This window comes from Cololabis saira, chromosome 3, assembly GCF_033807715.1.
Source record: "Cololabis saira isolate AMF1-May2022 chromosome 3, fColSai1.1, whole genome shotgun sequence".
Taxonomy (NCBI): domain Eukaryota; kingdom Metazoa; phylum Chordata; class Actinopteri; order Beloniformes; family Belonidae; genus Cololabis; species Cololabis saira.
This window is the reverse complement of record NC_084589.1, coordinates 55636014-55689907: the sequence shown is the minus strand read 5'-3', so window position 1 is coordinate 55689907 and position 53894 is coordinate 55636014. Positions and strand designations below refer to the sequence as shown.

Below are 53894 nucleotides of genomic sequence, written 5' to 3'. Positions count from 1 at the left end.
TGTGCGTGTGTGCGTGTGTGCGTGTGTGTGTGTGTGTGTGTGTGTGTGTGTGTGTGTGTGTGTGTGTGTGTGTGTGTGTGTGTGTGTGTGATGGTGAGGCAGAGCATGTGAGTGAAGAAGAGGCACAGTCTGTACAGCATGCATCAGATGACAGCAGTCCTGACGCTTTCATACTCTAATACATACACTAAAAACAATGCAGTGTATTGCTTTTGCTGTAAGCTCTTTTCTACAAAGACTACAACATAATAAATCGGGGTGTGAATGACTGGTCAAACATAAATTCTGTTCTACAAAGCCATGGGGGAAGTTCTGAGCACACAAATAACATGATCAAGTGGAGAGAACTTGATATACCATTGCAATACCATTCTCTGCAACCTGCATAAATAACATCTGTAAATATCCATCTGTTTTTCTTTTTGTATACTAGTATTTTTTTATTTATTACTATTTTTATTCTCCTTCTTCTTCTTATTATTATTATTGTATATACTGTTTATAGTGTTTTCTATTATTATTATTATTGTGTGATATTGATGCCTCTTGTGTTTTGCACTATCCCCTTTGCTGCTGTAATCTGGAAATTTCCCCTCTGGGGGACTATTAAAGGATTTCATATCTTATATACGCTTACGTCAGGGAAAGACACTTGACCATATTCAAATAACACTTCTGGAGGCTGAAAGAAAGAGATGGCGAGATGTCCTTAAAAGGTTACTACTTATCACCCAGTCTCTGGCCCAAAGAAACATTGATTTGATTTGATTTGATTTATTTGCACAACATAAAAACGGTACAAAAGTTGAAATGAACATAAAAGCATGAAAATATGTGCAGGTGAGAAAGGAAGCCCTAAATGGGCTTATTCAAAGTTCTCACCAAGAAAATACATTGTATTGAAATAATAGCAAGAACAAAAAAACAAAAAAACAGCGTTCCAAAAAAGATGGATATTTACAAACAGACAATTTCTCAGTTGAATGAGTGCGTGTGCTTGCATGTGAGCATGCACATGTGTGTTTGTGTGTGTGTGTGTGTGTGCGTGTGAATGTGCACGTGCCGAAGTGAGTCCACATTAAGTGGAATCACTTCTAGACGCTTGATCAATAAGGCTGGTCTTCAATCTCTGTTTATAACTACTAATAGACAGTGTTTGCATTCAGGGGTTCATCACAACAATTATACCAGCCACATAATGGAAACTTTTTGAAAGAGGTTGAGTTAATGGCAGCAGTTGTCCCTGTTCTACAAACCCATCTGGGCAAAATTAAAGATGAAAGACGCACAATCATTACCTTGGGTGCAGAATACAAAATGAGCTCATCCAGATTGTGAGTGGGAAAATACTGGAGACAATTGTGGCTCAAATAAGACAATCAAAATACTTCTCCATTATCTTGGACTGTACACCAGACATTAGCCACCAGGAGCAGATGTCTATTATTCTGAGAATTGTCAGCATTCCTGGAAAAAAAGGAAAAAGAGGAAAAGACAGACATGAAGCCACAGATCAAGGAGCACTTCCTCGGCTTTGTGAATGTAGTGGAAACCACAGGCTTGAATCTCTCTAATGTCATCCTAAACAGACTGGAGGAGCTGAAGATTCCTTTTGCAGATTGCAGAGGCCAGTCCTGTGACAATGGAGCTAACATGAAGGGCAGGCACCAAGGAGTACAAGCCAGACTGCTCCCAATCAACCCCACAGCTGTATTTGTGCCTTGTGGAGCACAGGGGCGAAAATCCCGTTTCATAGTTGTTTGGGACAATAAACAGTAAAGTTTTAGAGAATAAATCCAGGGGGGGACAAGGAATAAAAGTTTTAGCCTTCCTTTAATACAGCATTTTGACATTTCCATCTCTATCTCAAACAGGCAGAAGAGCTTTCTTAGAGCAACAAAACAATGGTATTAGGTGGAAGGTGCAATAATACAATAATAATAATAATAATAATACACACATCTGACATTATACACTGATACAAAAACCCACAATCTGTACAAGAATATCTGTCTTATTTCTAGTTCAAATGTCTCATTTTTAGTTAAAAAAAATCTCATTCCACTTAAAACAAGACTCATCACTGGAAAAAACAACAATTTTCACCTGTTTCAAGTAGATTTTCACTTAAAATAAGTAGAAAAATCTGCCAGTGGAACAAGATTTTTTTGCTTGTAATGAGAAGATAAATCTTGTTCCACTGGCAGATTTTTCTACTTATTTCAAGTGAAAATTTACTTGAAACAGGTGAAAATTGTCAAATAACAACTTATTTTTCCAGTGATGAGTCTTGTTTTAAGTGTAATGAGATTTTACTGTTTATTATTATTTTCGGTTTGGGCCACAAATGTTCATTTTGGTGCATCACTACTAAATACTACTGCATTGTTCCAAAATTATTAATTCTGTCTCAAATGATTCTAGGGGGGGACAGCTTTACTAATGGGGGGGACTTGTCCCCCCTGTCCCCCCCGGGATTTTCGCCCCTGGTGGAGCACATACACTAAACCTTGTAATTCCAGATCCTGCCACATCTTCAGAAGATGCAAATGGTTTCTTTGGGTACCTGCAAAAGATCTTCACCTTCTTTGCAGCTGGCACACAAAGATGGAGTGTTTTGAAGAAACATGTGAAGATAACTGTGAAGTCTTGTAGTGACTCCAGGTGGGAGAGTAGGATCAAAAGTGTGGAGGCCGTCAGGTATCAGGCTTCTGAGGTCCGGGAGGCCTTACTGGAAGCCAGAGAGACCACCAGTGATTCTGCAGCCAAGATCGAGGCACAAGCCCTTGCAGATTGATTGATTGATGGAATTTATTTATTTAAAACAGGGATAATGCACAAAAAAAAAAGACATTAATCTTGTAAAACAAGAAGAGATGCTTTGAGCCAGGTTATAGCAACAATTGCTAATTTCCGCCTGTAGTCCCTGGGCAGGTAAAGTGCTAAGCAGATACAATATTAAGATTAATTGAAATAAGACATAATAACCATAATATTTAAAAATTTGACAGAATGCACTAATAAATAAAAGCACGGAAACAAGAGCGCCAGATCATAAAGTGCACAATAGAGACCAACAGCACATACACTCTCTCTCACTCTCATCACACATTCAAACACATACACATACAATACACAGATAACAATCATCCTCAACCTCAACCACTCTCATAACCAGACACATACACACACTCACATAATACTCAACAATGTGTGCAAACTTGCTTACTTAGTAACCAGCGCTTTGACAAGCATGAGAATGTGTGAGGATTTGTACATAGAATAAGTTCTGTGGGAAGGACATTCCACTGCCCCATGGCCACACAGGAAAAAGAAGAGCTGCCAAACTGAGTTCTACGCTGAGGAATACTACACTCACCCCTCGTAACAGATCTAGTTAGACGTACTGTGTTTTCAGAGCAGAGTGTCACAAACTTTTTCAGAGGGGGGGCATAAGCATTATGAATAATTTTGTGAAGTAGACAAACATTTGAGTGTATAATCAAGTTTTCAAAGCTCAAAATATCATATTTGGCAAGTACATGGCAATGATGGTAATGTCGTGGTTTTTTGGCATGGATCTTAAGACTACTTTTGTACAATAACTCTAGTGGGTCCTCTCAGAGGAAGTTGGGTCCTACCGTTTCTTGATTTGCTGTGTCGTATGGTATGACATACTGTTCATGACACACACTGTGAACAAGCATCTCCAGAAAGCCTCGATGCAGCTCGATGTGGCAATGAGTTCAACTTCAAAAGCAAAGGCTTCCCTCTCTGCATACCGGCAAAACGGACTCACTGGTGCCCAGACGACAGCCAAAGATCTTTGTGAAGAAATGAATGTCGCCGCTGTGCTGAAAGCGAAGCGACTAAAAAGCACCGAGAGGCATTTCAGCTATGAGGCTCCTGATGAACCATTCACTGATGCACTGAAGAAACTGGAAGTCAACTTCTTCAACAAGGTGGTCGACTCTGCTGTGACATCCATGGGTGAGAGGTTTGAAACACTCAACCAGGTGAGAGACAGATACGGGGTGTTGCTGAACTTCACAGCTGCCTCTGAGATGTCCAGTGAATCTTTAAAGGCCCACTGCATGGAACTTGAAAAGTCCCTAAGCTTTCAAGATGACTGTGACATCAGTGGACGGGACCTCGCACAAGAGATTCAGGATCTACCAGATCTGCCATCAAAAGACATGTCAATGTCAATGTCAATTTTATTTATAAAGCACATTTAAAAACGGCAGAGGTCGACCAAAGTGCTGTACAGCATACAAGAAAATAAAACAATACCAAAAGAAAAACACAGTGCACAGTGTAGAAACAATAAAATCACTAACATACTAAAATGATCAATAAAATAGTAATAAAAAATAGATAATAGAAAATAGACGACAAAGAACAGACACATAAAGTGCACAATCACTTCTCACAGATGTAGGGAACTAATTTGTCACACACTAAAAGCCATAGAAAATAAATACGTTTTCAAAGAAGACTTAAAAACCTCTCGGGTCTGGGCAGATCTAATATTCAGCTGCAAACTATTCCACAGCTTAGATTAGCTACCGCAAAAGCTCGGTCACCTCTAGTTTTGAGCCTGGATTTTGGGACGTCTAAAAGCAACTGATTTGACGACCTCAGAGCTCTGGCTGGTGTGTGAGAGTAGAGAAGTTCATTAAGGTATTGGGGAGCCAAGCCATTCAGTGATTTAAAAACAAGCAGCAGAATCTTAAAATCAATCCTGTAGTGAACAGGAAGCCGGTGCAGGGAGGCCAGAACCAGTAATGTGGTCACGCTTTCTAGTTCCAGTCAACAGTCGTGCAGCAGCATTCTGCACCAGCTGCAGGCGTCGCACAGAACACTGGTCTAAGCCCACGTACAAGGAGTTGCAGTAATCTAGCCGTGACGTAATAAAGGCGTGAATGACCCTCTCATGACTCATGCCTGCCTTTCAGCTACTTTCATTTCTCAGTGAGAAAAACCTGGGTGATATTTATCCTAACCTTTGGATAGCCCTAAGGATTGCAGTCACCCTACCAGTAACCGTAGCATCAGCAGAGACGAGCTTCTCAAGATTAAAGCTAATCAAAACCTACCTGAGATCCACCATGTCACAGGAACGTTGGAGTGGTCTGGCCATCATGAGCATCAATCAGGAAGGGGGAAACGGTCTGTCCTATGATGATACATTGATGATTTTGCCTCCAGAAAGTGCAGAAGAGCAACATTTTGAGGTGGGTTTTTGACTCAAACATCCAAATGTTTTTCACACTTTAATTAATAACAGATTAAGACAATTAGGATTGTATATATAAATGTGTGTGCATTTGCTTAACTGTGACATTTTTCACAATTTATTCCAGGCATTCCAGATAGACTGGTGTCCGAACTATCCACACTGAAGAGAAGTCTTTCCACTGGGAGACACACAGATTGAACAGGTCGTGTCATACAAATATCTAGGAGTCCAGGTGGACAATCAGCTCAAATGGAATGTCCACGTGGATTACCTGTGTGCAAAGTTGGCACAGCGCTTACACTTTCTTCGTAGGCTCAGGCTATTCGGTGTAAGCAAAGGAGTCATGTCCACATTCTATGATGCTGTCCTTGGCAGCATCCTTAGATACGGCATGGCAGCCTGGTATGGGACGTTGTCAGTCCAGCTCAAATCTAGAATAGCTAAAATGCAAAAAACAGCCATGAAGGTAATCGGTAGGAAAGACTCTCCGTCACTACAGGCAACTTTCGAGAAAACGGTTGTCAGCCTGGCAAATAGAATACTGTCCGACCCTTCACATATTTTATATCCCGAGTATGAGCTGCTACCCTCGGCTAGGCGCTACAGAGCGAGCCGCTGCAGGTATCATCGTTATAAAATGTCCTTCCTACCTACTTCAATTGCCCTTTTGAACAAAAAATAGGGCCTTTTGTATGCTGTGTTGGGGGTTGTGCCTGTGTTCCCTCAGCTCCATGTTCCCCCACTGCCCAACACCTACCTAATCCCCCTCCCTCCTCACTCTTACCCCCTCCCAACCCCTCACCCTTCCTACCGAGTGGGGGGGCATGGAAACTACGAATACTACAAAAACTACGAATACTACAAAAACTACGAATACTACAAATACTACAAATACTACAAAAACTACGAATACTACAAAAACTACGAATACTACAAATACTACAAATACTACAAAAACTACGAATACTACAAATACTACAAATACTACAAATACTACAAATACTACAAAAACTACAAAAACTACAAATACTACAAAAACTACGAATACTACAAAAACTACAAATACTACAAAAACTACGAATACTACAAAAACTACGAATACTACAAATACTACAAATACTACAAATACTACAAAAACTACAAAAACTACAAATACTACAAAAACAGCACAAATCATGTACAGTATTTTTGCAGACGCTAGTGGTTGGTAGAGGAACCAAAGGTCTGGATCCATGACCCGGGCTCTGAACTGGGTTCTGAACCAGCAACCCTTTTGTATGCTGTGTTGGGGGTTGTGCCTGTGTTCCCTCAGCTCCATGTTCCCCCACTGCCCAACCCCTACCTAATCCCCCTCCCCCTCACTCTTACCCCCTCCCAACCCCTCACCCTTCCTACCGAGTGGGGGGGCATGGAGCGGGGGGTGCACAGCCCCTAGTACTGTACTTTTTGTATCTGTGTGTTTTGCACTACTGTACTGTTGTACGATGATTTACTACTTGGATTTTGATTGTTGATCTTTTGATAGTACTCTTGTATGATGATTTATAACTGGGGTTTTTATTGTTGATCTTTTGATAGTACTTGAATTTTTACAATGATGAACTGTGAACTGCCGAAATGCTGTTGTTGATTGTTTGTCTCATGTTTTAAAAAGACGCTGTATGCACTTTGGCACCTTTGCCCAAAACAAATTTCCCCTCGGGGACAATAAAGTATATCTCATATCTCATCTCATCTCACTGTACACATTGTGACTAGAGTTTAATGCAGTCACGAGTCATCTGACCTGAAAAAGAAAAACCTTTCCACTGTAAACCTTTTCATTCATTCAGTCATCTGACCTAAAGAGGCAAAAACATACCCACACTGAGGAAAAAACATTTCCAGTGTAAACATTTATTTTCTACACATGAATCGTGTGGACCTGATGCAGAAAAGTCCATGCATGCTATAGATTCAATTCAATTCAATTTTATTTATATAGCGTCTAATACAACAGAGTTGTCTCTAGACGCTTTACAGAGACCCATACCCAGAACATGACCCCCGAGCAGTTATTACATAAACAATGGCAGGTAAAAACTCCCCTAGTGGGAGAAAAACCTTAAGCCAAACAGAGAACCAAAGTTTAGCTATTCACACAGCTGTGAGGTTTATATATATATATATATAGAGAGATAGATAGATAGATATACTCTACTGTCCTGAGACATTCATAGCCTTTAGGCTTGTGTTTACAATTTTTGTAGCTGAAAAAGCAAATTTCTGGCGCCCTCCGTTGTCGGGCCTGCGCGGGTGTCGCCTTGTTGGGGGGTTCCCTCTCTCCGGGCCCGTCTCCGGTCCCCCCCCGCTGCCTCTACGGCGGGGCGCCCCTCTGGTCTTGGAGGGCCACTTTCGTGGGGGACGGGTGCGCCTGCCCGCGTCGGCGGCCGGGGCGGCTCTGTCTCTCCGGGCAGGCTGGCCCCCTGCCGGGTGGGGGTCGTTGGCCTGAAGGGTGAGGGCCTCCTGGCCGCGTGTCCGGCCCGGATCGGGTGGCCGGGGATTGCCTGGGTCGCGGTCCGCCGCAGCGGGGTCCCTGGCTGCTTCTTTCCGCGCCGTGGGGGCCCCGCCCGCGGGCCCCCTCGGCCGCCGCCGGGTGGGGGGGGGGGGCCCTCGCAGGCGGTGGGTTGCCTCCCTCCTACTTCTCCCCTCTGTGGGGTTGCCGGTGGCCTGGGTTCCGGGCTCTTCCTTGTCGGCCTCTGGTCTCACGGGTGGCGGGGTTGCTCCCCCCCCTCCCCCACTATAGATACACTTCAGGTGGAGCTTTGTTTGGTTTATTACACACACACACACACACGCACACACACACACACACACACACACACACACACACACACACACACACACACACACACACACACACACACACACACATATAGTCATTTAGTCACATGCATACACACACACACACACACACACACACACACACACACACACACACACACACACACACACATGCATGATCATATACATACACACACACACACATAGACATACACACTGGCTTGTTCACCTGCATGCTGGCTCTCTAGTTTTTGGGTTTAGGTAGCGGTAGCGATAGCTTAGCTCAGACTGCGATCAGATCTCAAGATTTAGGTCGATTGCTGTTCGTGTTTTGGATGGCTCCGTGCCGGTTTCGTGCTTTGTTTGTGGTTTTTTTTGTTGCAGATTTCCAGTGCTTGACGTGTGTCTCCGTGTGTTCCTGCTTCCTGGATTGGCAGTGGATGTCGTGGAGAGTCTGGATGAATCCGTGTATCATTCGTTCTTTCCATTTTCAATTGCCAATCAAAAACCAACATGAAAAAGTGACTGGTTATGTTGTTATTAGTTTTTTATTATAACACAAAAAACGGAAAAACGTCTGGTTTTTCATATTTCAATTTTAGGCACAGATCAAAAATACGAAATAGAAAAACGGGCCACAGGACTGAATTTGATTTTAATATTGAATTGGTCGGGTTTGCGTGACCCGGCGGTGCTCGGCATGATCTGAGGAGAAAAAGACAATCAGACACAGAGCTGGAGAGCGCTTTGATTCATCTATTTATGAGTTAAGTTTTTATTCAGATGTCCACAGTATATTGCAAATATTATATATTATATAGCAAACACTGACAGTAAATGTGTGACAGACGGGACCATCATATGGCCGACAGAAGAGAAGTGTTCAGAACAGCGCACAGAGCGCACACTAAAGGCTGATTTATGGTTCTGCGTTACACTAACGCAGAACCGACGGCGTAGGCTACGCGGCGACGCACACCACACCGCGACCATATACGCCGTCGGCTACGCCGTCGATTTAACGCAGAACCATAATTCAGGCGAAGCTGCAGTCTCTGCGCTGATCCTGACACAGCGGGTCGGAGCGGATTTGGTCATGATGTTTAACCTGTGTTTTGTGATTAATAAGCATGGGTTTTAATTAAATGTAATTTACGAAAGATGATTTCACGTTCAATAAGATAAATAATCAATAAAATACAAAGTTTTGGCACAAAGGCTTGGCCTGCTTGTGGGCGAGTGGAGGGGGGCACATTAAGAGAAGGTGGCAAGATATAAGGCGAAGAACTAAAGAAAAAGTGGCCTTTAATAAAACTTGTGCAACCAATTTTAAAATAGCATGCAGCAGAATAAAGACTCTCTTTCTGCGTATTCTTTGATTTTGGATGTCGCCTCCTTGCCACAATAACAGCAGCAGCAGATTAGCACCTTCCTTTCGAACGTATTAAATACAGACGCAATCACAATACGCGCAATTACTTTCAGGCTTGGTAAATCTCATTGCGTGTGGTAAATTACCCTATTTGCATTTTCTCCTCCCAGTATTTAGCGCTCTCTGGCGGTTACACCCCATATTGATTATTCATCAGGGCAAAAGTACTAAATGAATAGCGTGCGCTATTCTGCGGATTTCAGAGACGCAGTCGTCTTTGCACGCCGTTAGTAGATCAGCTGGCACTCAGGTTTGCGGGTGCTGCCAAGTTTGCACACGTTTTTACACACGCAAACCTTTAGTAAATCAGGCCCTATGTGTAGTTCTGTGGTTATTGTTTGCCCATTGTTTTTATCTTCATGGGTTTTCTTTTTTTTACTATTTATGCTTTTTATTGTCACTGCAAGGTTTACATTAAAGCTCTTTTCTTTTCTATTCTAAGGCCCCGTTTACACGGAGCAAAAACGGAGGCATTTTCATGCGTTTTGGCCGTTCGTTTACACGAAAACGGAGGTCAAAGCCCCAAAAAAACGATCATTTCTGAAAACGCCGGCCAAAGTGGAGATTTTCAAAAACTCCGTTTTCACGTTTGCGTCTGAACAGAGGAAAACGGAGGAAAACGGAGGAAAAGGGAGATTTACGTCACATTATGCGACAGAAACGTCACCAGCAGCGTCATGAGTGCGACCTGTGTTTACAATTTGTTTGGCCACCGCGACGATGGAAGCTGTTAAAGAAGTGCTGGTTTTTACGCTTTTGCACTTTTTGCCTGTTTGCATTTGCATTCACAACTGCTGTATGATGTCAACGAGCAGAGGAGAAGGACTGCTCGGAGGTCTGCAACTATTTCAACGATATTACATCAACTTCATCTCCAACCAAGGCAAAGGGTTGCCTGCCGACGGCGTCGGCGTCGTTTGTGGATCCGACCAGGGCGAACCGCTCGCTGGTGGGAAAACTCTGAAAACAAAGTTGTTGTCCCGGAGGAATGGCGTGAGAACTTCAGGATGTCACGGTCATCGCTACTGTCCCTGTCGGAGTTACTGCGCCCCCACATAGAAGGGCAGACAACTGTCATGCAGCGCCCGGTCAGGGTAATGAAAAAAGTATCTGCACCCTCTACTATTTAGCTGACGAGGGGAGACAAGCAAGACGGCAAACGCATTTGGTCTATCTAGATCTGTCGTTTCAATAATTGTCAGACAGGTGTGTAAAACTGTGCACTTGGGTCCTAAATACATGAAACTGCCCACAACAGAATCTGCTGTCCAGCAGCTTGTGCAGGATTTGAACACGGTCTCCCTCAGTGCCAGGGTGCTGTGGATGGGACTCATGTGGAGATCAAGCAACCATCAGATAATTCCACTGACTACCTGAACAGAAAAGGGAGGTTTACTTTGAATATCCAAGCCACCTCGGATTACAAATATTCTTTTATGGACGTGGTAGTGAAATGGCCAGGGAATGTGCACGACGCCCGTGTTTTTGCCAACTCCTCACTCAACACCTGCCTGAAAAATGGAGAAATCCCCCCCTGTCCAAGAGACCTTGTTGATGACGAAGAGGCCATACCAGTTTATCTACCCGGCGATCCTGCATACCCACTGCTCCCATATCTCATGAAAGAATATGCAAATGGGGGACACACTGCCCAGGAACAGTACTTTGGACTACATTTGTGCCGAGCACGAATGGTGACTGAGTGTGCATTTGGGAGACTAAAAGCTTTGGAGTCCTGAGAAGGGCGATGGACATTAATCTGAATGACCTTCAGTGGCGTCAATTCAGTCTTACTAAGGTACGGCAAGGTTACGAGTCACAGAACTGAACTAGAGTATCAATCAACACGTCCAGCAGAAGTCTGCTATGTAGCTGATCTGTGTGGTCAAGAAAACTGGAACTTTTTCAAATGCAGTTTCGCTCACTGCAAAAACTCAAAATCTTACCAGGAATATTTGTCTTATTTCTAGTTAAAATGTCTCATTTTTAGTCATTTTTAGTCTCATTACACTTAAAACAAGAATCATCGCCAGAAAAATAACTTATTTGACCATTTTCACCTGTTTCAAGTAAATTTTCACTTGAAATAAGTAGAAAAATCTGCCAGTGGAACAAGATTTATCTTCTCATTACAAGCAAAAACAAAGTTCTACTTATTTTAAGTGAAAACCTACTTGAAACATGTGAAGCTTGTTTTTTAAGTTTTTGAGTCTCTTCTTAAATGTAATGAGATTTTTTTGACCAAAAAAGTAGACATTTTAACTAGAAATAAGACAAATATTCTTGTTAAGATTTTGAGTTTTTGCAGTGTAAAATAACTAGTGAAATCGATCCTATTGTTCTGATTTGCATTTGTAGTTATTTTATATGTATTAAATAATAGAATAATCAATACAAATAGACAGAATAACTCCATAAATGTATTTAAAAAACAAACATTTACATTTAACCCTTGAAGCCGAGGTGTGGCGCCGTACCTTCATACCCAATTGACGCCCCTGATGACCTTCCCTTTGTTATTTATGCTTGCTTCGTGCTGCATAATTATTGTGAAGCTTCAGAGGACAGGATAGACGACAACAGTGTTACTGTTAATTCAGTACGACAGGGACAACCAACCGGATTCAGAAGTCGCTGTCAGAGACAGCTGGACAGCAGAAGGGAAGAGGCTCAGGAGAATCCTCACAATTCCTGGATCCATAAAAGACACTTTTCTCCACTGTGTTTGAGAGAGAGAGCCAGTGTTGTTGCTTAAAGCTATTTCTAATAAAACATTAATGTTAGTGCAATTGTGTTAACAAAAATGTTCAAATGTCTGTGTGCACCACCAGCAATGAAAGCATTTTAAGTTTACATTTTTTGGCTTTTTTTTTACATTTAAAGTTGTTTACAATAAGTCACTTGAATAGAGACAGCCAAGTCTAAATGTTTGGTTTGGTTTAGTTCAGGGGTCGTCAACCCGCTGGAGCCGCATGCGTCTCTTTAACGCCGTCCTAGTGGCTCCTGGAGCTTTTTCAAAAATGTTTGAAAATGGAAATCGATGGGGTAGGGAAATATATTTTTGGTTTTAACATGGTTTCTGTAGGACAAACATGACACAAAACATTCTGAATGTTTTCCAATGCTGTAAAAATGTGTCAAATAAATATTAGATTTCAACATTTCTGTTAACGAAGATTTGTACGGAAGAGTATTAGGGCCATGCAGGAGAAAAAATATTTCAGAGGGGAAGAGAAAAAAGTCAAAATGTCGAGATTAATGTTGAAATACAATTTCAAGAATAAAGTCGAAACTTTGCCTTTTTCCTCAACATTTTGACTTTTTTCACGACATTTTGTTTTTTTTCTCGAAGTGAATAATTAAAAAAAAATCTTCCTCCGCTAAAATATTATTTTTATTTTTCTCCTGTCTGGCCCTGACACTCTTCCATAGATTTGCGTAACAAAAAGAGTCATGTGGAAAGACATTAACATGCTACATTTGCAGCTACATTAGCAGCTACATTAACAGCTACATTTGCAGCCGAGCACCCAGTTCTAACTAATATAGAAACATGCAGCATGTGTTCCTTCATTCTAAGATGATACAAGACTTTTCATTTTTTGTGGCTCCAGACATATTTGTTTTTGTGTTTTTGGTCCATTAAGGCTCTTTCAACATTTTGGGTTGCCGACCCCTGGTTTAGTTGAATGCCATTGTTCATTGTTGTACTCTTATGTCGATTAATCACACAGACACACACCTGAATTAGTTTTCAGACTTTTTATTTCTGAACAGATCTGACACTGTAAAGAGTCACAAAAACAATTGTCAGACAAACATAGTGCAAATAAGCTGCCTCTATAATACCCATTTTGATGATTAAATATAAGCATCATCCATTTAAACTTTTCAAGAGGCTTCAAGAATAACGCAGTTGTGCAGCTGTTCAACAAAAATGCTGCAAAAATACTGTTCAAGTAAACAAAGACTTCGAGAGGCTTGAACTGACCTCAGTGTTACAAACTCTTGGAGCTGCCAAAGTAAACATTTCACACATAAAACCCCGAATACTAGTGCACCCATTTCTACTGTCAACATTTGAAGTATTGCAGCTTGCCATTTCACATCTCAAATGAACAGTGCAGGAACGGCCATGACTCCCAAACGGAGGTCATCATTGGGTGAGGTAAGATTCACTAATCTCCCTCAAGAAGAGACCGGGTATATGAAAACTGCTGCATTCCTTCACCAGGTGTGTTAAATCTGTTGGGTTGATGGTGCTAAGTGGTACAGCATTCCGTGTTCTATTGTCGGCCGATGAGTCGGTGGGAATGTGTGAAGTGCTAAATTTGAATTTGGGGGGTATGAGCGTAGTGTTGTGTGTGCATACATCTGTCCATAAGCTAGACCCTCCAGAAAAACGGGCTAAAATCATTGATTATGCGATTAAATGTGCAGGTTTTTTATGTGCTTTTATGCGGTGAAATTGCGGAATATGCGGGAAGTCGTGGAATATGCGGAAAGTTGCGATATATGCGAAATATGCAGGAAGTTGCGGATTCGGCGCTGAGCTCTTCCCTCTTCGCTCGCCGCTACTGAGGGAATCCTTTTTAGTTTCTTTTCCTCCGCTCAGTAATATGCTTAAATTCAGCGGGCTGTCTCGTCTGATCTGAGGTCGTAGACGGACAAAAAAAAGGAGAGCGCGGGTGGAGAGGAGAGGGGCGGTGGCCGCCTCTCTCCCTCCAGCCCGCGGCTCAGTGCTCGGTGATTGCCGGGCGCGCCGGCGCAGCGAGAGGACGAGCCGGAGCTCCGTCACCCCACACGTCCGCCGTGGATGGGAGCGTGGATGTGTGGGGTGGATGGGAGCGTGGATGTGTGGGGTGGATGGGAGCGTGGATGTGTGGGGTGGATGGGAGCGTGGATGTGTGGGGTGGATGGGAGCGTGCGTCCGCCTCCGCCGGCAGCCGCGCCCACCGCGCAAGTGGGGGGCTCGGCGGAGACGGCACTCCTTTTTCCTCTCACCCCCGCGGGTGAGAGCTGCTGTTTGGGGGGTGGCGGTTTCTGCGAGGGGTGCGGAGGTCCCGGGCGGGTCCCGCACGTCGCGACCGGGCGTCCCGACATGTCACTCACAACACTTCCCCCTTTTTCCAAACTTTATGCGAAAATGTTCGGCTTGTGAAATCAAGCGAGCCCCGCATTATTTGCATATTCAGCGCGGACATATGCGATTATCGCGGGAAATATGCGCCCTTTTAGGAATAAATGTATCCCCGCGTAATCTGCGCCATTTGGTCCTCTTCAACAGCATTCTGCGACTGGACCTCAGCTGGCAGTCTTCTCTTCAGCCGTTCATGTCGGTGTCCCTTCAGTTTTGCCTTTACAAAGTAGACCAAAAACAAAATATATTAAAACATGCTAATTTGCAGAAGTAAACCCATCCTATACAATCTAATTTGATAACCTAATACAATAATTGATGGTCTACATTTCCCTCAGCATAATCAAACTATGAACAAGTCCTTAAGACTAAACATCTCAACAAATTATTGGAATATACAGGACTGTCTCAGAAAATTAAAATATTGTGATGTTCTGTAATGCAATTACAAAAACAAAAATGTCATCCATTCTGGATTCATTACAAATCAACTGAAATATTACAAGCCTTTTATTATTTTAATATTGCTGATCATGGCTTACAGTTTAAGAAAACTCAAATATCCTATCTCAAAAAATTTGAATAATCTGGGAATCTTAATCTTGAACTGCACTCGACTACATCAACTCTTCATGCTCTTTACTCTGTTGTGCAATGGCCTCTGGCTTGAATATCTTATATCATTTTGTAATTCCTGCCCACTCGACTCCACCCCTGTGAAAATAAAAGCCCCTCTGCGAGCAGCACGCCAGCCAGACTGGAGCTCCGCTGCACACCCAACCAGGACCCACGGCTGAAAGAAATACTGTGAGTATACCTTAGAATATTACAAGCTGTGTATTTTAATTGTTAATTTATCTCAAATGGTATATTAGCCGTCTAGACCTTCGTAAAGAAATTATTCTCTTTTGAATCCACATTTATCAAAGATCCGCAGTGTCTCTATAATCAGGTGCAGCGTATGTATGAGTTTTGTGGTGCTTACTGAAAACATGTTTTTACAAACTGACAGTAAAAAACAGTACCTTGCGCGACAAAAACGCATAATTTAGCCTCTATAACAAAGAATGATATATAAATAATAATAATGTCATAATCCGTGTATATATCACGACCACGGATCCCATTGACTTTGCATGGTAGAATATCCGTGGTGGTCACACGTAATTATACCACTTTCCGTGTTGGTACCACGGAAAATAGTGGTGAGACGTCGTGGGCATTTCACGGATTTTTCTGAGATCAGGTTGGAAAAATATTCTATCAATATTTATTTGTGTATCAATATTTAGCGTGTTTGTGGCTGAATGATGGAAAATAATCTAATTACGTTTTTTTTCCCAATATTGCGATTTAATATGCAAATATTTTTCCTTCAATAAAATTTAATGGATGATTTTATTACTCAAACAATATTATATACATTTAGTGTAAAATGTTCTTACAAAGACCAGGCATCTTTGTTTTAAGTCTTGCATATTGTAATTTATCCAGTAAATACAATATACAGAGTAATGATAACAATAGAACTAATGCTTTGTTTTTTTAGAAAGTTTTAACCAGATTACTTCAACACCACTAACCAACATTTCTACTACCTCAGACATACAGTTTAAACTGACAAAACAACAAAAACATGTTTTCCTTAAACCAGTTTTATGTGAGACACTGCACTCTAAAATCTGTCAAAATATGATGTGTGACTTTGGTAAGTGTAACCCAGGTACCATGTAGCTATGTAAAGTTTATCTTGAGTGTGTGCAGTACGATGGGACGGGTTTGTTGTTGAACTGTGACATGTAATATTACCCTTTCATTTAACTCTAACATTTAACTAGTTTTACCACAATTTTGACTTCCAACCTTCCTTAATACACTTAATAAGGACACCACACAACTGTACTTTAAATGTAATAATCCTTTTACAGGTATTTATTTTTAAAATTAGGAAATAAAATTAAGTAATTCTTTCTTTGTGAAATCAAATATAAACAAGACTCAAAATGGTATTAATAAAATTGTACAAATGGAAAATGAGATTTATTTTCCTTTTTCTTTCAAAATATTCTTCTATACCTTTATATTCAGTAAACAAAACCTTATTTTGTTCAAGACAAATACCTTTTTATTCTTTTAAGTTAAACCCAAAATACCTCTTAACTTTCTTTTAAGCAGAATAAGTACCCCTTTAAATAGCTTTTATACAAAATGAGTACCCTTTAATTACGGTCGTCCCGATCAGGATTTTTTAGCTCCCGATCCGATCACTTGAGTTTGAGTTTCTGCTGATCCCGATTTTGGGAGTGTGAATATTGCTGACTTATGGAAGAAACATTACACTGACCTATTTAATTGTGTTAAAAGTGATGATTTTAATCTGGGTGCTGTTTCTAATGCTAGTGTGGTTATTAGACCTGAAGAGATCAGAAAAGCTATTGAGAGACTAGCTCTAAATAAGTCCTGTGGACCTGATCAAATAACTGCCGAACACTTAAAATATTCCAGCCACAGAGCTTCTGTACGACTGGCTATGTGTTTTACTGGAATGCTGATGCATGGAATACTTCCTGACCACATGCTGTCAGTTCTATTGGTCCCTGTAGTCAAGGAGAAAACAGGGAAGATCTCCAGTATCGATAACTATAGGCCAATAGCCTTGGCTAGTGTGCTGTCAAAGGTTTTAGAGAGAGTCCTCCTTGAGAGGATGCAAGAGTATATTGTCTCCACTGATGAGCAATTTGGTTTTAAAAGTAAACACAGCACTGACATGTGTGTATATGCTCTAAAAGAAGCTGTCAGCAAGTACAGTAAACATAATTCCACCATGTTCACATGCTTCCTGGATGCTAGTCGGGCCTTTGACAGAATTAACCATGGAAAACTATTTACTAAGTTAAAAGAGAGAGGTGTACCCTCTTATCTAATACGTATATTACATTTCTGGTACTCCCATCAAACTATGCAAGTTAGATGGGGCGATACTCTATCTGGGCCCTTTTTGGTGACTAATGGGGTCAAACAGGGGGGGATTTTCACCCGTGCTTTTCAATGTATATATGGACCAGCTCTCTACTAACCTTAGCAAGTGTAAGACTGGCTGTATGGTGGGGGAGAGACTCGTAAATCACTTAATGTATGCGGATGATTTGGTGATCATGTCTCCCTGCTCTGCTGGCCTACAGCAGCTGCTGAATGTGTGCTCTGAATATGGTCTGCAGTATGATATTATGTTTCATCCAAAAAAGAGTGTAGTCATGATCATGAAAACCAAGGATGACCGGAAGGCAACATTCCCTTCATTTCATCTGGCCAACAAGGTGCTCAGTGTCGTTGACAGGGTCAGATATCTGGGTCATATCATCAGGGAGGACCTCAGGGATGACGACGATATACAGAGACAATACTGTAAACTGTATGCACAGGCAAACATGTTATCCCCAAAGTTTTACATGTGTACTGATGATGTAAAAATAGCTCTCTTTAAGGCATACTGTTCACCACTGTATACTGCCCACGTGTGGTGCAGCTACAGTGCTGGTAAATATAGAAAGCTGAGAGTGGCCTATAATGATGCCCTCAGAATCCTGTTGAGGCTCCCGAGGTGGACTAGTGCTAGCCACCTGTTTGTTACCAGTGGAGTTCCAACCCTGGGTGCTGTTCTCAGGAACTTAATGTACAGTTTTATGGCGAGAGTGAACAAGTCCAATAATGAAATTAAAGCTGCAAGCAGCGATGAACGGGCCCTCGCACTCACGGCCACCGCCCCCCATAAGCATATCAGAAAAGACACCACCCACGACTTCCTATGTCAAACCATTCAAACGTTATAGCAGAAAAAAGGGACAACCAATCAGAAGAAGGGGCGGGGCTAATTCAGGCCAATGAAGGTCAAGGACTCCATACAGAATCTGATGACACCACCCACGACTCTATATGTCAAACCATTCCAAAGTTATAGCAGAAAATCGGGACAACCAATCAGAAGAAGGGGCGGGGCTAATTAAGGCCAACGAAGCTTAAGAACTCATTACAGAGTCCCATGACACCACCCACGACTTCCTATGTCAAACCATTCAAAAGTTATAGCAGAAAAAAGGGACAACCAATCAGAAGAAGGGGCGGGGCTAATTCAGGCCAATGAAGGTCAAGGACTCCATAAAAAATCTGATGACCCCACCCACGACTCCCTATGTCAAACCATTCCAATGTTATAGCAGAAAATCGGGACAACCAATCAGAAGAAGGGGCGGGGCTAATTCTGGCCAACGAAGCTTAAGGACTCATTACAGAGTCCCATGACACCACCCACAACTTCCTATGTCAAACCATTCAAAAGTTATGGCAGATAAAAGTATTCTAGGGGGCGCTGTTGAGCCGTTAGGCCACGCCCATTTATGCAAACCATGAAATATCAAATGTATCGCCAAGTCTGGCTTGCATGCAAAATTTGGTGACTTTTGGAGAACTATCAAATATGGACCAATCACATGAAGGGGGGGCGCGCCTTTTGGCGTCTAGCGTCGCCACGGTAACACTTTTGAAAGAGAAAAGTAATGCGTGTAGTCGCAGGATGGAGACGCACATTTTGATGTATAACACACCTGGGTGCACGTTACGGTTCGGGCTGAATTAACTGCCGAAGGAATGGTATAAATTTCGCCAAAATGACACAATTTATTCAAAATGGCCGACATACTGTTCGGTTTCGGCCATGGCTCCAAGAGACTTTTCTTTAAGTTGTGCCATGATACAGGTGTGTAGCGATTTTCGTGCATGTACGTCAAACCGTATTGTGGGGCTTGAGGCACAAAGTTTTCCGGGGGGCGCTGTTGAGCCATTTTGCCACGCCCATTAATGCAAACCATGAAATATCAAATTTATCGCCAGGCTTGGCTTGCATGCCAAATTTGGTGCCTTTTGGGGAACTATCAAATATGGACCAATCAGATGAAGGGAGGGCGCGCCTTTTGGCGTCTAGCGTCGCCACGGTAACACTTTTGAAAGAGAAAAGTAATGCGTGTAGTCGCAGGATGGAGACGCACATTTTGATGTATAACACATCTGGGTTCACGATACGGTTTGGGCTGAATTGATTCTCGAAGGAATGGCATATATTGCTCCAAAATTACGTGATTAATTCGGAATGTTCACAATGGCCGACTTCCTGTTAGGTTTCGGCCATGGCGCCAAGAGACTTTTCTTTTAGTTGCGACATGATACAGGTGTGTATCGATTTTCGTTTATGTACGTCAAACCGTATTATGGGGCTTGAGGCACAAAGTTTTTTCTGTCGAACCAATCAGATGAACGGTGGGCGCGCTTTTTGGCGTCTAGCGCCGCCACGGTAACGCTTTTGAAAGAGAAAAGTAATGCGTGTTGTCGCAGGATGGAAACGCACATTTTGATGTATAACACACTTGGGGGCACGTTACGGTTCGGGCTGAATTAACTATCGAAGGAATGGCATAAATTTCGCCAAAATGACACGACTAATTCAAAATGGCCGACTTCCTGTTCGGTTTCGGGCATGACGCCAAGAGACTTTTCTTTAAGTTGCCCCATGATACAGGTGTGTACCGATTTTCGTGCATGTACGTCAAACCGTATCGTGGGGCTTGAGGCACAAAGTTTTCAAGGGGGCGCTGTTGAGCCATTTTACCACGCCCATTAATGCAAACCATTAAATATCAAATTTTTCGCCAGGCCTGACTTAGGTGCAAAATTTGGTGACTTTTTAGGCATGTTAAGGGGGGCAAAAAGGCCATCACTTTGTCAGAAGAAAAATAATAATAATATTAAAGCTGCAAGCAGCGATGAACGGGCCCTCGCACTCACGTCCACCGCCCCCCATAAGCATATCAGAAATGACACCACCCACGACTCTCTATGTCAAACCATTCAAAAGTTATAGCAGAAAAAAGGAACAACCAATCAGAAGAAGGGGCGGGGCTAATTCAGGCCAATGAAGGTCAAGGACTCCATACAGAGTCTGATGACACCACCCACGACTCTCTATGTCAAACCATTCAAAAGTTATGGCAGAAAATCGGGACAACCAATCAGAAGAAGGGGCGGGGCTAATTCAGGCCAATGAAGGTCAAGGACTCAATACCGAGTCCCATGACACCACCCACGACTCTTTATGTCAAACCATTCAAAAGTTATGGCAGAGAAAAGTATTCTAGGGGGCGCTGTTGAGCCGTTAGGCCACGCCCATTAATGCAAACCATGAAATATCAAATGTATCGCCAGGCCTGGCTTGCATGCAAAATTTGGTGACTTTTGGAGAACTATCAAATATGGACCAATCAGATGAAGGGGGGGCGCTTGTTGGCGTCTAGCGTCGCCACGGTAAAACTTTCGAAAGAGAAAAGTAATGCGTGTAGTCGCAGGATGGAGAGACATATTTTGATGTATAACACATCTGTGTTCACGTTACGGTTCGGGCTGAATTAATTCTCGAAGGAATGGCATAAATTTCGCCAAAATGACACAATTTATTCAAAATGGCCGACATCCTGTTCGGTTTCGGCCATGACTCCAAGAGACTTTTCTTTAAGTTGTGCCATGATACAGGTGTGTACCGATTTTCGTGCATGTACGTCAAACCGTATTGTGGGGCTTGAGGCACAAAATTTTCCGGGGGGCGCTGTTGAGCCATTTTGCCACGCCCATTAATGCAAACCATGAAATATCAAATTTATCGCCAGGCATGGCTTGCATGCCAAATTTGGTGCCTTTTGGGGAACTATCAAATATGGACCAATCAGATGAAGGGGGGGTGCGCTTGTTGGCGTCTAGCGTCGCCACGGACCACGGTAACACTTTCGAAAGAGAAAAGTAATGCGTGTAGTCGCAGGATGGAGACGCACATTTTGATGTATAACACATCTGGGTTCACGATACGGTTCGGGCTGAATTAACTCTCGAAGGAATGGCATATATTGCTCCAAAATTACGCAATTAATTCAGAATGTTCAAAATGGCCGACTTCCTGTTCGGTTTCGGCCATGGCGCCAAGAGACTTTTCTTTTAGTTGCGACATGATAGAGGTGTGTACCGATTTTCGTGCATGTACGTCAAACCGTATTGTGGGGCTTGAGGCACAAAATTTTCCGGGGGGCGCTGTTGAGCCATTTTGCCACGCCCATTAATGCAAACCATGAAATATCAAATTTATCGCCAGGCATGGCTTGCATGCCAAATTTGGTGCCTTTTGGGGAACTATCAAATATGGACCAATCAGATGAAGGGGGGGTGCGCTTGTTGGCGTCTAGCGTCGCCACGGACCACGGTAACACTTTCGAAAGAGAAAAGTAATGCGTGTAGTCGCAGGATGGAGACGCACATTTTGATGTATAACACATCTGGGTTCACGATACGGTTCGGGCTGAATTAACTCTCGAAGGAATGGCATATATTGCTCCAAAATTACGCAATTAATTCAGAATGTTCAAAATGGCCGACTTCCTGTTCGGTTTCGGCCATGGCGCCAAGAGACTTTTCTTTTAGTTGCGACATGATAGAGGTGTGTACCAATTTTCGTTCATGTACGTCAAACCGTATTATGGGGCTTGAGGCGCAAAGTTTTTTCTGTCTGAACCAACCAGATGAAGGGTGGGCGCGCTTTTTGGCGTCTAGCGTCGCCACGGTAACGCTTTTGAAAGAGAAAAGTAATGCGTGTGTTCGCAGGATGGAGACGCACATTTTGATGTATAACACATCTGGGTGCACGTTACGGTTCGGGCTGAATTAACTTTCGAAGGAATGGCATAAATTGCGCCAAAGTGACACGATTAATTCAAAATGGCCGACATCCTGTTCGGTTTCGGGCATGACCCCAAGAGACTTTTGTTTAAGTTGTCCCATGATACAGGTGTGTACCGATTTTCGTGCATGTACGTCAAACCGTATCGTGGGGCTTGAGGCACAAAGTTTTCAAGGGGGCGCTGTTGAGCCATTTTGCCACGCCCATTAATGCAAACCTTTAAATATCAAATTTTTCGCCAGGCCTGACTAGGGTGCAAAATTTGGTGACTTTTTGGGCATGTTAAGGGGGGCAAAAAGGCCTTCACTTTGTCAGGAAAATAATAATAATTAAAGCTGCAAGCAGCGATGAACGGGCCCTCGCACTCACGGCCACCGCCCCCCTTAAGCATATCAGAAACGACACCACCCACGACTTCCTATGTCAAACCATTCAGAAGTTATAGCAGAAAAAAGGGACAACCAATCAGAAGAATGGGCGGGGCTAATTCAGGCCAATGAAGGTCAAGGACTCCATACAGAATCTGATGACACCACCCACGACTCTCTATGTCAAACCATTCAAAAGTTATAGCAGAAAATCGGGGCAACGAATCAGAAGAAGGGGCGGGGCTAATTCAGGCCAATGAAGGTCAAGGACTCCATAAAGAATCTGATGACCCCACCCACGACTCCCTATGTCAAACCATTCCAAAGTTATAGCAGAAAATCGGGACAACCAATCAGAAGAAGGGGCGGGGCTAATTAAGGCCAACTAAGCTTAAGGACTCATTACAGAGTCCCATGACACCACCCACGAATTCCTATGTCAAACCATTAAAAAGTTATAGCAGAAAAAAGGGACAACCAATCAGAAGAAGGGGCGGGGCTAATTCAGGCCAATGAAGGTCAAGGACTCCATAAAGAATCTGATGACACCACCCACGACTCTCTATGTTAAACCATTCCAAAGTTATAGCAGAAAATCGGGACAACCAATCAGAAGAGGGGGCGGGGCTAATTAAGGCCAACGAAGCTTAAGGACTCATTACAGAGTCCCATGACACCACCCACAACTTCCTATGTCAAACCATTCAAAAGTTATGGCAGATAAAAGTATTCTAGGGGGCGCTGTTGAGCCGTTAGGCCACGCCCATTAATGCAAACCATGAAATATCAAATTTATCGCCAAGTCTGGCTTGCATGCAAAATTTGGTGACTTTTGGAGAACTATCAAATATGGACCAATCACATGAAGGGGGGGCGCGCCTTTTGGCGTCTAGCGTCGCCACGGTAACAGTTTTGAAAGAGAAAAGTAATGCGTGGTGTCGCAGGATGTAGACGCACATTTTGATGTATATCACACCTGGGTGCACGTTACGGTTCGGGCTGAATTAACTGCCGAAGGAATGGCATAAATTTCGCCAAAATGACACAATTTATTCAAAATGGCCGACATCCTGTTCGGTTTCGGCCATGGCTCCAAGAGACTTTTCTTTAAGTTGTGCCATGATACAGGTGTGTAGCGATTTTCGTGCATGTACGTCAAACCGTATTGTGGGGCTTGAGGCACAAAGTTTTCCGGGGGGCGCTGTTGAGCCATTTTGCCACGCCCATTAATGCAAACCATGAAATATCAAATTTATCGCCAGGCCTGGCTTGCATGCCAAATTTGGTGCCTTTTGGGGAACTATCAAATATGGACCAATCAGATGAAGGGGGGGTGCGCTTGTTGGCGTCTAGCGTCACCACGGTAACACTTTTGAAAGAGAAAAGTAATGCGTGTAGTCGCAGGATGGAGACGCACATTTTGATGTATAACACACCTGGGTTCACGATACGGTTCGGGCTGAATTAACTCTCGAAGGAATGGCATAAATTGCGCCAAAGTGACACGATTAATTCAAAATGGCCGACTTCCTGTTCGGTTTCGGGCATGACGCCAAGAGACTTTTCTTTAAGTTGTCCCATGATACAGGTGTGTACCGATTTTCGTGCATGTACGTCAAACCGTATCGTGGGGCTTGAGGCACAAAGTTTTCAAGGGGGCGCTGTTGAGCCATTTTACCACGCCCATTAATGCAAACCATTAAATATCAAATTTTTCGCCAGGCCTGACTTGGGTGCAAAATTTGGTGACTTTTTGGGCATGTTAAGGGGGGCAAAAAGGCCATCACTTTGTCAGAAGAAAAAAAAAAATAATAATAAAAATTCCTGCAAATACAATAGGGCCTTCGCACTGCAAGTGCTCGGGCCCTAATAAAAATTCCTGCAAATACAATAGGGCCTTCGCTCTGAAGGTGCTCGGGCCCTAATTAATAAAAATTCCTGCAAATACAATAGGGCCTTCGCACTGCAAGTGCTCGGGCCCTAATAATAATGACACTGACAATGCCTGAAAGGAGCAGCATCCGATACTCTTCCTGTTTTTGGAAACACTGGAGAGAGTCCCTGTATGTTTCTTAAATCTGTATTTTAATTAGGGCCGAGCACTTGCAGTGCGAAGGCCCTATTGTATTTGCAGGAATTTTTATTATTATTTTTCTTCTGACAAAGTGATGGCCTTTTTGGGCCCCCTTAACATGCCCAAAAAGTCACCAAATTTTGCACCCAAGTCAGGCCTGGCGAAAAATTTGATATTTCATGGTTTGCATTAATGGGCGTGGCAAAATGGCTCAACAGCGCCCCCTTGAAAACTTTGTGCCTCAAGCCCCACGATACGGTTTGACGTACATGCACGAAAATCGGTACACACCTGTATCATGGGACAACTTAAAGAAAAGTCTCTTGCCGTCATGCCCGAAACCGAACAGGAAGTCGGCCATTTTGAATTAATTGTGTCATTTTGGCGAAATTTATGCCATTCCTTGGGCAGTTAATTCAGCCCGAACCGTAACGTGCACCCAGGTGTATTATAAATCAAAATGTGCGTCTCCCTCCTGCGACCACACGCATTACTTTTCTCTTTCAAAAGCGTTACCGTGGCGACGCTAGACGCCAAAAAGCGCGCCCACCCTTCATCTGATTGGTTCAGACAGAAAAAACTTTGCGCCTCAAGCCCCATAATACGGTTTGATGTACATGAACGAAAATTGGTACACTCCTGTATCATGTCGCAACTAAAAGAAAAGTCTCTTGGCGCCATGGCCGAAACCGAACAGGAAGTCGGCCATTTTGAACATTCTGAATTAATTGCGTAATTTTGGAGCAATATATGCCATTCCTTCGAGAGTTAATTCAGCCCGAATCGTATTGTGAACCCAGATGTGTTATACATCACAATGTGCGTCTCCATCCTGCGACTACACGCATTACTTTTCTCTTTCAAAAGTGTTACCGTGGCGACGCTAGAAGCCAACAAGCGCACCCCCCCTTCATCTGATTGGTCCATATTTGATAGTTCCCCAAAAGGCACCAAATTTGGCATGCAAGCCAGGCCTGGCGATAAATTTGATATTTCATGGTTTGCATTAATGGGCGTGGCAAAATGGCTCAACAGCGCCCCCCGGAAAACTTTGTGCCTCAAGCCCCACAATACGGTTTGACGTACATGCACGAAAATCGCTACACACCTGTATCATGGCACAACTTAAAGAAAAGTCTCTTGGAGCCATGGCCCAAACCCAACAGGATGTCGGCCATTTTGAATAAATTGTGTCGTTTTGGCGAAATTTATGCCATTCCTTCGGCAGTTAATTCAGCCCGAACCGTAACGTGCACCCAGGTGTGTTATACATCAAAATGTGCTTCTACATCCTGCGACTACACGCATTACTTTTCTCTTTCAAAAGTGTTACCGTGGCGACGCTAGACGCCAAAAGGCGCGCCCCCCCTTCGTGTGATTGGTCCATATTTGATAGTTCTCCAAAAGTCACAAAATTTTGCATGCAAGCCAGACTTGGCGATAAATTTGATATTTCATGGTTTGCATTAATGGGCGTGGCCTAACGGCTCAACAGCGCCCCCTAGAATACTTTTATCTGCCATAACTTTTGAATGGTTTGACATAGGAAGTCGTGGGTGGTGTCATGGGACTCTGTAATGAGTCCTTAAGCTTCGTTGGCCTTAATTAGCCCCGCCCCTTCTTCTGATTGGTTGTCCCGATTTTCTGCTATAACATTTTAATTGTTTGACATAGGAAGTCGTGGGTGGTGTCATCAGATTCTGTATGGAGTCCTTGACCTTCATTGGCCTGAATTAGCCCCGCCCCTTCTTCTGATTGGTTGTCCCTTTTTTCTGCTATAACTTTTGAATGGTTTGACATAGGAAGTCGTGGGTGGTGTCATTTCTGATATGCTTAAGGGGGGCGGTGGCTGTGAGTGCGAGGGCCCGTTCATCGCTGCTTGCAGCTTTAATTTATTTTATGTTTTGTACTTCTGTTGTATCATGTTTGTCAATATGGACCTTGTAGTCTGAAATAAAGATAAAGTTTAAGTTGTGCCATGATACAGGTGTGTACCGATTTTCGTTCATGTACGTCAAACCGTATTATGGGGAAGTTTTTTTTTTTTTAATTTTTTTTTGTCTGAATCAGATGAAGGGTGGGTGCGCTTTTTGGCGTCTAGCGTCACCACGGTAACACTTTTGAAAGAGAAAAGTAATGCGCGTACTCGCAGGATTGAGACGCACATTTTGATGTATAACACATCTGGGTGCACATTACGGTTCGGGCTGAATTAATTCTTGAAGGAATGGCATAAATTGCTCCAAAATTACGCGATTAATTCAGAATGTTCAAAATGGCCGACTTCCTGTTCGGCTTCGGTCATGGCGCCAAGAGACTTTTCTTTAAGTTGCGACATGATACAGGTGTGTACCGATTTTCGTTCATGTACGTCAAACCGTATTATGGGGCTTGAGGCACATATTTTTTTTGTCTGAACCAATCAGATGAAGGGTGGGCGCGCTTTTTGGCTTCTAGAGTCGCCACGGTAACGCTTTTGAAAGAGAAAAGTAATGCGTGATGTTGCAGGAGGGAGACGCACATTTTGAGGTATAACACACTTGGGTGTGTGTTAAAGCAGCACAATGTAACTTTCAGCTTTTGTTGAGTTTGGCGGCTCCTTTGGACAAAATGGTAGTGCTTTACCAGAAAGAACTACATTTCCCATGATGCACCAGGACGTACTGCCGGAAAACTCCTGTCCCCGTCGCTGCATTTGATAATGCGCTCTGGTTTTGTTCTACGGCATCTTTTTCCTGTCACGTTTTTTACAGGGACTTTGTCATAAATTAGTAGTCCAACATAGTTACTGACAAAATAAAAAAATACTTTATAACCTGTCAATAACTGAACGTTTTGCAGATCAGCCCTGCATAATTTTACAGTTCTCAGGAAAAATAGTAGAAATGTTCTATACATTTTCTTTGCATTGCATTCTTTCCTCTAGTGCTGTAATTCTATTCAATTGTATTATTATTTTATAAAGCTTCCTCATTGCCAATTACACAATTTTATGATCACTATTATTATTCTGTGTCTGTTGTTGATATTCTCAGTAATTTTAGAATTACCAAAACCCAAGACGAATGTGAAAACATTCTAGTTATGGGCATGCCAAGTAATGGCATGAACATATTGCAATCATCCAGAATGGCCCAAGGGGCAATGTTGCTAGCATTTTGCTAACAAGCTAAAGTCGCAAAAGTCCCACGTCACACCAGCGGGTGTACAGCATGACCCCGCTCTGATGTGGGAAAAAAAATCCCCAAAAAATAAAACACGGACGGAAAAATGAGGAAAAACATGAAAATGAAGGCGATATATTAGTATACAGAAAAGGTTTCCCTTTTCTTATTATTCTTATTCCGCACTCTTTTTTCGTCCATTAATACGGCCCGAACCGCAACGTGCACCCATGCATGGCATACATCGTTGGATGCGTCTCCATCGTGCCTCGATGGGCATTACTTTTCTCAGTCAAAAGTGTTACCGTGGCAACGCTTCATGCCAAAAAGCAAAAAAAAAGGCGAAAATTCTGACGCTTATTGCTAGACCGAACTTTATCGTAGAGACATCGTTCAAATTTACTCGGCCCGATTGGCACTAAAGGACCGTACTACCTCATTTTGCTACGTATTTACGGTTTTTGGCGATATTTACCTTTTTTTTTTTTTAATTTCCATTTGACTTTGGACGCTTGTTGCTAGGCAACAGGTTATCGTAGAGACATCGTACAAATGTTCCCCGACTCGGCACGCTGTGGACTTCAACATATTCAAATTTTATGAAGCTGTTATTTAAGGAAATTTTATGTCAAAATCCATGCCAAATGGCCCCATTCATTCGGATGGGTTTTTTACCACGGTGAAAAAAAACCTATCCGTTAACGTAGCCTGAACCAGAACGTGCACCCATACATGGCATACACCGTTAGATGCTTCTCCATCGTGCCTCGATGGGCATTACTTTTCTCAGTCAAAAGCGTTACCATGGGGACGCTAGACGCCAAAAAGAGCACCCCATTAATAACTATAGGGAGCACAGGAATGAATGCAATACAACCGTAAACACCTCAAACTGAAATGGAACCACCCCGAACACAACCACTACAGCTCCAAACCAAAGCAGAGAGAGGGGTCGAATGGGCAGTAGGGCATGCCCATATCAAAATTTCCAGAAATTTTCTAGTTATTATTATTCTTATTGAACATAGAACTCTACATTTACATTTGTATCATAACAATTCTGTCTCTTGTTTTATCCCCATAAATCCCCATCGGTCGGACATCCCTCCTCGTCTTTCAGCTCACGCCAGCGAGTGAACGCAGTGATTTCCTGCCAGAATCTGATTTCTCCCTGAAAATGGGTCTTTTCACCTGCCAAAAATTGATTGAAGGCCAAATACAGTTAATGAAAAATTGTCTCTACCTAAATATGATTGGATCTTATTCTTGAGCTTCATAATATAAACACTAGAGCTCACAGGATTGCTTTTAACTCTTTTACAACACAAAATAGGCATTTTCACCTGCAAAAAATTGATTGAAGGCCAAATACAGTTAATGAAAAGTTGTTATTCTTGTCCGGGCATTTAGCTTGTTACTCTCCCGCCTTCTTTTTTGCCTCCTCTGATAAAACTTGTATTTTCTTGGGTTTTTCCACTGCTTGGGCCATGATAACAGCTTCTGCTGAGCTCTGCGCTCCACGCCCCGCCCAGCTTTGGTCTGGATGGGTTACCATGGTTACCATGACACCAGCTTCTGCTGAGCTCTGCGCTCCACGCCCCGCCCAGCTTTCGTCTCCACTACGAGTCGGGAAGGAGGGGGAAGTGACGTATGCCGTAAAGCAGTCAAAGCCGTAAAAATGTGTAGTTTTTTAGTGTGGAAGGGTTCCTACCATGCTCCTCAAAGTTACATAGTGCCAGTGAAGGCGATACAGACCCCTCAGACCAGGACAGAGGTGTCATTAAACCTGTTGGAAGTTGATGTTCCATCACAATGATGATGATGAAATATGATATTAAGCTGGAAACGTTACATAGTGCTGCTTTAACTTGATATTAAACACAAGCCATAAACCAAGCACCACATATACAATCTTGTTCCTTCTTCGTTTGTGTCAGACACTCAAGTATGTCACAGCAGCAGAGCCTGGTAGAGAAGAGTAGAGCAGAGTTGTGGACAAGCTCCATAACTAGGGATGTCCCGATCTGATCACATGATAGGAAATCAGGCCTGATCACGATGTTTCAGACTTGATCGAAACCCTAACCCTAACCCTTTGATCAGACTATAGAAACAATACTAAACAACTGGTGTATCAACAGGCAACAGGTCCACGTCATTTTATGCAACAACGCTGCTAACCGAACTAAGCTGCCGGTTGTGTCGTCTTCCTAGCAGAGCGTTCAGAAAAACGCCACTGACTGTGTCGCGCATTTTTGCCAACTTTGCGTGCACGAGGGCTTTCTTTCTCAACGCAGCGTGATAGACACCCTGGCTACCGTGAGGAAGATTGTAGGACACTTCAAACACAAACATTTTATTCTTTTAGCCAGAAAAGGACAGTCAGAAGTAAGAGTTCAATCTAAAAAGCACATTACTGTCTGACCTTATGACACTGTTGCTCTTTTATTTACTTATTTGTTTAAATACTTGCTGGGTATTTTCAGTTGAGCTGCTGGTTTTATTTAATTAAAATGTATGTTGAATTTTGCACTATTTTTACTACTTAATAGTTGCACTATTATTATGTGATTGTTCAAGTTACCTCAAACAGAACTGCACTGTTTAAGTGCAAAATGATAAAATAAGGTGACAACCTGGATCTGTTTATTTTGCATTTGTTCATTCCGATTTGGACTCATCAAATCAAATGACTCTGAATCGGCCAAATAAACCTGATCGGGACACGCCTAGCCATTACTGTCCTACACTGAAGTGGTGCAGGAGCGATCCCTGCTGACGTTGAAGTTAGTTTTTGAATCATAACAAGAGTAAAACACACTAGAAAATGTCAGGAAATTTTGATATGGGCATGCCCTACTGCCCATTCGTCCCCTCTCTCTGCTTTGGTTTGGGGCTGTAGTGTTTGTGTTCGGGGTGGTTTTATGTCAGTTTGAGGTGTTTACGGTTGTATTGCATTCATTCCTCTGCTCCCCATAGTTATTAATGGGGCGCGCTTTTTGGCGTCTTTGACTGAGGCAAGTAATGCCCTTCGAGGCACGATGGAGACCCATCTAACGATGTATGCCATGCATGGGTAGACGTTCTGGTTCAGGCTACGTTAACGGAAAGGGGTTTTTTTTCACCGTGGTAAAAAACCCCATCCAAATGAATGGGGCCATTTGGCATGGATTTTGACATAAGATTTCCTTAAATCACAGCTTCATGAAATTTGAATATGTTGAAGACCACAGCGTGTCGAGTCGGGGAACATTTGTGTGATGTCTCTACGATAAGCTGTTGCCTAGCAACAAGCGTCCAAAGTCAAACGGAAATAAAAAAAAAAAGAAAGATCAATATCGCAAAAATTGTTATAAATAACATAATGATGTTCGAGAGTCCGTTAGTGCCGATCGGGCCGAGTGATTGAAAGTTTGAACGATGTCTCTACGATAAAGTTCGGCCAAGCAATAAGCAGGCCTCCACACTTACGTCGCCACAAGCCTCCTCCATGGCCTGGAGCAGTGGGACCCGGCCCTGTGGGTTCCGTTCATACACCTTCCACCTCCATGCTGAAAAGAATTCCTCTATTGGATTAAGGAAGGGAGAGTAAGGTGGAAGAAATAGAGTGGAAAAGTGTGGGTGGTCCTGGAACCACCCACGCACTAGAGCAGCCCTATGGAAACTGACATTGTCCCAGATGACGATATAATGGATCCGATGTGGGACATCCATCCGACCACGTGGTATTAGCAGGTCATGCAGGCCGTCCAGGAAGGCAAGGAGACGGGCAGTATTATAGGCCCCTAGGTGGGCATGATGGTGGAGGATGCCATGATGATTCATGGCCGCACACATCGTGAAGTTGCCACCACGCTGGCCGGGGACCTCAACAATGGCCCGCTGGCCAATGACACTTCTGCCCCGGCGCCTCTTCTTCACGAGGTTGAACCCAACCTCATCAATGAAAATGTACTCATTCCCCTCCATTGCGGTGTCATACATTTTATACTGCAGTCCTGATTGAAAATTGCTCAACAGACCTGAAAGTTTAGAGATTTCAATATTTGTGTGTTGTAGTTTGATGCTTTGAGATTTTATTTGAGAAGTGTGTTCAACGACTGAACACTGTGTGTAGTGTTTTGAATATTTGTGTGTTATAGGTTGATGCAAGGGGATTTGTAATTGACATCAGAGTGTAAAGAAGGAAAGTCAGACTCTAATGCAGTTAAGGGAGTGTGAAGTAGTGCCAACTTGGGTCGAGCAATTGGTACATGAAGTGAAGGTTGTGCAAATTGTGCCAAATTTTTTATTTTTGGGTATTAGCAACTGTGAAAAACTGTAATAAGGAAGAAAAGGGAAACCTTTTCTGTATACCATTATATCGCCTTCATTTTCATGTTTTTCCTCATTTTTTCGGGCGTGTTTTATGTTTTGGGGATTTTTTTTCCCACATCAGAGCGGGGTCATGCTGTACACCCACTGGTGTGACGTGGGACTTTTGTGACTTTAGCTTGTTAGCAAAATGCTAGCAACATTGCCCTTTGGGCCATTCTGGACGATTGCAATATGGTCATGCCATTACTTGGCATGCCCATAATTATGCTGAGGTTAGTTTCTGAATCTCAGCAAGACCAAAGAACTGTTCTACTTTATTTTAGAGGAACGAAGCCTTAAACCAGAAGCACTTCAGAAGCCACAATAGTTAAACTGCTCCATCTAGGATGAAATTAACGCTGGGATTTTTTGTATTATTCAAATTGTTAACATTTTAAATAGTTTAATTTCACTGTTTTCATTGGTCCCAATATTAAATATTTTGTCAAATCTGATTTAAAAAGAACAACTAAAAAAATACCGGCAGGGCTGCCCTTTGTCACCGGTCCTGTTCATAATTTTTATGGACAGGATTTCTAGGCGCAGCCAGGGGCCGGAGGGGATCCGGTTTGGGAACCTCAGGATTTCATCTCTGCTTTTTGCAGATGATGTTGTCCTGTTAGCTTCATCAGACCGGGACCTTCAGCATGTGCTGGGGCGGTTTGAGGCCGAGTGCGACGTGGCACGGATGAGAATCAGCACCTCCAAGACCGAGGCCATGGTTCTCCACCGGGAAAGGGTGGCATGCCTTCTCCGGGTGGGTGGAGAAGTCCTGCCTCAGGTGGAGGAGTTCAAGTATCTCAAGGTCTTGTTCACGAGTGAGGGAACGATGGAGCGGGAGATTGACAGACGGATCGGTGCAGCGTCCGCAGTAATGCGGTCGATGCACTGGACCGTCGTGGTGAAGAAGGAGCTGAGTCGAAAGGCGAAGCTCTCGATTTACCGGTCAATCTACGCCCCTACCCTCACCTATGGTCATGTACTTTGGGTAGTGACCGAAAGGACAAGATCACGGATACAAGCGGCCGAGATGAGTTTCCTCCGCAGGGCGGCTGGACGCTCCCTTAGAGATGAGTTTCCTCCCTTAGAGATGAGTTTCCTCCCTTAGAGATGAGTTTCCTCCCTTAGAGATAGGGTGAGGAGTTCGGTCACCCGGGAGGAGCTCGGAGCCGCTGCTCCTTCACATTGAGAGGAGTCAGCTGAGGTGGCTTGGGCATCTGTACCGGATCCTCCTGGATCCTCCCTAGGGAGGTGTTCCAGGCATGTCCCTCCTCCCTAGGGAGGTGTTCCAGGCATGTCCCTCCTCCCTAGGGAGGTGTTCCAGGCATGTCCCTCCTCCCTAGGGAGGTGTTCCAGGCATGTCCCTCTGGGAGGAGACCCCGGGGAAGACCCAGGACACGCTGGAGAGACTATGTCTCTCGGCTGGCCTTGGAACGCCTCGGACTCCCCTCGGAGGAGCTGGAGGAAGAGATGGAGGAAGAGATGGAGGAAGAGCTGGAGGAAGAGCTGGAGGAAGAGCTGGAGGAAGAGATGGAGGAAGAGTGTCTGGGGTGAAGGAAGTCTGGGTATCCCTGCTGAGGCTGCTGCCCCCGCGACCCGGTAACGGATAAAGCAGGAGAAGATGATGATGATGTGAAAAAAATATGAACCAAATTTACTCTTTCAAATTCGTATTACCTTCATTGTTTTGTCAGTTTAAATTGTATGTCTGAGGTAGTAGAAATGTTGGTTAGTGGTGTTGAAGTAATCTGGTTAAAACTTTCTAAAAAAACAAAGCATTAGTTCTATTGTTATCATTACTCTGTATATTGTATTTACTGGATAAATTAAAATATGCAAGACTTAAAACAAAGATGCCTGGTCTTTGTAAGAACATTTTACACTAAATGTATATAATATTGTTTGAGTAATAAAATCATCCATTACATTTTATTGAAGGAAAAATATTTGCATATTAAATCGCAATATTGGGAAAAAAAACGTAATTAGATTATTTTCCATCATTCAGCCACTAACACGCTAAATATTGATACAAAAATAAATATTGATAGAATATTTTTCCAACCTGATCTCACAAAAATCCGTGAAATGCCCACGACGTCTCACCACTATCATCCGTGGTACCAACACGAAAAGTGGTATAATTACGTGTGAGCACCACGGATATTCTACCATGCAAAGTCAATGGGATCCGTGGTCGTGATATATACACGGATTATGACATTATTATTATTTATATATTATTCTTTGTTATAGTGGCTAAATTATGTGTTTTTGTCGCAAGGTACTGTTTTTTACTGTCAGTTTGTAAAAACATGTTTTTAACGCTGTTTTAGCAGTGTTTTATTGAGGTTTTAATGGGAGCACCACGGATATAGTACTATGCAAAGTCAATGGGATCCGTGGTCGTGATATATACACGGATTATGACATTATTATTATTTACATATTATTCTTTGTTATGGTGGCTAAATTATGAGTTTTTGTCGCGAAGGTACTGTTTGTTACTGTCAGTTTGTATAAGCATGTTTTTAACGCTGTTTTAGCAGTGTTTTATTGAGGTTTTAATGGGAGCACCACAGATATAATACTATGCGAAGTCAATGGGATCCGTCACCCGATTTGACTGCTGTCATACCATTGAATGAAGGACAAAACGATAACAATCATCCCATAGATATGGGCCAGTAGGGCCCTACTCTACCTACTAGTAGGCGCAGGAGGCTGTTATCACCCCTTTCTATGGCTAACCCCATGTTATTAATGCTTGCTATGGAGCTCACACCTCATTATCGCCCCTTTCTATGGCTAACCCCATGTTATTAATGCTCAGTCGGCACAGAAGTTTGTTATGAAGCTCATACCTCACCTCCCTTTTTTATGTATTTAGCTAGAATTTTAAAACCTGAACAATAGAATTCAACGTAAAATGCCGGATCTTGTCCATTAAAAACAATACTTTTTGGAACATAGTGTAACGACCACAGATAAGATAAGGCCTTGCCCGCCTGGGCAACACATCAGGATTTGGCCGACTGGTTATTGCAGTTGACTGTGGTCTGCGAAACTGTGGTTCGAGACACGCTCTGGGCACGACTTGTTCGCCACGGTATTTTCCTCATTGTGTTATGGTTTTCTTTTAATATCTTTAAAATTTCTAAACACAAAAACACAAAAGTGTCCTTGATAATTCAATAATACAATAGGTTCATGTTAAGGACATCCGTTTTAATTAGTTCTCCTTCGATTATGACATGTTATTAATGCTCAGTAGGCACAGGAGGTTTGTTATGTATTGTTATGAGGCCTATTTCGTGTCTATTTTTGCACAGTTCACTAACGCTTTGAGCTAGGAGGCTGAAATTCTAGACTCTGTATCAGGAGGGGACTTTCATCCACTGTGCGGAGTTTCAGATCTGTGTGACCTTCGGAAGTGTCAAAGGTCACCGCGTCTGTTGCTTTTCTGGGCTGCGAAGACTATTTTGTGTCTTTTTTTGCATAGTTCACTAACGCTTTGAGCTAAGAGGCTGAAATTCTAGACTCTGTATCAGGAGGTGACTCTCATCCACTGTGCCGAGGTCCAGACCCATGCGACCTTCGGCAATGCAAAGGTCACCGTGTGTGGTGCCTTTTTCAGGCCTTTTTTGTGTGTTTTTTGAATAATTCACTAACGCTTTGAGCTGGGAGGCTGATTTTTGACTATGTTGCAATGCAGAAGGCCCTTTGCTAGGATCCTTTGGTCCCGTGGATGTACGAATTCCACAGAGCTAGTTGGCATTGCAGAGGGTTCACAGAGTTCAATTCAATTCAATTCAATTCAATTCAATTTTATTTATATAGCGTCTAATACAACAGATGTTGTCTCTAGACGCTTTCCAGAGAACCAGAACATGAACATAAACATAAATATAAACATAAACCCCCGAGCAATTATTACATAAACAATGGCAGGTAAAAACTCCCATAGTGGGAGAAAAACCTTAAGCCAAACAGTGGCAAGGAAAAACTCCTCTTTAGGAGGGAAGAAACCTTGAGCAGGACCAGGCTCATAAGGGGGGACCCTCCTGCCGAAGGCCAGAGTTCAGACTTGGCAAGCCCAATCTAGGCCCCATATGGAGGCCACAGGTCAAGTTTTACTTGGTTTGGTCAAATATTGTGGCAACGGTGTCCGTTCGAATGTTGGAAAAGGTGACGTTTCAAAGCCCCGCCCATCGAAAAGTACAGGTCCGATCTGCACCAAACTAACGTCTGTCTGATCAGGGGATGCCCCCCAAACAACATATACAAAATTCAAATTTCTATGACTCCTGCAACAGTGTTTCCTCCAAAACGTTCTGGCTGGTTAGGAGGGTGTAGAAACCTCTAGCTCTGAGAGCCTCCTGACTAATGGAACAGGGCCTATTTTGTGTCTTTTTTGCACAGTTCACTAATGCTTTTAGCTAGGAGTCTGAAATTTTTATATGTTGTTTGGGGGCATCAGACAGACGTTAGTTTGGTGCAGATCGGACCTGTGGGCGGGGCTTTGAAACGTCACCTTTTCCAACATGAGAACGGACACCGTTGCCACAAAATTTGACCAAACCAAGTAAAACTTGACCTGTGGCCTCCATATGGGGCCTAGATTGGGCTTGCCAAGTCTCAACTCTGTGAACCCTCTGCAACGCCAACTAAATCTGTGGAGGTCATACAGCCACGGGACCAAAAGATCCTAGCAAAGGGCCTTCTGCATTGCAACATAGTCAAAAATCAGCCTCCCAGCTCAAAGCGTTAGTGAATTGTTCAAAAAACACAAAAAAGGCCCGAAAAAGGCACCACACATGGTGACCTTTGGCACTTCCGAAGGTCGCACGGGTCTGGACCTTGGCACAGTGGATGAGAGTCACCTCCTCATACAGAGTCTAGAATTTCAGCCTCTTAGCTCAAAGCGTTAGTGAACTATGCAAAAAAAGACACGAAATAGTCTTTGCAGGCTGAAAAGCAACAGACACGGTGACCTTTGACACTTCCGAAGGTCACACAGATCTAAAACTCCGCACAGTGGATGAAAGTCCCCTCCTGATACAGAGTCTAGAATTTCAGCCTCCTTAGTGAACTGTGCAAAAATAGACACGAAATAGGCCTCATAACAATACATAACAAACCTCCTGTGCCTACTGAGCATTAAAAACATGTCATAATCGAAGGAGAACTAATTAAAACGGATGTCCTTAACATGAACCTATTGTATTATTGAATTATCAAGGACACTTTTGTGTTTTTGTGTTTATAAATTTTAAAGATATTAATAGAAAACCATAACACAATGAGGAAAATACCGTGGCGAACAAGTCGTGCCCAGAGCATTTCTCGAACCACAGTCTCCCAGACCACAGTCAACTGCACTAACCAGTCGGCCAAATGCTGATGTGTTGCCCAGGCGGGCAAGCCCTTATCTTATCTGTGGTCGTTACACTATGTTCCAAAAAGTATTGTTTTTAATGGACAAGATCCGGCATTTTACGTTGAATTCTATTGTTCAAGTTTTAAAATTCTAGCTAAATACATAAAAAAGGGAGGTGAGGTATGAGCTTCATAACAAAACTTCTGTGCCGACTGAGCATTAATAACATGGGGTTAGCCATAGAAAGGGGCAATAATGAGGTGTGAGCTCCATAGCAAGCATTAATAACATGGGGTTAGCCATAGAAAGGGGCGATAACAGCCTCCTGCGCCTACTAGTAGGTAGAGTAGGGCCCTACTGGCCCATATCTATGGGATGATTGATATCGTTTTGTCCTTCATTCAATGTTAACAGCAGTCAAATCGGGTGACGGATCCCATTGACTTTGCATAGTACTATATCTGTGGTGCTCCCATTAAAACCTCAATAAAACACTGCTAAAACAGCGTTAAAAACATGTTTTTACAAACTGACAGTAAAAAACAGTACCTTGCGAGACAAAAACGCATAATTTAGCCACTATAACAAAGAATAATATATAAATAACTAGACAATTTCCTCGCAGAAATTTCGAGAGTGCCACAGCGGGCTGCTGCACATTTCTGTACATTTTACAAGCAATAAAGGTGAAGGACTCAATACCGAGTCCAATGACACCACCCATGACTCACTATGTCAAACCATTCAAAAGTTATTGGACTATAACATATCGGCCAATCAGAAGAAGGGGCGGGGCTAATTTGCACCAATGAATGTCAAGGATTCGATACTGAGTCCTATGACACCAGCCATGACTCTGTATGTCAAACCATTCAAAAGATATTGGACTATATGTATCGGCCAATCAGAAGAAGGGGCGGGGCTAAATTGCACCAATGAGGGTCAAGGACTCGATACTGAGTCATATGACATCACCCATGACTCTGTATGTCAAACCATTCGAGAGATATTGGACTATAACATATTCATTCAGCATTCATTCATTCAAAAATTCATTATCAGCTTCAGCATTCATTCATTCATTCATTCATTCATTCATTCATTCATTCATTCATTCATTCATTCATTCATTCATTCATTCATTACGAGCTTCATTCGTTCATTCATTCATTCATTCATTCATTCATTCATTCATTACCAGCTTCATTCATTCATTCATTCATTCATTAATTCGTGCATTCATTCATTACCAGCTTCATTCATTCATTCATTCATTCATTCATCCATTCATTACCAGCATCAGCATTCATTCATTCATTACCAGCTTCAGCTTTCATTCATTCATTCATTCATTCATTCATTCATTCATTCATTCATTCATTCATTCATTCATTCATTACCAGCTTCATTCATTAATTAATTCATTCATTCATTCCCAGCTTCAGCATTCATTCATTCATTACCAGCTTCAGCATTCATTCATCCATTCATTCATTACCAGCTTCAGCATTCATTCATGCATTCATTACCAGCTTCATTCATTAATTCATTACCAGCTTCAGCATTCATTCATTCATTCATTCATTCATTCATTCATTCATTCATTCATTCCCAGCTTCAGCATTCATTCATTCATTCATTACCAGCTTCAGCATTCATTCATTCATTCATTCATTAATTACCAGCTTCAGCATTCATTCATTCATATATATATATATATATATATATATATATATATATATATATATATATATATATATATATATATATATATATATATATATATATATATATATATATATATACCATGAACCTGTTCCCAGCAGGACTGGGGATCATCTAAGGTCAAAAGGTCAGGGTTCAGATTTCTCCATTTTTCAGGTTATACTATATGAATTCTGTACTGACTGGGTCATGTGACCAGTTCTGGGTCAGCCTAATCAGTACAGCTGAGCTCTGGTTGCCGGGCAACAACAACCTCGAAATGAGGAAGGTTCCGGACTGACTGTGAGAAAACCCAGGATTTTTGCCTTTTGACAAGCCTCAAATAACTCCACCTTGTGATCAAACCGTAGCTCTTAGCAGAAAAACGAAAACATTTTGAGAAACAGAGAACCTAGCAGATTCTGTAAATCTTATTTTCATTCAGATATTCCTTAAAATGTGTTAGTAACGGCAGTTCGAAAACAAAAATGATATTTTTTTGAAGAAAACTTTTTTTTACATTGCAGTCAATGGAGACCGTGGCAGGAATTGGCGTGTCTGTTGCCCCCCCTGTTCAAATTTTGTGCACACCACGCCTGTCAAAGTCACATTATTTGAATCTCAACATCTATGTCTACATTCTGACCAAAAATTATCTTTCTAGCTTTTACGGTTTGGCCTTGAGCTCGAGTTACAAATAAAAATTATGTTCATTTTTTGAATGTTTCCTCACTCTAATCAATTACAACCTGCCTCTAGATTTGACAAAAAAGTGATTTCCAGTCCTCGCTTAAGCGCTCATATCTTGAAAAGTGTACATTTTAGGAAAAAACAGTTCCAGGTTCAGAGAGAGAAGAGAAGTTTTCCTCCGTTTTGAAGTTTGAATGACATTTCTACGTGCAACTATGAGAAAGATACTTGACTCAGAAAAAAGGTGAATTTCGTCTTTTTTCTCCCATCCGCTTTGAATGGCGCCATAGGAATACATGGGAAAATGATCTCCCCATTTGTTTGGAAATTTGGAAATGTTTTTGCACTTCGTGCAAAAACTATTTGTGCCATCGCTCTGAAAATCCACAGGACTGTAGTTAAATTCAGGGCCTACAACTTTCTAATATGGTTCAGAATTTTTCGAGTAACAGTGTGCGGGTGGTGAGGCCCCAAAGTTCTCCCAATGCATTCCGGATGGGTTTTAGCGCACACGTTTGTGCACGTTGCGCAAAAACGTGCACGCCAATTGCTTATAAAAGTCATAGCACACGATTCCCGATTAAGGCGCACGTTTCTACATTTTTACTTTTCGCGTTTTCTCAAAGCTGTAGGAGGAGTAGCGAACCGAAATCTGTCCGGAAGATGAGGAATAATAAACCCGCAGAATAACAATAGTGCCTCTGGCCGGAGGCCAAAGCTATGCAATAGCATAATAATGTCATAATCCGTGTATATATCACGACCACGGATCCCATTGACTTTGCATAGTACTATATCCGTGGTGCTCCCATTAAAACCTCAATAAAACACTGCTAAAACAGCGTTAAAAACATGTTTTTACAAACTGACAGTAACAAACAGTACCTTGCGTGACAGAAACGCATAATTTAGCCACTATGACAAAGAATAATATATAAATAATAATAATGTCATAATCCGTGTATATATCACGACCACGGATCCCATTGACTTTGCATGGTACAATATCCGTGGTGCTCACACGTAATTATACCACTTTCCGTGTTGGTACCACGGAAAATAGTGGTGAGAGGTCGTGGGCATTTTACGGATTTTTGTGAGATGAGGTTGTATTTTTCTGTTTTGTCAAAGTAATGTAGATTTTGATATATTTATCTTTCAGACTGAAACTGCCTCGATTTGAAAAATTTCACCTTACTGAGGATTAAATCAGCCAAAATGGGGAACGTACCATCAGAACACAGCATGGGCAACAGCCTGAGATGTTGCATTTGTTCTAGAGTTCTACCTCCATGCCGCAGCTTCAATGATTATTCCCGAGCGACTGTTCATGGTCAGGAGGTTTACGTGTTCAATGGAGGTGAATACTTCAGACATGTTGGCCACAATAGTATCTACAAGTGTGAATACTGCTTTCACAAGGAAGTCAGGGATCGAGAGGAAATGAGAAGAGAAGAGGAGAGGAGAAGAGAAGAAGACCAAAGGAGGAGAGAAGAAGAAATGAGAAGAGAAGAAGAGCAAAGGAGGAGAGAGGAGGAAATGATAAGACAAGAGGAGCAAAGGAGGAGACAAGAGGAGCAAAGGACGAGACAAGAGCAAATGAGAAGAGAAGAGGAGCAAAGGAGGAGAGAAGAGCAAATGAGAAGACAAGAGGAGCAAAGGAGGAGACAAGAGGAGCAAAGGAGAAGAGAAGAGGAAATGAGAAAACAAGAGGAGCAAAGGAGAAGACAAGAGGAGCAAAGGAGAAGACAAGAGGAGCAAATGAGAAGACAAGAGGAGCAAAGGAGGAGACAAGAGGAGCAAAAGAGGAGAGAAGAGGAAATGAGAAGGCAAGAGGAGCAAAGGAGAAGACAAGAGGAGCAAAGGAGAAGAGAAGAGCAAATGAGAAGACAAGATGAGCAAAGGAGAAGACAAGAGGAACAAATGAGGAGAGAAGAGGAAATGAGAAGGCAAGAGGAGCAAAGGAGAAGACAAGAGGAGCAAAGGAGAAGAGAAGAGCAAATGAGAAGACAAGATGAGCAAAGGAGAAGACAAGAGGAACAAATGAGAAGACAAGAGGAGCAAAGGAGAAGAGAAGAGGAGCAAAGGAGGAGAGAAGAGGAAATGAGAAGACAAGAGGAGCAAATGAGAAGACAAGAGGAGCAAAGGAGAAGAGAAGAGGAGCAAAGGAGGAGAGAAGAGGAAATGAGAAGAGAAGAGGAGAGGAAAAGAGAAGAAGAGCAAAGGAGGAGAGAGGAGGAAATGAGAAGAGAAGAGGAGAGGAAAAGAGAAGAAGAGCATAGGAGGAGAGAAGAGGAAATGAGAAGAGAAGAGGAGCAAAAGAGGAGAGAAGAGGAAATGAGAAGAGAAGCAGAGCAAAAGAGGAGAGAAGAGGAAAGAAAAAGAGAAGAGCTTAATCAAAGATTACAAAAATCAAGGAACCAAGCTGAAAAGCAGCACGAAAAACAAATTACCGACACCATTTTACAGGAGTCGAAGAAAAAAGTTCTGAAAGGACATTTGGATGAATTTGAGGCCGAGTCAGATAAGAGCAGTGATGATTTTCTAGCAATCCTCTCTTTGAAATGTGACATTGAGGTTTCAGATCTGAGTCTCACTGAACTGACAGCTGATCAGCTGGGGAAGATCCTCCCAGCTCTGGACAAACTGCTCTTCAGTGAATGGATTATTGATCCACCGTCTCTCAGCACTCTGCAGCACACCCAGGTCTACGTCACCGAGCTGAGCGCTCTGTCTCTGGAAACTTCTCAGGGAGTTGTCCTACAAGTCATCTCTGACCACGTGCACTTCCTGGTGGGGTCTATTGACAAATCAGCATCCAATTATTCTGAAAGTTTGACACTGACTCAAGCACTATATCTCACCTTGATACACTTCTTGGATGAGACTGGGGAGTGTAATGCTGATGCCGTCCTCATCGCTAAACAATGGATGGGAGACGAGCTCTCCACTGAGAAGATCTTTGTTGTTGAGTTCCTGAGCGTCCTCACATCGTCACTGCAGACGGCAGTTGAACGGAGCTCTGTGTTTATTACAAAGATGGAAGTAGAATGCTTGAAACTTCTTTTATCAGAGCTCACAGATTCAATCCAAACCCACTCTGAAACCACAAAAATTATCCTAACACTTGTAGAAAAAAACCAATGGTCTCCAACTGAAGCACTTAATCTGCTCAAAGAACTGTCACAGAAATGTGCACAAGACGATTCAGTGGTTAAAGTCTTGACATTGATACAAGTGAATGACGTATCTCCAGACTGGACAGATGAACACGGGCACTCTCTCACACAGGTCCTTGGTAATATGGACATCCAGGATTTCCAAAAGATTCTCAGAAGGAAAGATGAGCACAGTCTACTTTCAGCTGTGGCAGAGTTAAAAATGTCACAGAATTTGGATGATGATGAAATTAGTTTCATTAAGAACATCACCACTGGTGTTGTAAAACATTTAGAAAATGTACCAACAAATTCTCCATCTTCAAGATATTCCTTAAAGGATGGAGCCTTGGATGAAGATAACATACAGAACTGTCTCTCTCTTCTCTGTAAAGCAGTTTTTGACACAAAAGGCTGGTGGCCTACAGTGAAGCACATGGTGCACTGGTGTGTACTGGTGATAAAAAAGAAGACTGGAGCACCACAACTGGTTGGAATAGAAGAAGACCCATGTGTCATAGCAATGTTTGCAGCCGCATGTGTCTACATGGGACACAAACTGGACATTGTTCTGAGCTCTGTTGATCACTCAAAAGAGCAATCTGAGGAGTGGTCGGCCTTCTACAACAACCTTGGAATTTCTCTAAACACAAACATGAAGACAGACGCATCACTCAGAGATGTCTATGGAGCAGACATTGTGTATGGTGTATTGGATGACTTTGTTTCTGATTACTTTCAGCATGGCAAAGACGTGATGGAAAATAGACATCCTCAGCTAATTCGAGGTTTCATCATCGATGCAAAAAGCTTAAGTTCTTTGGAAAAACTGGATCTGTCAAAGCTCAAACAGAAGGAATCTGAAGTTGTTGCTGCAGAATTAATGGAGACCCTCGTACACAAGTTCCAAAGTGAAGAAATGGGATTGAAATGCAGATTTATCAAGGGTCTTTTTCAGGGTCTCCACACAAATCTAATCGATACAAACACCAAGAGTGAGTTCATCCAGGTCTTTAATAAAATTACTGGAAAGCCATTGCTTTCCAATCAGATCTTCGTTTTGACCATTGTTGAAAATCTCCTCAAAGTGCTTACGAATGAATCAGTAGATGGGAAAATCATGACATCTGCTGCAAATCGATGGTGTTTGGATGTCTTGTTCACCTGTGCAGAGCAATTCCAAGGCTCAAAGGAAGAAGCAAAAGAAGTCTTTCAAGTGGCTTCCACTCTTGGCGTGCCATCACTTTGGTCACCAACAGAGATCTTGAGCCTCCTTGGAGCATTAACTCACCACCATCATGATGAAGACTGCATTTCCATCATGAAAGTTTTACATCGGATGTCAACATACCAGGTTTCATCCAAGTGGACAGACGAGAGAAACCGATCTCTCCTTGAGCTCATAGATTCACATACAACTGAGAATCTCATTCAACATTTAGAAAAGAGCTTTGCTAATGAAAAATGCAAAAGTGTTGACATGCTCTTTAATGAAATACGTCAGATGAAAGACATAGATGAACAGACTCTGAGTAAATCTGAGACTGTAGTAACTTATGTAACAAACCTCATCAAAAGTGGTGATATGGACAAACACAAAGATGTACAGCGAGCAAAGTCTCTGGGTCACAGTCTGGAAACAGAAGACCTTCAAGAAGTCCTGGCAGTTTTATGCAATGCTGTTCACCTACACATAGCTAAAGGGAAGTGGTTTCCTAGGGCTACCCAGATGATGAGCTGGTGTCTCTTGGCCTTATCTGATAATGGGAAACTCTTGGAAATGGGAACTGGAGAAGGCAAGTCTTGTGTCATAGCCATGTTTGCAGTGCTGCGTGTGCTGAGAGGTGAAAAAGTAGATGTGGTTTCCAGCTCTTCGGTCTTATGTCAAAGAGATGCAGGAGAATGGAGTGAGTTCTACAACTACTTTAACATTACTGTTGACACAAACACAAACAAGACAGAAGATGAGGATCGAAAAGAATGCTACCAGAAGGATGTGGTCTATGGAACCATTGATGCCTTCGCCGCAGATCACCTTCGCCAGATATTTGAGATGAAGGATGTGAGACCTGATCGCAGCTATCAGTGCGTTATAATTGATGAAGTGGATTCCCTTCTGCTGGATCAGGGAGTGCAGCTGACCTACCTGTCCAGCCCCATGGTCTCCATGGAACACCTGAACACCATCCTCGCCATGATCTGGGGCCACGTTTCTCAGTACGGCTTTCTGTCCTCAGGACATAGGACATTTGTCCAGGGTCCTCCAGCCTCATTCTTCAAGGCCGTCTTTGACTCAATCAACACAGAAGAAACTGGAATCGATGACCCAATGGACATTTTAAATATTGCTGAACAAACCAACACTGTACCAATGGGGTTTACAGAGGCGATCTTCAAAAGTGAGAAGAACCTTCCTGACCAACTCAAAACTGTGAGTCAGGATGCCATGGTTGAATTTTTTGAAGAATTGGAGGACTATATCCCTTATGGGTTTACCATTTACACTCCAGACGATAAGGGATTGCTCTGTCTCAGAAAGGTTAGCCCGTACAACAAACACCAAATCCCAGAGCTGACGTTTCTTGTCTTGGAGGAAGGCTTGTGTTGTCCTCTCTATGACTCAGAAGAAAGTCTTATCAGGCCAATTGCAGACTTTATCACAGAGAAGATTCAGTACACCCCGTGTACAAACAACAAATACAAAATCAGCATCCCCGGATTCTTGAAAAGTCTGATTGAAAGCAAAGTGTCCGCGTGGGTTCAGAATGGCTTTCTGGCGATGCAGCTGAGGGAAGGACGGGACTATGTTGTTGAAAACAACAATGTCTGTCCTGTGGACTTCAGATCTACTGGTATTGTAGAACTGAATAAGAAATGGGGCGATGGCCTGCAACAGTTTGTTGAGATTAAACACCAAATCAAATTGAGCACAATTTCAACAGTTACAAACTATATTTCTAACATATCCCTTTTTAAGAAGTACCAGGGAAAGATATATGGAACAACAGGAACACTTGGCGGCAAAACAGATATTCTGTTTTTGCAGGACTTATATCCAAACCTGTCTGCCTGCAAAATGCCAACTTTCAACAGGAAGTTGTTGTTTGAGGTCAAAGGTACACTGAAGAAATCTGAAGAGTGGAAATCTGAAATAAAACGTACAGTCATGGCTCAGATCTCGCCAAATTCCTACAGGGGTGGAAGAGCAGCCCTGGTAATCTGTGAAACCATCAACAAAGCCAACGAGATCTACGAAGACCTGAAAAGCAATGTCCCAGGTGAAATAATTCTCTACTGCCGCAGTGACAAAGACAGTTTGAGCAAAATGGAAAAGGAACTTTTTCCTGGAGACGTCATTGTTGCCACAAACCTGGCTGGGCGTGGCACAGACATTAAAGTGTCCAAACAGGTGAACAATAACGGGGGACTCTTTGTGATTCTCTCCTTCCTTTCAGAGAACCAAAGAGTGGAACTTCAGGCTTTTGGTCGAACAGCACGGAAAGGCAAACCTGGATCTGCACAGATTATCACTATCACTGAAAATCTGCAGCAAGATTTCAGTATGGTGACATCTCTAGAAGAAGTGAAGAGAAACAGGGACAAATGTGCAGTGGAAAAGATAAATAGCATGATGGATGATGTCACAGAGATGAATCTGAGAGAGGAACTGTTTTCAGAGTACTGTGAAACACTTCAACAGATTTACAGAGACACAGCTGGAGATGAAAAAAGAGCTGTTGTGGCCGTCATGAATGAGTTCTGGGGGATCTGGCTGCAAATTCATTCAGAAGACATTGAACAGTTGAAGAGAGATGAACTGCAACTGAGACTAAAAGATGATTTGTCAAAGGCAAAAAGTCAGTCTGAAAATCAGACTTCACCTTCTTCTAGCATTTATCACTACATCAAGTTTGGAAATATAGCACTAGATAAAAAACAATGGGACGTCAGCACCAAGCTCTTTGAAAAAGCCATGAATCAAGATGAAAGCTGGGCATCCATTGCTTTTTACAATCATGCATACTGCACAATAATGCAGAGGAATCCAGATTATCTCACTAATGCAATAACAGATTTGAGAAAAGCACAAGATTCTCTAGAATATCTCACTGAAGAAAGCTTGATCTGTTTGCAGTTTGTGAAAATGGCTACTGCAACCTCAACCAACAATGACCCAACCAGCCTTGAAAAGCAATTCACAACCAAGTGCAACATGTACAAGTCATTTGATGAGAACATCACTGAGGCCATCAAAAAGCTGGAGGAAATTCGTGACAAGGAAAAGGATGCATTGGCCAAAAAATCACCAGTCTTCTCCCTGGTTTCAAGTGCTGATGAAGAACTCCAAGCTGAAGCTTACAACCTCTACAATAAAGGTATGAAATATATATTTGCTGTGGAAGAAGAGCCCACATTCTGGGGTGCTCTGGTGGTGCTCTTTCTTGGAATTCTTCAGATTGTTGCTGGAGTATTGCTCACAGTGTTTACATTTGGTACTCTGGCTAAGGTTGGCATGGGACTCATCACTGAAGGCATATCAGACTGTATCTACGGTATAGAGGCCCTTGTGACAGGAGAGTTCAGCTGGAAGTCATGGGCTATAGAGAAAGCCATTTCAATCGGTATATCACTTATTTCCTTTGGAGTTGGTAAGTTGATAAAGTTGGTAAAACAGGGCTTCAAAGCTTTCAAAATGGCACTAAAAGGTTTAGGGAAAAAGCTGAAGGCTTTGCCAAAGTTTCTCTCCAAGCAGGCTAAAGCAAGCTTCAGTCAGGTCACAAAAACAAGCATGAAGAATGCAATAAAAAGCAGTTCGAAACTAATTGTGAAGGAAGTCATTTTTAAAGGACTTGAGAAGGCACAAGACGCACTACTGAAGGAAATACTGGAAAGAATCAAAACAGATTTGTCAAAGAGAATTGTTGAACAAGTGAAAACTAACATAGACAACAACCCCTTGAACACATTGGTAGACTCTATTATCCTCTCCCACCTCGAACATAAGGAACAACTCAACGATCTATTGAAGGACAAGGACAGAAGGAGTGACCTGCTGTTTATTTTCAAACGATACAGCAAAACTGCTCTACAACCATTTAAGGCTGACCTGGACTGGCAGAACAAGCTCAACTCATCCATAATCAAAATAATGGACGCAGCTAGAGCTCATACTACAGGAAAAGCACATACAATTCTAACCATCATCAAAACTGTCCACTACGGGATCCTGGCAGCAGATGCCACTGCTGCAGTACTCACTCTGTCCGACAAGTTTTTCTTAAAACTTAAGGAGGAGCTGAATTCTTTTAAAAAAGAACGCTCTATGACAGAGAAAGTTGAGATAAATGACCTGTCATCTTCAGAACTTGAGATGCTGAAAGAATTCAAGCAGGAGTTGGCCGGCACCATCAGTGAATTACTGGCTGATGCTTTAGTGGAAGTGTCCCGTCAGAAGTTCTTCAGTCACATTGTTTCTTCTGTTCAAGGTAAAGTGAATGACGCCATAAGGGAAAAAGCAGAATCTGGCTTTAACAAAGTAAAGGATAAATTCAGAGATCACCAGAAACAAAAAGCAGCAAAAGCAAGTAAACTCTCAAGATCACATGCAGAGAAAGTCAAGAATCCTAAAACAAGCGGGACAATTCTTGATGTCCAATTCCTGTCAGAGGTCACTGGAACTAAAGCTGTCATACTAACACAGGACAGACGTGGCAAACTTACTAAAATGCAAGTGATGAACCCGACCAATAAACCTGCCAGTCAAACTGTCACACTGATCTACACACCAAAGAGTGCCCAATATCCCGATGGCCGTTATGATGCGTTAATCAATAACACGCTCATATTCATATGCGGCAAGACCTCACTCTTTCATGCTTTTGCACAAGGCATTAAACCAAACGCTGGTCAACATGAGGTCACATTGGAAGCGAACCGGCTCAGGTCCATGGAGGCTGCTGCTCTGCTCAGAAACCCCGGCCAATGGGAGGGTTTAATCAAGCGCTCAGAGTGGACTCAAAGAGTCAGAGGTGGAAACTGGTACATGGCAGAGGGAGCTGAACCAAACAGGATCATCAAAGACAGCAAAACAGTAACCATACCAGGGGATTGGAAAGTGAGACAATACAAGGAATGGCAAAAACATGCAACTCAAAATCCAGAAATTGGAAAAATCCTTAGCATACCAGTCCGTAGTATGCTGGAAGCTAAAAACATGAACCTGAGTGGCAAACTAGCACAGTCTATGCTTAAAGAGAGAGCAAAGTCTTCTCCTCTGGATCCCAACCTGATAACGGATGTGCAGAAATATCGTGGCCATGAATTTCCAGCTGTTTATGGGCCTAAAAAGGCACACAGTCCGTTTGCAGATTCAAAATATGAAGACTTTAGATCAAACTTGGCTAGGACCATGAGTAAAGATGATGTTGAGGGAACATTCAAACTGACAATCCTCGGTGCGATGATGAGACAGCTGGACGGCGGCAGCAGCTCAAACATCCTGCAGATGAAGAGGAAGAATACGAGCAGGCTGGCCATGTTTGATCACAGTTTTCAGGAACAAAGTCTGAAGTTGGTGGAAGGATGGTTTAGCCGGCTTCAGGGGTCAGGGGTCATGACGGTCGACCATCACGTCACCATGACGACCTGGATCAAAAGAAAGGGCTACAGGGACCGAAATGATCCACACACGGTCCAAATCACCAACTTCCTGCAGTGAAAAGGTAACGTTTAACTTTTAATAGGTTATTGCAATTAAGCACTGACAAGTAATTCTTTTTCTTTGTTTTGTTTTGTTTTGTTTTTATGTTTTGAAAGTAAAACACAGTTACACTGTATACTTTTGCAAATGTTTAACAGCTAACCAGAGTGGTTTTGTGTTCTTTCTGCAGTTGTGACCATGTGAGGAGAAACAACCGCAGGGTCGTGGACCTTCCTGGCGGTCGTAACGAGGCCTCTCTGGATTGGTGTCCAAAACACTTCATTTTCTATCTGTTTTTGATTGAAATTCATCTTAAGTTTTACTTACTGTTGATGGGCTCATTGCAGTAAACTAAAGTCAAAAGTTAAAGACCAGCAGCAAGTACTTTTCCAAAACAGAAGTAGACACAACCAGTTTTTAGAAACCACTTTGCTCTGTGTGTCGCATTAATAATCACACACATTTTATGTGGAAATAGAAACCTTACTGTAGATAATGTTATGACATCGTCAGTAAAGTACATCATCATCATTCATTATGATGAAAGAAATCTTACCACATGTTGATGCAATTTTATGGAAGCTTTGAATTAAAACTTATTTTTTATGCTTGTACATGAATCCTGAGCAGACGCTCAAAAGGAAAAACTGGTGTTTTTTTAATGATGATCTAAATCAGTGATTCTTAACCATAGGGCCGCGGCCCACACTTGGGCCGCGAGCGCCATCTAGTGGGCCGCCAAAAAAAATTCAGTTTTGTACGTGTGGGCCGCGGGGGCCGCGGGACTGCATAGCAACTCCCAACCAAATGAGGAGAAGACACTCAGCTAGCTGTACGTGTAATAGTAAGAGAAATGGTGTGTCTTTACAGAGAAAATCCTTCATTTTGCACAGAGTAGGTTTAGATCCGCCAGGATTAGGGATCGATTACTTGGGTCTGCGCCCAGAGCGAGCGAGCGCGGCGTGCTCATTTATCCCGGCGCGTCCCCGCGGCCGGGGAGGTCGGCTGAGGCTGCCGCTCGGGCGGTGGGCTCCGTCGTTACTGGTGAAAGATGGTAGATGTAGATGCGTGGGCTGTCGTGTCTGCTGGACTGGACTGTTCGGGCTTTCGAAAAAGCATCAGAAAGTAAAGTGCTGCAGCGCGACCAGAGAGCTGCGGTGCGGGCTGTGCCCGTCGTAGCTGATCAGGCTCGGATGAACCCGACACACTGAGTCCTGACAACTTATTAATGTAAATAACTAAGTAAAATCAAACTAAGTTTTGTCCTCGCTGTATTTTTAAATATGCAACCCGGAATGGACAAATTCATCCTGTTCAGTCTTCCCACTGGGACAAAACCAGTGTCTCATACGTTCAGAGACCGTGGCGTTCAAAGTGCCAAAGTGAAACGCCACTGAAACAAAACACAACGTTTTTCATCAAACATATCCACTCAAGTCTGAACTGAAGTCACAGAAAAATAAGCTGAGCATCTTAAAACACCCATGTTTGGGTCCAGATACAGCTGTGAAGCAGCTTTCTCCACAGTGAACATAATTAAAACTAAATATCGTTTCAGGCTCATCAATGAGCACCTCCACATGCATATGAGAACCTGAACCTGAACCTTAAATTGTTAAGATGTGTTTATATTAATTTAGTATAAAAATGTGTTGAGACAATTAACAAAGAAAAGGGGGAATTCAAACTGCTGGTAGAGAAATAAAATAAGATAGCATTTGAAAAATAAAATAAAATCTACTTTATTTTTAAGAGAAAAAAATATGTTTAATTCAAGTTAAACATGTTAATTGGCAAATATGTACTTTTTTAATATAACAGTCAGATGCAGATGTTGATACAACTATGAGGCTACTTGAATATATATATATATATATATATATATATATATATATATATATATATATATATATATATATATATATATATATATATATATATATTATGATGTTCTGGACCTTCGCTTGAGTAAATTTTCTCTAAATGGACCTCTTAAAGTTGAATACCCCTGCTATACAGTGTTAATATTTAACGGGCCCCGGGCCACTCTGTACTGAAAAAATTGGGCCCCAAGGTCAGAAAGGTTAAGAACCCCTGATCTAAATGACATAGTTAGTGATCCAGTACCAGTTTTCTAGTTTGTGTGAATAAGAATAATAATTTTTAAAGTCACAGTATTTGAATATTGATAGAATCATATAAGAGAATGTTTCGGTTCAGTGTTGGACTCTGATATGAGCTCCTACTCATGCTGGCACTGACGAATTATTGTAATTGGGGTTGTGTTCCCTCAGCTTTTTTTTGTCATGGTAACAAATTGCTATAGCGTGGTAGAAAATCAATCGTTTCAAGAACTTCTCTTTGCATTCAAAATAGACATTTTACTTACCTGGAATGTTTAAAGCCATATTATGTAGAAATAACACATTGACATCATGTAACAATAAAGTTTATGTCAGCTGCATCACCAACAACAAAGTGCACTTATTGTGGGACAAAGTGATATTACAAGATGTGGCAGATCGGCCTCACTCATTATCATTATTATTATTATTCTTATTATTCTTATTCTTATTCTTATTCTTATTCTTAATAATAATAATAATAATATTATTATTATTAATATTATTATTATTATTATTATTATTATCATTATTATTATTATTATTATTATTATTATTATTATTATTATTATTATTATTATTATCATTAGCTCAGTATCGTCGGTTGGTCTTTCTTCAACAACGCAGACCCATTGGTTCCCCATGTGGTCAGAAGTGGTATTACTACAAAAACGGGTTTATCAGCTTGTTAGTCATTTGCTGTAATCATATTATGTTAATTGTCTTCTGGAATTAATGGTGTGTTGGAAAAAGGGGATTTTCATCCATTTAATGGAAACATATCAATATATGATAAGTTTGTCAGATTTTTTTTCGTCTAATGTATTTTCTTGAATTATTATCCTACAACAATTAAATCCCTTCTATATTGTACTACATTTCATAAACGGTTTTACATGTTGATTTTGCATAGTAATAAGACATAAATGAATTTACATAAAATGTAATAATTTTAAGGTTTCTCTCGGGGAACAGACATGAGGGGGATCGTCGACTCAGTTAATCATTGTTTTCTCTGTAACAACTGCAAAGCATTTGTTTGGTGATGGGTCATTTTCAAATGAATAAATATATTCACTTTCACCAAGTTGTCGTTTTCTTTTTTTTTTCTTTAGGTGAAAGAAATATAGATTAATTAAATGCTTCAAGTCCAGTTTTCAACTTCTAATTATTTCTGTGTCAACAAATTAGTTTCCTCTCTTCAGCTAAATTAGTTTTTTTTCCTGAGAAATAGTGACATAAACTAAGCTATTCAAAACAAACTTTATCAATATTAAAATTAAAAGGGATCAATCATGGCCGAACCTGTAGTTTGGAGAGCCAAGAAGAGATCCTGGGGGTATTCCAGGTGGGAGGTTTAACAAACACTGAGTTAAAGTCTCATCTTGAGGTTACTTGAACCCATGACGACTAAACCCGCTCAGTTGGTTCCAACACACCGGTTATGAATCAACTCAAGTAACCCAGAGTTGGTTAACCCAGAGTTGTGCGAGTTCCCGGTGAATCTATAAAGACATCGGCCGGGTTTCCCAGATCCGACCTCTCTTAAGGATTTAAGAGAGGTTCAAAGAAGGTTTCAACTAAGAAGGGGCCCTTAGATACGAGTGTTTCTCAGATGACTTCTTAACACCGTTCTTTAGTTTCACTCTTTTAGAAGCTCTTTGGAGGAGCTGTCCGGTTCTGAAACCAAATCAATCGATGCCAGGCAAATCGATCACCGATCACTATCAGCGCATTTTCACACGCAGCACTGCTACCTAACGCACTAATTC

At 42.2% G+C, this 53894-nt stretch overlaps 1 protein-coding gene across 1 annotated transcript; it reads left to right on the top strand.

Annotated features, from left to right (window-relative positions):
* Positions 1 to 15394: 15394 nt before the first annotated feature.
* Positions 15395 to 53205, top strand: LOC133440574 (uncharacterized). Its single transcript, XM_061717886.1, has 3 exons — positions 15395 to 15444; positions 41304 to 50021; positions 50190 to 53205. Exon 2 carries the CDS (start codon positions 41360 to 41362, stop codon positions 50015 to 50017), a length of 8658 nt encoding a protein of 2885 aa, XP_061573870.1. The 5' UTR covers positions 15395 to 15444; positions 41304 to 41359; the 3' UTR covers positions 50018 to 50021; positions 50190 to 53205.
* The last annotated feature ends 689 nt before the right edge of the window (positions 53206 to 53894 follow it).

Coding starts and splice junctions, on each gene's coding strand:
- LOC133440574 (XM_061717886.1), top strand. CDS start 41,360: ATGGGGAACGTACCATCAGAACACAGCATGGGCAACAGCCTGAGATGT.